At 44.9% G+C, this 72,089-nt stretch overlaps 1 protein-coding gene across 3 annotated transcripts; it reads right to left on the bottom strand.

The window, feature by feature from the left end:
* Positions 1-11,838: 11,838 nt before the first annotated feature.
* KCNJ15 (potassium inwardly rectifying channel subfamily J member 15) lies at positions 11,839-64,396 on the bottom strand. 3 transcript variants are annotated; one of them, XM_045284414.1, is made up of 5 exons: positions 64,360-64,396; positions 63,942-64,137; positions 36,377-36,526; positions 19,676-19,776; positions 11,839-15,767 (listed from the first exon to the last, which is right to left on the bottom strand). In XM_045284414.1, the coding sequence occupies exons 4-5, from the start codon at positions 19,758-19,760 to the stop codon at positions 14,623-14,625; spliced, it is 1,230 nt and encodes a 409-aa protein (XP_045140349.1). In that variant the 5' UTR covers positions 19,761-19,776; positions 36,377-36,526; positions 63,942-64,137; positions 64,360-64,396; the 3' UTR covers positions 11,839-14,622. The 3 variants fall into 3 exon arrangements, with proteins under 3 accessions (XP_045140349.1, XP_045140348.1, XP_045140350.1); XM_045284413.1 differs by lacking the exon at positions 36,377-36,526; XM_045284415.1 differs by lacking the exons at positions 36,377-36,526; positions 63,942-64,137; positions 64,360-64,396 and adding an exon at positions 63,860-63,919.
* Positions 64,397-72,089: the final 7,693 nt, after the last annotated feature.

Raw genomic sequence — 72,089 nt, 5'->3', positions numbered from 1 at the left:
AGCAGCCCACATGGGACCACCCCTGGAGCAGAGACAGAGTCCCAGTGAGGACGAAGGGACAGGGGCATTTCCAGTGTGCCTCACACTGCCAAGGAGGCATCATCAGGTTTCAACCTGATGGATAGGTTGGACTCCACCCCTGCACTTTGATACAGGTGCCAGTTGTTAGAAAATTGAATTGCCACACTTCTCTTCCTTTTCATCTCATGTAAGGTAAAAGATGTGGGCCACACTGCAGGGATATTCCCCTCACATCGGAGAAGGACTGTGGCTGGATGTTATTTCCACCCTAGTCCTCTTACAACTGATTGGTTGTGATCACATCATAGAGGATTATTACATCACTACTTAGGTGCCATATTGGATCATTGGTGCCATTGTTTGTTGTCAGGTGCTGTGGTGTCGAGCATGACTCACAGCAATGCTCTGCACAACAAAAGGAAATGCTTCCCAATCCACGTGTATTATTGTAAAAAAGGTCTTGTTTCAACGAACAAATCATTGGTCTTTCAAAATGCTATAGTGCAATCTCCAGCTTCCATTTTTTTATCGCTAAGACCACATTTTAAAATTACTCTTCCTTCCTCTTTTTCCAAGTCTTGCATCCAAATTGTCAATAATTATCAATGTGTTGTGATTACAAGTTTGATCAATTTCAGACTGAAGATGTTGGTAAAATTCTTCAATTTCTGCATCATTATCTTTCATATTGGTGTTTTGATTTGAATCATAGTTTTCTTGACTGGATTTCCTTTTATGTGGCTAGATATTATCCTCTCACAGACAGCATTGCACTTCAAGAAAGATCCTGACATGTCCCTTTTGAAGATGGGTGCAACACCATTTCTACTGTGTTTATAGTTCCCACCATCGTAAACCATATGACTCTGATTCAAAAACCATAGCAAACCAATACAAGTCCATTTTAGCTCAAAAATGCTTATGATATCAATCTTTATGCATTCCATTTCATTTTTCATGACTTCCAATTTTCTTAGATTCATGCTAAGTACTTCTGATTACCAGTGGAAATTTACAGCTTTTTCTTCTTGTTTTGAGTGGTGCCCCACCTGAAAGCTTTACTCCTTCCATGCCACTTTGGTCGCCTCTACTTTGATGAGGCGGCTCTTGCTCAGTCATACATTGAGTGCCTTCCTCTCCTGGCACTGTCTCTAATAGTGATCCTTTGCTATCCATGAGGTTTTCAGTAACTGATAATGTTCAGCTGCTAAACTGCTAAATTGTATCATGACATACTCTCAAACCACTGAGAGTCATAGGTCAGCTATGTTAATATTCATTCTTGGAAGACACCATTTAATCCATGAGGACCTCCCTCCTGTTTGCCTCTTCTGTTATTTAAGTGACACAGAAATAAGGATATTTGCAGACCAGTCATCGGTAGGGTCAGTTCCACCTGCCAGAGCCTTTCACCCTAGCGGACCACTAGGGATTCACTTGTTTTCTTCACCAGGTTTTGGTGGCCCAGTCATGGTTGTTTCTGCTCTAACTCTCTCTGGTCATTTTCAGAACAATGACTATTTACATTAGAATCACTCACCTGCTTCCAAACAAAAAAACCAAAATAATTACCACCCAGTAGATACTGACTCATGTGTCTTAGAACTATGCTCCATCAAGTTCTCAATTGTTAATATAGTTTTAGAAAGTCTTGCTTTTGTAGTACCTCTGGGTAGAGTAGAACCTCCCACCCTCGGGCTTGTAGTCGGTCAGTTAACCATTTGTACCATCTAGGGACTCCTCACTCATCCCTAGAAGAAACCATAGCCAACAGTATTAGAATCCAGCTTGCACCCCTCATTTTGATTAGTGTTTGCTTATCTCTGCAGTTACTTTACCTCTCAACTCAATTAGCCAAGATGTTAAAAACAATTCCCCATTATATGCATAGAGTTTCTTTGAATCAACCAGTAGACACTCAAAATCAACTTGTTGGAGCTCAACCACACAGTCAGTTGTTAGCATCCTGGCCCCATGCATAGCCAGAATCGCCGTAGCAACATCCCTTGGTATTTGTATTCTTGGTCTTTACTATTAATTCAATACCCACAGGCCAGGTTGTGGCCACATAGCAACCCAATCATGGTTTTGATTTTGCTAAATAAAAAGTCAATTGTCAAGTCATTGCTGATTTGTTCCAAGAATCTCAATCACCAAACCCACTTGGGCTTATATGGGTGCATCTTGTTGGCTCATCGGGGAGGCATGAGTGAGCCCTGGGAGGAAATAACTTCCCCTAGGCAAGACCTACGTGTTATGTGTATTCCTGGCTCTGTGGCTAGGCTGGAAGATTTAGCTAGGTTGTTCAGCTCTGATGATATTCTGATAGCATTTTGGCCCTAATTTTGATTCTTCTCCCTCAGAAATGTGTTCACTAGGTGGTTGTTGTTAGATGCCATCGAGTTGATTCTGACCCACAGAGACCCTACACACAACAGAACGAAACACTGCCCCATCTTGCCCATCCTCACTGTGGTTCCTCTGCGGGAGCCCATAGTTGCAGCCCCAGTGCCAACCCATCTTGTGGAGGGCTTTCCTCTCTTTCCCTGCCCCTCTCCTTTATCAACCATGATGTCCTTCTCCAGGGACTGGCCTCTCTTGATTATATGTCTGAAAGTCTCACCATCTTTGTCGTGAATGAGCACTCTGTGCATACTTATTCTAAGATCAGTTTGTCCTTTCAACAGTCCATGGTATTTTCACGATTGGCTGCTATCTTTTTTTTTTAATCATTTTATTAGGGGCTCTTATAACATTCCATACATTGATTGTATCAAGCTATTTGTACATATGCTGCCATCATCATTTCCAAAACATATCTTGGCTGCTCTCTTGACAGAAGCAGATCTTTCTCCCGTAGAGCCACTGGTGGGTCTAACCTGCTAGTGTTTGGGTTAGCAGCCATCCGCGCTTCTGAGGATGGCAGTTGAAAGCTGAGATATAAGCACTTGGAGTTACTTGGGAAAAGGGAACTTGAGTAAAACAAGAACTTCTGGAAGGAAGATGGGCTTTTACATACATTTGTTTGTCTGGTGTTTCTGAAGGTGAACAAAATGGGACTTTTGAGAAGAGAAGTTACAACGACTGGTAGCCTGTGTTTCCAATGCAAAACAAAGCTTCGGCGGCGAATGTGGCAAATTCCCTTATTTGCCACCAAAATATATGGTGCCATATTCTGTTTCAACAGGATTAGCACTGTCCCTGGCTGAAGTCACTCACCAAAGGGAAGCAGGTGCTTGAGATAATGGGGTAGAAAATAATATGTGTCCAAGACTTGCTCTGCGGGTTAAAATGGATACAACGCATCTCAGGCCTGAAATCGCTCCCATGTCCAAACGCCTGTCCTGTTTCTGGAAAACATTTTGTCTTATGCTCAAACACAAGTTCTCATGTTTGATCATGCTTTTTAAATTTGATTTTGTGTTATTTGGGCCATTTTTCATTTTTTTTTGAATAGCCACATTCCAAGAGTCCAAAGCAGGTTCCAAAAGAGACATTTGTAGCGTGTTTGGAGCAGTGGCAGCCACTTTGGTATATGAGTACGTGGTTTCCCCAGAAAGCTGCTTGGAAGACCTCAACTCACTTCTGGATGCAGCCAGTATGCTGCTTGATGGCCACACCCTTAGGTATGTCATTAAAACTAACACATGCAATAAAGTGTTTTCTGCTACTCATCCCTGTCATAAAAGAGCAAGGGAATGTAAGAGGTGGTTCATTAGTGACAGGGTGCTGAAAAGCTGTTATTGAACAGTTACTTGCCCTTTAACCATGGACTAAAATGAAATGGGAGATTGGAAACAGCAGAGTCAAGGAAGGGAATTATTCACTGACTAGAAAGGAAGCTTTGCCTCCAGGCACTGATAGAAAGTAGTGCCCCATACCCTTTCAGGCCTTTCAAGTTGCCTTCCAATTGTCTCTGCCTTGTGGCCATTCTGTGTAGCAGAGTACAACTGTGCTCCAAAGGGATTTTGTTCTCTTCTTTTAAATTTTTTATTATTAATTACTTTTATTGGGGGTTCTCACATATCTTATCACAATCTATCCATGCATCCAGTGTGTCTGGCACATGTGCACATATGCTGCCATCATCACTTTCAAAGCATTCTCTTAGCACTTGAGCCCCTGATATCAGCTCCCCATTTCTTCCCCCTCCCTCCCCTGCCTACCCTCACTCACAAACCCTTGATAAGTTATAGATTATTATTTTCATATCTTACATCATCCACTGTCACCCCTCACTCACTTTTTCATTGTTCGTCCCCCTGATAGAGGGTTATAGGTTGATCCTTGTGATGGAATCCCCTCCCCTCCTCCTCTAATCCTCCTGGTATCTCTACTCTAACCAAGGCATATGACTGCCTGCTGGAGGGGCATGCCAGGCTTGCTGGTGGTGGTTGATGGGCCCAGTAACAAGCGGGAGGAGTGAGGACAGGCGCTCCTCAGTCCCCAGCCTGCATGCATGCACGCTGTAACTCAGCTCACCTTGTCCCATCACCTGTCTCCCCTGGCCTCTGCCCCGCCAGCACCGGACAGGGGCCTGCTTTCCACCCAGGTTCTGGTGGTTTGGGCAGGGACTTCTTTCTAGCTGTTGAGTCCCCTCCGGTGCGCTCTGTGGGTAGGGCAATAAAGGTTGCTGTATAACTGATAAAAAAAAAAAAAAAGCTCTCCTTGTTTTTTAAAGTACACACAACACAACAAACACTTACTCAACACTTTTCACATGGACCCTTTGTTAGCAGAGGCTACATCACCATAGCACGGCCTCTGCCCCTACTGTTCCACCACCGATTAACGTATCATAGTGTCTGTTCCTTCAAATTCACACCTGTGCCTTAGAACGTTTGTCATTGCAATCCAGAGGGCCCAATGCTCAAGACACATGCCCCTGGCCATCTAGTTGATGCAACTCATAAGGACCCTGGAGGACCAGGTGGAACCATCCCACTGGGTTTCAACGTCTGTAGGCCTCATCTTGCTACTGCAGAGAGGCCAATGATTTCTAACTGCAGTTAGCACCCCGACAGATAACCCTCACAGCCACCAGGCTTATCTGTGTTCAAGATAGCTATTCTTTATTTAGTGAGCTAAAGTATGTGTTAGTTTAAAGATGACTTCCCAGGATCGTTTTGGTTGAAGGTGCAAGGGTTGTTTCAGGTCCTCAACAGGGGTCCATGGGATTGCCAGCGAATGATTGGCAGGAGTCCATCACCTGGCGGGTTTGAGACTTCCACGAGGACAGCCTTTCTGTAAGCAGTGGGCCCCCAGCAGTGCACCACCCTGCTTCCATTATTTGGGTGACCATACTAGAAAAGATCACTTAAAGTGAGTTTGTGCCTGAGCGTTTGAAGGCAATATCAGACTAACGCTGGAACACCATTGCCATTCCAAGGAGATACAAAGAAACCCCAAAGTTTGAAATTAGCTTAATAGTGCTGCTTACCATTCACATGGTGGGCAGTTCGAAACCGCCAGCAGCTCCCAGGGACAAAGACTGGGCTTTCTAACCCGGCCAACAGTTACAGTCTCAGAAACCCACAGGGGCTCACTGTGAGTCAGCATTGAGTGGATGGCAGCGAATCAGCTTTGGTTTGGGATTTGCAATTTCGCCGGTTATCGTGATTACACACGTGTGGGTGTGGTCATGGAGATTCACCTGAAAATACGAAATAGTGTGGAAACTCAACAAACAAACAAAAATATCCCAACACAAACGAACAAACCCCCTGCTCTCGGGGACGATGCAGAAGCACAGCCACCCTACAGGGCAGGAGAAAACGACGCCTGCGAGTGTCCGAAACTGGGACTCTTTGTGGGAGTAGAACGTTCCACCTTCCTCCCGAGATGGACACAAAGGTATGGATTCCGACAGCGTGGAACGAAATGGTCAAAGCTGCCTGTGTCCAGCCGGATCGCTCTCAGTGGCGGCTGGACAAACCTTTCTGGGAGTGTGAGATTTCTAACGAGAACCCCGTGGCAACTCAGAATTGGGGAACACGAGCCAGGGGCGAGTTTAAAAGCCACCAGGAAGCCAGGCCACGCGGCCGCAGCCGGGACAGAGAAGCCGCGCTATTTATAGTAGGAGGCGGCGACAGCTTGTGCAAGATTTCGGTAAGTGCCCGCTGCCAGCACGGCCCACCCGTGGACCGGCTTGCTTATAAACCCTGCCCGTCGTTTGGGATTTCCATCCCCATAGCAGTCCTGTGAATGTCATTAAGTGGTATTGTGGAGTGGGCCCTCTTGGAATGGAAAAGTCTGTTTACCAAAGTCTTTTTTGGTCACTTACAATTCCATGACACCCACAGGAATCATTCCTGAGCGACCGATCCAAGTTGGTGGCGATCCGGCCTTTCGCCCCTGACCGCTGTTTGCTGCTGCGTGTCAGCGCTCAGACGCGGCTTCCTCCAGAGACCTGCGCTTTGTTTGTGCAACGAGTTCCCCGTTCAGTCATACTTCCTGCCGTGGTCTGATTTAACACAACATCCGTACGCCACGGCTGGGGGCAGATGAAAGAATTCAGCTAAACTACGGTGAATGAAAACGGCAAGGGCCAAATCTTCCTTCTGCGTTCGCCTCCTGTCACCCTCTTGGAAGTGTTTGACTTTTTCCACAATATTAAGCACATTTGTAAGAATAATAACAATACCGTACCAAGAGGTCACACACATTTCTGAGCGCAGAGCCAACAGCGTCAGATGGTGTCTGCTGTAGGGAGTAGGTCCTTGGCAATCTGTTGCAGTAGCTCCCTGGAGTGGGCTCAGACTTTTTTTTTTTGAACTTGAGTATGTTTTGAAGGGTTAAATTCATTATCTTCGGTGGGTGGGTACCAGAGACAATTTGGCCTTAAATAAAGGTAAAGCATGGGACCAGTAATCAAGAAACCTAACGATGTATTTCTTACATTGGGTGTTTGAAGTCTGACCAAGCAAAGCTGTCCCTTTGAAGACTAAAGGGCACCAGACCCAAGACACGATCTTTTCAATCTCTTCTTAAACACAGAAAAGCTAGATAATATAAAACAGAGATAGAAGAACTGAGCTAGCTGAGTGGGGGTGTAAACAATAGTGGGTGTGTGGATTGAGCTGCAGATTGCCAAAGAACAAACAGATCGGCTTAAGAAGAACCAGAGAATTTTCTAGAAATGAGAATGGTGGGAATTTGACTTGCCTCTTTTGGGCATGTCATCAGAAAAGACTAGTTTCTAACAGAAAACATGGGGGAAGGGAGACAGCGGTCGGTGTGAGAGATGAAAATAATAACAATGTACAATCTATCAGGGGCTTGCGAGGTGGGGGTGGGGGTGGGGGGAAGAAGAGCTCATACCAAGGGCTCAATAGAAAGTGAATGTCTAGAAAAGAATGAGGGCAACATATGTACAAACATGCCTGATTCAATTGATGTATGGATTGTGATAAGAGTTGTACGAGCCCCCAATAAAATGATTTTTTTAAAAAAAGACTAGTTTCTAGAAAAGGCTCAGGTTTCATGAAGTAGAGGGATCTCAAAAGCGAGGGAAACCCATGCAGCAATGGACACACGCATTCTGATGAGCAGTGGGTTACGGAGAGTCAGAGCTTGACTCTGGGGAAATGAACAATAGCAACAACTAAAGGAGGTGGCCCTTGATAAACAAAGAACATTTTGTCATGGACTTTTAATGACCTTTTCATTGTGAAGGCGTTCTGTTGGGCTGCTAACCTCAAGATTGGTGGTTCAAACCCATAAGCTGTTCCTCCAGAGAAAGATTAAGCTACCTGCTCCTATAAAGATTTATAGTCACAGAAAATATAAAGGTCAACTCTGAGTCAGAATACCAGGGCCCCTGGAGGCAGGGTGGCCTGCAGACATAGCCACAAGTTCAGCAGCTGGAACCCCTCAGCGGGCTTCATGGGAGAAAGATGAGGCAGCCTACTCCTGGATAGTCAGTCTTGGAAACCCACAGAATTGACTCTGTGGCAGTGAGTTTGAGTTTTTGAGTTCTGATAGGATGTGCTTGGCCACCCAAATTTCTTGGGTCTGGTATATGAGTATTCTGTCATTACAGAGATGATATCTTTGACTTTTATTCGCATGTATTAATGTTGTTCTTTGATTTCCACAATCAATTCTCAGAATTTCATTAGGTATTTTCAGCTCCAGTCTACACATTTTCTGGCTCTTCTTTGACTGTTTTACATGCTACCAAATATACCAATTGAAGAGTAGAATTTTCTGTTACCGAATGTAGGGAATCTAGAACTTCATGAATTAATCATTTGAACTGACTCAGGATACTCAGGTGTTGCAAATGATGAAAGTGCTTGTCTATTAATCCAAAAGTTGGAAGTCAGAGTGTACCCAGAAGTGCCTCAGAAGAAAGACCTGGAGATTTGCATCCAACAAACCAGCCATTCAAAACCCAACGGAGCACAAAGCTTTGCTGACACACTGCAAGTTGGAGTCACCTTGACAACAGTGGATAATCTTTTAATCCACCAAAACGTTGGCTTTCCTAGAATTGTTTCACGGTGGTTAAGCACTTGGTTGCTCACTGGTTTTAGCAGTTCAAACCCACCAGCAGCTCCATAGGAGAAAAGTATGGCAGTCTATTTCTGTGAAAATCACAACCTCGGGAAGCCCATGGGGCAGTTGTACTCTGCCTACTGGGTTTCTATGAGATGGAGAGACTCAAAAGTGGGAGAATGGTTAGCAAATAAGAAGAAACAGCTAACCAAGCGTGTACCAAGTTGAAAGGAAATCCAAGAAAGTGAACAGGTGACAGAGGTTGGACAGAAGGACAATGGCTGAAGACTTACTGCTGTCTTATATTCACTCTGATTAAGTATTTAGTGGAAAAGGTGTGCTTGAAATGCTGGCATGTGTCAGTCTTTCTTACAAGGGTAAGGAAATTGCTTCTCCGGGGAATCCTGGACTATATAATGCCACCCTCTGCTGTGATGTAAGACTCAGTAACCAACTTTTACCCTTCAAAATTCTCTCCACTGGTAGAAATTTCATTCTAGGAGAATCTAGTTAATTAACTATGAGGTTGTATGTGTGTGTGTGTGTATATATATATTATATATATACATACATACATATATATAATACATGTAAATATATTATATATATACACAATGTAAATGTTTTATATATATAGTATATCTACAGTGGAAGACAAAGACTTTGTCTCAGATTCCATTCTAAACAAAGCACAAAGAAAAACAACCACCACCAACATTTACGGACAAATACCAATGTCTAAAGAAATAACCTATTTTTCAAAACACAAATTCAGTTCTAACTGAACCATCCCATTTCATTACAAATTCCAACCCTGGAAACTCCAAAGCTTCTCAGAAGGCACTCTCCTTTCTGCTGAGAAATCTCTAGGTGAGCTCAAACTTCCAACCTTTTGGTTAAGACTCTTGCTTTCCATGTGGGAGTCCCAGGTTCAGTCCCTGGCCAGTGTACGTCACACAGTCATCCCCAGTCTGTCAGCGGAGGCATGTGTGTTGCTGTGATGCCAAGCAACTTTTGGTAAAGCTTCCAGACTAGCACCGACTGGGAAGGAAAAACTGATGCCCTAGTTCTGAAACTCAGTCAGGAAAACTCAATGGATCACAGCAGTCTATTCTGAGCGGCATTTTCTTCCATGATCAGAGGATACAAGAGGAAAGCACAGCAACAATCAAGCATAACAAGATGGAAGCTAATCAATCACTTAGAAAGTGAAATACCAACTTTCCCACCTTCGCGTGTCAACCTTCCCTTCCCTTAGAAAATGAAGGGCACCTTGGACTCATCTAGAATTAAATAATCAACTGCTGGATTTTGACTACACCCAGAATTTGGAAATCAAGACTTGAAAGGCAAACAACCTTTCATAAAAAAATGAGATTAAAACCCCGTCACAGAAAATAATGGTAAAAAAACCTCCATTCAAATGAATTATTTCAATGCTTAACAAGCTTGTGTGAGAATAAAAGCCAAGGTTGAGACACTATGAGTCTTCCTCAGAGCACAAGCTCAAACGTCTGATCCTTTGGCTGTGTGACAAAACATGGAACCAAGCCCTAAGGTGACCCATTACTGAACTCCCAATGCAAAGACCCAATGTTTGTTGCTTTTGCTTTTCTCCTCCCTCCAGATAAGACATGCATACTTTAGAGCCAACCAAACAACAGACAATGAGTCATACAGGAGTCTAAGTGCCGGTTTTGGAAATATTTCTTAGTTTATGTTTCCTTGATTATCAAAATCCCATTCAATGAAAGTTAATTGAAGGAATAAGGAATGAAGAGTTAATTCAAGAAATAAGCAAACAGAAGAGTTGTCTAAATTCATCCAAATAGCTGATCTGCTGCTTATGCAGGGCATTTTTCACTTTTAAGAAATCCTACTAGAACTCGAGAGATGTTCCTCTTTACTGTGACTGTCCCACAAGTACCTCCCACCTCATCCCAAAGGTGGATCACTATGAAGGTCAAGGAGTGAATCTCTGCAATGCTGTCTGGAGGCCCTTGGCTACAAAGCACCATGTGAGGACAGTATATTTTATTCCTGAAATAAGACACGGCTTGCAGATTACGCTGATTTGCTGCTATTTGCTTTGTGGTTTCCCAAGTGGAACACAACATTTTTGCATGGTCTCACTGCGAAGGCCTTTTCAGGTCAAAACACTCCAATCACTTGACTCCTCCTCCTTCATAGGGTGTTGAGTGTGACTCTATTTCAATCAGAAGAAATCTCCAGAAAGAATAAAATACGTTTGCTATCAGAACTTTCTGTTAATCATAATGGTATTTGGCACAAGGAGAAGCCCTAGTGGTGCAGTTGCGTAAGCACCAGACTGCTAACAACATGGTCAGTGGTTTGAACCCATCAGCTGCTCAGAGGGAGATGTGGTAGTTACATAATCTGGTGTCAATTTGGGACTTGAGAGGATTAAGAGTGAAGGGGTGGAGTCTAGTCTGCCAATCGAGTCATAGCCAATGAGGCCTCTGTGTGGGCATGGCTTTCTCCAGAGGATTCTGGGAACTCCGGTATTTCCTCTTTGGAGGCACAAGACTCTCTCTCTTGGCTCTCAGTCCCTGTGAGACATTTCTGAGAAGAAGCCACATGACGCTACCCTGAGGTAGTAGAGTTTTGGAACTGAAGGAACCACGTGGCGACCCCTGCCAGCACTGAGATGCTTACAATGCCACTGGATCCACAAGACCACCCACCCACTGGCCTGTGATCTTCCTGCACTTGACATCATTGCATGTGTTTCATAAGTCTGAAGAGGACTTTATAGATTGATATCGGACATATGGGCTAATATTGGACTTATGGACTTGATCTGGACTGGGCTGGGGTGCTTTCTCAATATCCAATTGCTCTTGTATATAAACCTCTTTCTTATACACATATGAGAATCTCTATAGATTTGTTTCTCTAGCCTACCCAGACTAACACAGGAGAAAGGTGGGGGCAGTCTTCTGCTGTAAAGATGTACCCTCTTCTGTTCTACTCTGCCCTACAGGGTCCGTAGGGGTCAGAATCCTTGCCACTGATTTGTTTGGTAGAGGAACTCTTGTGGCACAATTGCTAAGTACTGGAGATGCTAACCAAAAGGTTGGTCTTTCAAACGTACCGAGGGGCTGTCTGAGAGGAAGCCCTGGCCATTTGCTTCTGCAGAGATACAGCAAGAAAAAAACCTGTGGGGCACTTCTGCTCTTGTCACCTCGAGTCCCTGTGCATTGGAATGGACTCAGTGGCCCCAATAACCATGAGAGCATTTGGCTCAAAGTAATAACAAGTAAGCACTAGGAGAAGTGATCAAATTCAAACCAAATGCACATTTATAGTTATTTATTGGTTATTATGCTATAATATGGTGTATTGCCTTGAACATGTATTGATTTTTTTTTAACTAGCCCTGCATATTTGGTTCATGTGTAGTGCCAGAAAGTCTTCTGAATTTTGCTGGCACTGGAATGTGCTAGATGACCATACAAAAAGATTTCTGAATCTTAGGCAACATAATTATACCACATACAATACAAGTAAGCAATAGTTCTCATCTTGCTTCCATTCAAATGCGCATCCATGTAAATACTGTGAAAAGAATTTAATAGTGCAGCGGAAAAGCTGCAAACACACCGGGGCAGTATTTTCCTGCTGATTACACCACAATATACAGTAACAAACAATAGGAGGACAAAAAAAGGCTAAGAGCTAACTACAATAACATTGAATTATTTTTGTTTTGTTTTAAGAACAAGGATCTAAAGTAAAATCTGTCATTAGGTGATCAACAGAAGAAGAAGAAAATTCCCCTGAATAGCTAAAGACAATATTGTCCCTTGCATGCACGGAGAGTGGTGAGTAAACCTTCACCACCTTCATCGACAGAGATTCTCCTTGCATTTTATGTGCACTGAGGTGAGATTTGGAAGTATGCCCGCATCAAGACATTACCAGGTGAACTGCACTCCAGTTTGGTTTCCCCCATTTTTATCCCCTTAGTCCTGATGTTCATATTTTTGCTCCATAAGCATTTCTTTTTCAAAGACTTGCTCTCCTAACTGCCAAGAACCTTCATTATTAACTCTCATGCTCATGATTGACCAGCCAGAATATTTGCTTATGCAAGTGATACATATTTGTGTGACTGTGACCTTATACTTGTGTTTGTGTATGTATGCCCCACATGCACACTCACAGACACAATTTCTTCAAGTGACTATGCAAATCTGTTTCCTTTTGAATTAAATGGCAGCTCACCTTTGGCACATTTAGCCAGTTCCAGTCCCCTTACCCTCTGCACCACGACATGCGGAGCACCAGCTCCCACAGGCATTTAGAGGCAACATGTGGCCTCTGTGATACAGCTGGCTAGGTGGTGTTTATTTACATACTGAGCATATTCTTTGCATCTTATCAGATTATCACATTTTTTCATGCTTTGAGGTGTCATCTTGTTTATGAATTTCTTTACCCCCAGCTCTGCCTCTGCTTCACTGCCCGGCCCTAGCCTTATAAGCTGCACCATCTGAGTGACTTTCTGTTGAGGTTACATACCTTCATTTTTTTCCTTTGTACTGAATGTAAGCAATCAACCATGCCTGTAGCCTGATGAAAACAATTATTGCTCTCAAGAGTTATGGTTTGCCTTTGGAATGTCGGTGAATAATTCTACACAGTTCCTCGGTAGACATGGTATTTCCATAGACCAAACCCAAGGAAAACCACTGCCATGAAGTTGGTTCTGACTCAGAGTGGCCCCACACAGGGAGTCCAAGGCTGTGTAAATCTCTCCAGGTGATGACAGCCTCAATGTCCTCCTGAGAAGGAACTGGTGAGTTTGAACCACCAAACTGGGCATTAGTAGTCCACTGCTTTCTCAGCAGCATCACCAGTTTTGATACATAGGGAATGACAAACAGCAACTATTGGTTCATAATAATGAACTAAAGAGAGAAGGACAGCTCTAGAGACATCACAGAACCCGTAGAGCCAGGCTTCCCCATGACTTCCGAAAGTGGCATACAAAATATTGCCCAGAGAGGAACTTCTCACACCTGAATATGCACATAAATCAATGTGCATGAATCACATGGGGGATCTTGTAGAGATACAGACAGAATCAGTAGGCCTGAGTGGGGTTGGACATTCTGTATTTCTAATAAGTTCCCTGATGACGCTGATGTTGATCATCTATGAATAGAAAGGAGCTAGTACATTTCCATTACTCCCTAGTGGTGTAAATGGTTAATGTCCTCCAATGCTAACCAAAAGGTTGATGGTTTGAGTCCACTCAGAAGAAGAAAGATCTGTCAATCTTACTTCCCCCCAAAATTGGCCTTTGAAAATGCTATTCTGACCCACTGGGGGTCACCCTGCTATTCTGACCCACTGGGGGTCACCCTGCGTCAGAGTCCAGTTGGTTTAGCTAGTGCAGGCCAATCGTCATGAAAACGATTCAGGGTGAACAGAAGCACACCTCTCTATATGTATAGGTTTCCACAGTTATGAATTCCTGATGAAATACATTTTACTCTGCACAATTCAGCTTGCTGAAGAAGAGGTGACAACGGAATTATTCTCTTCTTGGGAGGATGAATTTCCTTGCGGCCCTTCTCTGGTATTATCGCTCGGCCATCGGTATGCATAACATTTTCTCTACTTGAAAATAAAGTTAAAAGGTATGTTGTAAAGCAACAATATAAGTGAATACTGAACCAAATTTCAAACCTTGGTTAGGAGGTCTCTGACTATTGGATTAAATAAATAACTTATATTATAGTTGCTATTTTTGGCTAGAAATGCATTTCCACCCACGCCCCCACCCTCCCTAATCTCAGCTTGTCTAAAAACGGTCTGTCCATCCAGAAAGGCATTATGTAAATTGCTCAACATCAAGTCTTCTAGATGTAGCCCCATGTCCAATATTCTGCGGACATCCCCAGCCTCCCCCATCGAATGTGGCAATGCTTGTTAGGCACCAGATCCAAGGAAAAGAGTGGCTTCGTACATCTGGGCAATGTTTTTGGAGCGTGTTCACACATTCTCATGTTCCCTGGGAGCCTGGACGGAGTGCTGCTGGGAGCCGGCCGACAGGGGCACTCCGACAGGAGGTCAGACATTGCTCTGCTGTAGTAGAAGGGACCTCAGCTCTCGCTCTCTCTGATCCTCCTGCCTGTACTTCTCCTCCAGCTTCTGTTTCTCTGAATCCGCACAGTAGAAGGTGCAGTCTGGGCTCTTCCGGATCTGTTCGAACTGACTGAAATCAGCCACGTACTTGCCGTTTTTGGAGAGCGACACCACGGGCACAAACTCAAACCCCCAGTAGATCTCCTCGGGGACGTACGATGTCCGGCTCTGGCAGACCGCGCTGGTGGATTCGACTGTGGCGTTAAGGAGAACCACCAGTTCAAACTCTTTGTCTTTGAGGTTTTGGGGCGTGAGGTCTCTCAAGGGGCTCGTCTCATCCAGCACATGGTAGAAGGTCATGGGCAGAATGAGGAAGGGGCTCTCGGAAGAGGAATCCACGTGGAACTTGACGGTAGCCTGGTTGAGGAGAATCCGCTCGCCCTCCTTGGTGATGTGCGTCTGCAGGAGCTTGCCCGACAGCTGGCACTGGATCAGGAGGCTCTTCCTCATGTTGGCCACCTGGATCACCAAGCACAGCTTCCCGTTCTGCTTGGTGATGACGGCGCAGTGGCTGAACTTGATGGTTTCAGCTCGCTTTTTGGGTCTTGCGATTTTGGCCAGAAAGGTGCCCGTGATGAAGATCTCAATCAAGGTTGTGATGACTAGCTGAGCCACCAGCAGGAAAATGGCATGTGGGCATTCCTCAGTGATGGATCGGACTCCGTAGCCAATGGTGGTCTGGGACTCCAGCGAAAAGAGGAACGCCCCCGTTAAAGAGTCCACTTTCAAGATGCAGGGCGTGTGATTGGACGCTTGCAGCCTGGGCTCCAGGTCCCCATGAATGAACGCGATGCCGTAGTAGATCACTCCGAAAAGGAACCAAGTCATTACAAAAGTGGCAGCGAACAGAGTGAGCTTGTATCGCCATTTCATGTCAATAACAGTTGTCCACAAGTCCTGCAGATAGAGGAGGTATATGCCATCCACTTTGTCAAGTCTCACGTTGCTGTGGCCACTTTTGGACATGACTCGGGGTCTGCTGGTCTTGAGTTCAGCTCCGGCAGTGTGTTTCACCAGAGGAGCACTGGACATAATGTTGATGGGGTCCATGGCCAGGTTCTTGGGACCACCTAAGGAAAGGACACAGAAAGGCATTTCATTACCATCCAATGTTGGTGAGTGTCTAGAAAATAGCAATAGAATAACTGATGGGACATAAATGTCAATAGATGGATAGGCCCACTTTTAAGAGAAAAAAAGAGACAGACCTCCCAGAATGCTGAAAGTAATTGATTTGTGCTCCAGGTTGGCAGTAGGGTACAATAATGTCAGAATCACTAAAAAAACACAAACCCACAGTCATCCCATTGATCCTGACTCATGGCCGACCTATAAAGCAGCATAGAGCTGTTCCTTTGGGTTTCTGAGACAGTAATTTTTTTTCTTTTTAAAATCATTTTATTGGGGACTCATACAATCCATCCGTCCGTCCATCTATCCATCCATCCATCCATTGTGTCAAGCACATTTGTACTATCATCATTCTCAAAACATTTTCTTTCTACTTGTTGCCATCATCATTCTCAAAACATTTTCTTTCTACTTGAGCCCTTGGTATCAGCTCCTCATTTTCCCCCTCCCACCCTGCCCCCACACTCACAAACCCTTGATAATTTACAAATTATTATTATATGTCATGTCTTACACTGCCCGATGTCTCCCTTCACCTACTTTTCTGTTGTCCATCCCCCAGGAAGGAACTTATGTGTAGATATTTGTAATCAGTTCCCCCTTTCCAACCGACCTTCCCCTTCCCCTCCTGCTATCCTACTCTCATTATTGGTCTTGAGGGGTTTATCTGTCCTGGATTCCCTGTGTTTCCAGTTCTTGTCTGTACCAGTGTACATCCTCTGGTATAGCTGGATTTGTAAGGTAGAATTGGGATCATGATAGTGGTGGGGGAGGAAGAAATAAAGAACCAGAGGAAAGTTGTATGTTTCACTGCACATCTCCGCCCCACAATCCTTCTATAAGGGGATATCCAGTTGCCTATAGATGGGCTTTGGGTCTCCACTCTGCATTACCCCTCATTCACAATGATATGATTTTTGTACTTTGATGGTTAATACCTGATCCCACCAACACTTCGTTATCACACCGGCTGGTGTGCTTCTTCCATGTGGGCTTTGTTGCTTCTGAGCTAGATGGCCGCTTGTTTACCTTCAAACCTTTAAGACCCAAGATGCTATATCTTTTGATAGCTGGGCACCATCAGCATTCTTCACCACTGTTGCTTTGAGACAGTACATTTTTGTGGGAGGGGATAGTCTCATTTTTCTCTTGAGGAGAATCTGATGGGTCTGAACTCCTGATCTTTCCATTAGCAGCCTACTTAACTCACTGTAATATCAGAGTTTCTTAGGAGGCACACATGGTTAACATAACATACTTGGCTGCTAACTGAACGATTGAGTCTACCTAGAGGCACTTCAGAAGAAAGACCTGGTGATGTTGTTTGATAAACATCCACCCTTAAAAATCCTGTGGAACACACTTCTACTCTGACACACGTGGAGTTGCCACATGTTGATTCTGACACGGCAGTGACTGGTGGATGTTGGAGGATAGCAGACCCAGGTTTGAATGCTGACTCTGGAGTTTGTTAGCTGTGACCCCTGGGAGAGCTAGTTAACCACCCTGGGCCTTGCCTCCCTAATCTGTAAAACAGGAAGAGAAAGTACTTCTCAGGATAGTGGTTCCCCGTTGGGCTGCGAACCACAAGGTCAGCAGTTGAAACCACCAGCCACTCTGGGACAAGACCAGGCTTTCTCCTCCTGTCAAGAGGGACAGTCTCAGAAACCCACAGGGGCAGTTCCACCCTGTCCTCTTGGGTCATTATGAGTTAGCATCGACTCCGTGGTTTCTGTTTACTAAATTACATTGTGAATATGAAGTGTCAATAGCATGCCTCATAACCAAAATGACATGATAAACAACATGTACTTGTATTCATGAATCTCCCATGGACTACTTATTACAGAGAGTTAGAAATAAGCACCTATACAAAGCACTTGTGTTGAGAGTGCCACAATCTATCACCCAGAAGAAAATCATTGATAGAGCACTCTTAATACCATCTAAAAAGAAACAACTTCCAGTAATTTAATAAAACAAATTTGCCCATTCACATGACATGCTCTGTAATAGCAATTCACCTGGCCCCTAATCCGACCCACAATCTAGACCCCATGGCCTCGCTTTTGCAGAGGGGGAAACAGACCCAGACACATCGATCAAACAAACAACAACATTCTTAGAGGGAATCACTAAGCTTTATGAAAGATCCTAAAGCTTTTGATCCACACGCTAGTCATTCTTAGAAAAGTACTACCGTGATACCAGAGATATTTAGGTATGACAATATCCATGCACAGGCATTCTGCCTTGCTTCTTTAGAACTAAGTAGAGCCAGCATGAGGAATCTGTCTTAAAGAACAAGCGCAAAAGTAGAAGGAGACATCTACCACCATTGCAGAAAAGACATACCCAGAGAGGCTCAGAGTCCCACGTTCAGGCCCAGGGAACGCTCTGTTTGTTCTATCAGACAGGAACAACCTGGCTGTGGGTGACAAGACATCCTATAGGGCTTGCCTGATAACGATTAATCGCCCCTACGTTCCTTGAACATAGATCATTTGAGTAGATTAAGGGGTAACTCTACCTGGCTGGCATTTTTTCCTCACCTCTTTGACATTTTATGGATGAAAGAAATTCCCCTCCCACCCTCTAGCTGTGGACAGAAACTGGCACCAGAGGCCTGTGATTCATGTAAGAGAGCTGCATTGTCCCAGCCAAAGTTTTGAAAGCGATTCCCTGGGTCATCCTGCTCAAAGTGGGGAGGAAGCCGAAAGGGTTCCCGTGGGGGACAGACACCCTTCTAGGATGCGGCAGATCTGTTGGGAATGTTCATTTTCCTGTTATATTATTAGAAGTGTGTTGCTTAACAAATGCCCCTCCTCCCGTGACATGTTTTTTTATTCCCCCCCTCCTTCAAAAGGAAAGTAATTTTTTCATGTGTATCACAAACGGGGCCTTACACTCTTCAATAATTCTTTGATTTGGAGAGGTCCAGACCACTGAAGGAAACTGCAGGATAAAGCTGATGAACCCCCTTGAGCCTTTTCCTCCCCACCTTCAGGAACCCTGCTCAGTAGCTACCCAGAAAGGGACAGCAGTGGAAAGGTGGAAACAAACACTCTCCTGGAGAATGCACAGCCATGCTGGGAACCCCAGCCCTGCCCGAGACAGATGCAGCTTAGGTACAAGTAACTGCACGCCACTGCTTTTTGTTTGGTTTAAGGAAGCTTCTAGGGGAAAGTGCATGCCATTCAATCCACTGAAATAAAAACAAAAGCTTAAGTTGTTGAGTCTGATACCCAAGTACCCTGTGGGCACAAGCAAAAATCCAAGCTCAGCCTTCTGCCAGGTTCTGGAAAACGTGGCCCTGTTTACATAAAGGCTGTGGCATGGAGCTTCTGTTTGAATCCCCTTTTCCAAGGGGCAGTGGGCCAGACTTGGGATAGGGCTTGGGATTTTTGTCTCGGCCAAAATATCCTTTGCAGGACGCCCTCCCTGGGTGTGCAAATGGTTAACACTCTTGCCCACTAACCGAACCATTGTAGATTTGAGTGTATCCAGAGGTGCCTTTGGGAAAAACAAGCTCAGTGATCAACTTTTGAGAAACGCCAGCTACAGGCCACGCTGACACACAGGGGGTTGCCAAGAGTCAGCATGGGCTGGATGGCATCTGGCTTTACCTGGTTAGCATTTGCAGCTGATGTCACCCGTCGCACCTCCTTTCAAGGCTTGGTGGTTTTACACACATCGGGGGACAAACCTGAGGGTTCCCTGATCCTTGGGTTTCAATATCTCTCTCTGGAAAGCAGGACAACCGGTGGGCAGTCCTCATGCGTGCTCTTGGCCTGCCCTGTCCTTCTCCCACCCACTCACTGCCCTGCGCCCTCGGGGTTTGTACTACCTGGTCTGTCACTCAGCAGGTCAGCAGGTGTCTTCCTTAAGGCAGGTGGAATGTCCTCGGTCCCCGTCACCCACCTGGCTACCATGGGCTTCCGCTACTGCCTGAAAGAAAGAGGGACATGCGTGTCCATAAGTGTTTAGTGAGCGCATCTCTAGGAAACTAGCCGGTAGCTATCCGTCTGACGGCAGCACTGACCTTCCACCCCCCACCCCCGGCCTTCAAGTGGTTTCTGACTCATAGCGACCCTGTCCCTCTCCCTGACAATCTGGCGCGGTGAACAGAACAAAGGCTCCATGAAGGTTTTAAGAATTAAACGGAGCCCCCCCACCCCCACCCCAGCTCTCACTCTAGATTTCCAAGGGAGCGCAATCGTAAGGGCCGCTGGAAAGAGTGGGATCCCCCACCCCCATTGAGACCAGCCCTCGGGGAGGCAGGAAGGGGAAGCGCAGAGGAAGTCAACAGTGGCAACTGGAGGGGAAGAGTTTGGAATATTTTTACCGCCTGTGGAAATGCGTTGTTAAGGTTGCTTCTCAGAGGGCTCGAGTTGAAAGGACTGTCAGAACCATCTGCACGGACACCCGTTTTACAGAAGCGGGGGCTGAGTTGGGAGTGCCGGTATCACAGAGCACAAAGAAAGACGAAGGGTCTGAAAGCTAGGGTCCTTGACAGGGTGCCACAAGGTCCCCCCTCAAGCCTCCAAGGGGTGATGCAAGGTCTTTGGCATCCTATTTTTCTGAAACACTTCTCCTTTAAGTAAGAAACATTTATATTTATAGAATGTATATGCTGATGTATACACACTCATGTGTATATATGTTTTATGTATGCATACACACCGTCATTGTTGCTAAAGCACACAACATGTTCTGTGAAATAGGACGTGTGTGATTTGGACATTGGGTAAGCTCCCTATTAAAACCTTTGAGGAACCTGCTGCTGCTGGAGCCGCTGCTGGCGAACCCTAGAGGAACCAGGGGCGGCAGCTTGAAGGTGGCTGGGGGCAGGGAGGAGGAAACACCGAGCCGCACACCCAAAGCCATGCCTCTGCCTTAACCTCCCTGTACCCCATCCCCGGTCTACTGCTGAAAGGGTCTGGGTTTGGGGTCTAAACAATCATGAGGGAAGAATAATAAAAGATCTACTTCCGCAAAAAAACAAAAACAAAACGTTGATGGGACTGGATGTGTATGTGGCCAGCTATTGCCTGAATGGGATGTTAAGAGACATGTGCTTTGTAAACGCACGTGCACACACACAACCACACACACAATATCTCTCTCTCTCTCTCACACACACACACACACACATGCACACACACAAATCACACACACACAATCTCTCTCTCTCTCTCTCTCTCTCTCACACACACACACACACACATGCACACACACAAATCACACACACACAATCTCTCTCTCTCTCTCTCTCTCTCTCTCTCTCTCTCGCGCGCGCGCGCACACACACACACACACACACACAGTTTTCCTCGGACTACACTAATTACCACACACACACACAATCACACGCACACAATCACACTCACAATCACACACATGATCACACTCACACTCACACACAAAATCACACACACAATCACACACAACCACATACGCACACACACAAATACACACGCACACGTTTCCTCGGTCCACGTTAACTAGCCCCCCACCCCACCCCCACACACACCGGGCAGCCTGAAATCATAGACATGCGTTCTCTCACAGTTCTGGAGGCTAGGGGTCCGAATGCGGGCTGTCCACAGGGCCATGGGAAGAAACCTCTTTTGCTGCTCTTGGCTTCTGGCTGCCCCAGGCGTGTGCTCCTCAGCATCTAGCTCATCTGGCTGTCTTCTCCCTGCCGCTGTCTGTTTGTTCTCCTGTTTTACGGGGCAGCACTAAAATGGGAGTAGGACCCACCCTCGTCTGGTATGACTTCTCGTTAACTGATAACCTCTTCAAAGACCCTGTTTCTAAACATGCTCGGGCTGTCAGGTCCCAGGCTTAGAACTTCGACATCTTCTGGGAGGACACAATTCAATAACCACACTCTTCCTACCCGTGTTTCTGACCCACCGTCACCTGCAGAATTGGCTCTTTTATAGCCAAAGTGAAAACCGTTTAAGCGGTGCTGAAGATGACCCGGTACGGCACGCATCCTCACGGTGCCCTCCCCCTGGCTGGTCAGACCCAGCACCTCCTTCCAGTCTTCCGGGGATGTTATTATCGATGCTGCACTCCAGGGGATTAGTTCGTAATAGTTCATTCATCAGAAGGCTTCTATTGTGAAATTTACTCTTGGCGGACACACAAATATGTCATATCATTTTATATAGACTGCCTTAATTTTATTTCTTTTTTCCTCCTTAGTGATCCTGCAACCCACCTGGATGGATTTCTAAAATGGTAAGAGACAATAACATCAAAAGATAATGATGTAAAACTATAGTAAAGAGCAGTCAATCCACAGAGAAGACCACATGGCTGGCCCCACTATGAGACATGACATCCCTCACTGACCCACAGCCTAGAGGGGACAGCACTGGAGACACAGTGTGGGAATTCCACCTGATCTGATCCCACCACACCGAGGCAAAACACTAAGGGTGTGGAACAGAATAGCAAGGGGAGCAGAGCAACGAAGTCCCCAGGGAATACCAAAAATAGACTTTGGGACCAGGGCTTGGTGCCCCAATAGACTTGACCAGAAAATATGCCTAAATGCCAACAAACAGTCCTTGAACTAACTACAAGCTTTTCTTTCTTGTTGTTGGGTTTTGTTTTGTTTGTTTTTTGTCATTGGCTTATTGGTATTGTTGTTTTGTTTTATTTTGTTGCTTGGTTTTGCTCTGTCTTGTTTTTGTGCATGTTATTATCTCCACAGGTCTGTCTAAATAAGATAGGCTGGATAAACAATCTAGAGGAGAAAACAGTGGGACCGACAGTTCCGGGGGCACAAGGGACAGGGGGAAGTGGGGGGGAAAGGTAGTGGTATTAACAAACCCATGGACAAGGTAACAACAAGTGATCCAAATCAGGGGTAAGGAGGGTATAGGAGGCTTGGTAGGGCCTGACCAAGGATAATGTAACTGAGAGGAATTACTGAAACCCTAATGAAGGCTGAACATGATAGTGGGACAAGAAGAAAGTCAAAGGAAATAGAGGAAAGAGCTAGGAGGTAAAGGGCAGTTATAAAGGTCTAAATAAAGGCATGTACATATGTAAATATATTTATATATGAGGATGTGGAAATAGATCTATGGGCATATATGTATAGATTTAGTATTAAGGTAGCAGACGGGCCTCCACTCAAGTACTCCCTCAATGCAAGAATACCTTGTTCTATAAACTGGCATTCCATGATGATCCTGACACAATCACTAAAGACAAAGCAGGTGCATAAGCAAATGTGGCAAAGAAAGCTGATGGTGCCCGGCTATCAAAAGATATAGCTTCTGGGGTCTTAAAGGCTTGAAGGTAAACAAGTGGCCATCTAGCTCAGAAGCATCAAAGCCCACATGGAAGAAGCACACCGGCCTGTGCGATCATGAGGTGTCGAAGGGATCAGGTATCAGGCATCAAAGACCCAGAACAAAAAATCATATCATAGTGAATGAGGAGGAGTGTGGAGTGGAGGCCCAAAGTCCATCTGTAGGCAATTGGAAATCCCTTTCTTAAAGGGTTGGTGGGAGGAGACGAGCCAGTCAGGGTGCAGTGTAGCAACGATGAAACATACAATTCTCCTCTAGTTCCTAAATGCTTCCTCCCCACCCATTATGATGATCCCAATTCTACATTACAAATCTGGCTAGACTAGAGGATGTACACTGGTACAGAGAGAAACTAGAAACACAGGGAATCCAAGGCAGATGATCCCTTCAGGACCAATGGTGAGAGTGGCGATACTGGGAGGGCGGAGGGAGGGTGGGGTAGAAATGGTGGGGAACCGATTACAGGGATCTACATATAACCTCCTCCCTGGGGGATGGAAAACAGAAAAATGTGTGAGGGGAAAGATCAGACAGTGCAAGATATGACAAAATAATAATTTATAAATTATCAAGGGTTCATGAGGGAGGTGGGGACGGGGAGGGAGAGGAAAAATGAGGAGCTGATGCCAGGGGCTTAAGTGGAGAGCACATGTTTTGAGAATGATCAGGGCAATGAATGTACAAATGTGCTTCACACAATTGATGTCTGTATGGATTGTCATAAGAGTTGTATGAGCCCCTAATAAAATGATTAAAACAAACTATAGCGAACTAGCATTATTTTCTAACTATGCTGTCCCAGTGCTATAGGTACAAGGAGGCCTAGAGGCACAATGATTAAGCACCAAGCTGCCCGAAAGGTCGGCATTTTGAACCCAGTAGAAGAGATGTAGTGCGTGGTGCCCGGGAAGTTCACGGCCTAGGGGACCCTCTGCGGCAGTTCTTCACTGGACCTAGTGGCACACAACCACCACACCCGTTTGTAGAAGCCGTCCAGGGATAGGATGCTTTTTCATCTTTTGCAGTAGGGTCTCAACCTGTTGGCGGGTTTGTGTACTCCTGAGAATGGCTCAATCTCCACTGAGGAGCTGTTTCTGGCCATCATGAAAGGGAGCAGGCCACTTTCACCTCCTTCTTTGAGCCACTCACAATTTATGCTACGTGGCCTTTGTTTTCTGGACAGAACGGAGAGAAAATAAACCCATTTTTAAAACATAACTGAGCAGAGGGCGCACTTAAGAAAGTGCTCAGTTAGTTGGACGACACCTCCGGTGTCAGGAACACAATGAGAATGGGAAAGCTGGGAAGGAGTTTCCCACCATCATCCTCAGGGATTCTGTCAAAGTAAGAGACTCTTGCAAGGGAGGGTGATCACAGAAGCCAACCGCCGGGAGCTGGAATCAAGTGTTCTGTTAGAAAGACTTCTACTAATAAACAGCCAGAAGCCAGTGAGAAGGCATCTATGCAAATCTTAAGGCAGAATAGGGCCAGAAGGAGTTCAACGTAGGACTAGTACTTGCAAATAGCAACAATAATGACTGAGATAAATGATAACAATGATGATGATGATGATGATGAGAACTAGACAATGGTACCAGGCACTGCTCGAAGAACTTTCCATAGGTGAATTCAATTAACCCATACACCAACCCTTTGAATTAAATGCAATCATTATGGTTGGGCTCTATGATGTGGAGACTGAGGCAGAGAGAGATTACATGACTCTCCCAAGCTTCCATCAGCTGGTAAGGGGGGAGTGCCCCTCCTCAGGGACCCATGCTCTTAGCTACGATGGTTCAAATCAAACTCACTGCAGTGGAGGTGGTTCTGATTCAAATTGGTCCTGTAGGACAGACTAGAATTTCCCCATAGGGTTTCAGAGGTTGTAAATCTTTGTGGAAGCAGACTCTCTCATCTGTCTCCTGCAGAGTGGCTGGTGGTTCAAACTGCTGCCCTTTGGGTTAGCAGCCAAATGCTTAACCGCTGCATCACCAGGGCTTCTGCTGGCAGAGGTGCTTAAACTGGGTCTGCATCAAAATCTCCTGGACGGTGCAGTTTCTGAGTTAGGAGGCCTCGGGTGAAGATCAGGAGCCCTGGTGGTGTAGAGCAAAAAGCCAGCAGTTTGAACCTCCCTCCGTCCACAAGAGAAGGATGTGGCAGCCTGCTTTTATCAAGATTGGCAGCCTCGATGATGCTGTGGAGTAGTTCCATTCTGCCCTATAGGACACCAAGCATCAGAATGAGGATGAGGATGAGGAGTGGTGAAGAGGAAAGAAGGGGGGAAGGCCAGGAGTTTTTCTGACTAACAGGTTCCCAGGACTTAGAATCCTGCTGGTCTAGGAACACAAGGGGAGGCCCACTGTACCCTGGTACACAGATCCAACGGGATCACCAGCTTTGCCCCAGTGATAAGGATCCGGATCCTCTCCCTCTGTCTTCGCACTCTGAGCTAAAGCTCCTGCACACGCAGGCATTGAGAATGCCTGTTCCTGAATTTGCAGGAATGCTGAACTTCCTTCATCCTTGCAAATGAATGCCAGCTACCAAGGTTAAGTCAATGTTTGATAATAAACAATCTAATAAACAATAACTCTAGTAAAAAAGAAATAATACCCACAATTAAGTATAGGAAAATTTTAAATTATTGACACTCTCACCATTTTTGCTAACTAACCTGTGTACATGATACTTTTTTGTTTCTAAGGCTCCACATAGGTACCTCTGTCTGTCTAGGGAATTCTTTCTTAAGGGGAAAAAGACCAGTCTAAGGATGATTTCCCTCCCCCCCTTTTATATCACCCTCAAAACAAACTCATTGCATCAAAAATGATTATGACTCATAGGGACCATAGAAGAAAGGGTAGAACTGTCCCTGGAGGTTTCCCAGACTGTAAATCTTTACTGGAGTAGAAAGCTCCATCTTTCCCCCACAGAGCAGCTGTGGTTTCGACCTGCTGACCTTGAAGTTAGCAGCCCAACATGTAATTTCTACACCACCAGGTCTCCTCTTTTCTTCTTACAATTTAGAACACGATTGAATTAAACTTTGAATGTTTTCAAGTTGTCCATTCTGGGAAAAGTCTTCAGTTTTCATATGGTGATAGGCAAAGTAGATCCACGTGCCAAAAAATGGTTTGGGTAGCAGCCTCCCCAAACCTGAAGTGACCTATTCCACATGGCTCCCAAAGAGGTGTTAAGGCGTGAAAGCACAAAATCCAAATCAAAGCATAACCTTGGGTTTTCAGGCTAAAATTAGAATTTGGGGGATCTGACTTAAGCTTGGTAAGACATAGCTTCCTATTTATAAGAGAGAGTTGTTTTAAAAAAGATTTCTTGGTATCAAATATTTCTAATGGAATGATTTGTTTTTTAAAGCTCTCTTTTTATGCACCAGATAGACCTGGGTTAAATTTCACTTCAAGTGAGCACAGGTTTAAATATTAAATCAGAGAAAACACTTGACAAAAAAATGTACACGGGGTTCACTGAACTCTAAAGGTTTAAAAAATAATTGAAAATAAAACCACTCAGGCTTAGCTATTCTTTCTTTGGGTCCTGTAACTGTGGCTTTGGCTTGGTGCCAGGCCCCTCCTCCTCTTCCAGGCAGCCTGGGACTGGCCGCCGCGGCTGCTCTGAGTGTCTGAACCCCTTTCCTCTGCAGTGCCAGCTGAGGACCCAGATGCCTTGGCCCAGGTGGCCTCTGGAGTGTACCTGCTCATTTCCAAAGGACAAGGTGGCCAGCGTTGACACTCAGCTGAGTCCTAGACCATCTGGATTTTGTTGGCTTGGGGAAATGATTCTTTCCTTCTGCCAATCCATTCTTGACCCCCTCGGGCCATTACGGACCAGGAGTGACTGGGAGGACTGGCAGCCTCGTGGAGGTTGCACAGTTGGTCATCTTCCTCCAGAAGCATCATCAGGATCTCAGGAGACTGCGAGTTGAGATTATGGTTGACTGGGTGGTTCTCTCTCTCTCTCTCTCTCTCTCTCTCCTTCATATAGGTAAGGTGTTTGCCTGTTCACTGAAACCTTAGAGGTTCAAGTCTATCCAAAGGTGGCAGTGCGCCCAAGGAAAGGCCTGACGTTTTGCTTCTGAACAGTCATGGAAAACCCTATGGGGTGGAAGCCACAGGCTTCCCTGGAGGGTAAACAGGTGCTAACTGGAGTGAAGGGGAAGATAGTCTTACACAAGAGGGAGAAGAGACAATAAAGGTGGGGGTGGGGCAGGGCAAGCTCTTGGGAGATTGGATACGCAGGTTAAGTTGCTGAACACAAAACTGAAGCAAGCCCTGAAATGTCATTCCCCCACCTAATCTATAATACAAAGTTAGAAGGAAAACAACAGACCATGGGGTATGACGGCTCTACTCTGACACACCAGTCGGAACGGACTCTCTGGCCACAGATAACTAGCTTCTCCTCTAAGTGGAGGAGATCCGTTCACCTTAAATCTCTTTCTGTTGGGTGTTGACCGCCCAGCAGTAATACTAACAGCGACTTTCAGCTAGATGGGAGCTTATTAGAAATGCATAGCCTCTGGTTGCACCGCTGGGCTCTGAAATCCGATCCTTGGAGGGTGCTGTCCCCAAAGTCAGTGGTGTAAGAAGGCTTCCAGGTGATTCACCAAAATTAGAGGGTGAATTGGGACCCCAATTTTCCAAAGGATCATGCCGCTCGAGTCTGTCAGCGATAGGCTGGAAAGGGTTTCTGCTGGCTCTATTCTATAGTGCCAAAGCTGCATGGGCTCCGGGGATGACGAAGCTCACATTCCGCATCGCATGTGAGTGCCCAAGGAGCCAATTTGCCTCCACGGTCAAATATGTAGCCTTTTCCATGTTTCCGTTCCATTATTATTGTTTCAAATTCCCTAAGTACTAAAAAAGAAATTATTTTCCATCTCTAAATGTGGTTTGCATAGTTATACCCATCACTCCTCAGTTCAAAGTATCTCTTTCTCTCTCTCTATATATATACATATATATATATATATACATATATATTTAATCTCATCGAGCATCCACCTTTCTTGAATGCAAGGGCAAGTTTAAACAGACACTGGATTCAACACAATACGCATTTTCCATGGCAAAGAATCTGAGGCCTGGAATTGTCAGAGATATCATTTGCCGGATATTTTTGCAAGACAGTTTCATTTCAGGCCCTTTATTTGCGAGAAGGCTGGCTAACCCAAATAAACATCATACATCTGTCTGTTGTTATGAGAGATCAACTTCAGCTGGACGTTATTACTTAATAACAGCTAACTTTCCTATAGAGTAAGAATGGGCAGAGCTGAGAGCAGACGGAAATTTCCTTTGGTTAACCACCCGGATCTCTCGCTGCCCCGACATGTGGCCAAACCAGCCCATTGATTCCAACTTGTAGCACCCACTAGGACTGCTCTGCAGACCTGCCAAGGCTGTCATCTTTATGCGGCCTCGTCTTTCTCCTGAGGAGCTGCTGGAGGGTTTGAACCACCAACTTTTTGCTTAGCAACTACGTACCCAACCACTGTGCTGCCAGGGACCCTTCCCGCATGTGGAGACCTTGGGCAGTCAGCATTCTCTTCTCTCTAGTAACCCCATGGCTTGGACATGCCTTCTTGTGGAATGACAGGTAAAACAGGAAGGTCTATCTCTGAGAGTGGGGGTGGGGAAGGTTGCAAGATACCCTGTTTCCCCGAAAGTAAGACATCCCCAGAAAATAAGACCTACTTACAGTTTTGCCTCTCGCTGAAATATAAGGCATCCCCCCGAAAATAAGACCTCCCCGAAAATAAGCCCCCCCAAAGCTACTGTAACTCTGGAGTCTGGACCTAAGCGGCGCCACCATGCAGCTCACTGTTGGCCGCAGCGCAGCCGGAGCAGACAGCAAGTGCGAGGTCTCTTTTAATAAAACAATAAACAATAAGTGTGTACCGAATTCTTCTTCATGGAAAAATAAGACATCCCCTGAAAATAAGACCTAGCGCATCTTTGGGAGCAAAAATTAATGTAAGACCCTGTCTTATTTTCGGGGAAACAGGGCAGGTTATCCTCTCTCATGCACTGCCCACACTTTCAGGGAAGAGATTTCTTCAATTAGCCCACGGCACTTCACCTATTATTCCTACCTGGGTTGTATCTGATGTAAGGCCCAGGAGACGATGGCGCATTTAGTTAAGCAGGAGATAAATCAGGACGTGTGGCTTTCTCCAACTGCACTCTGAAATCAAGTTTTCTCCTCCCCTCCAAAAGTACCACCGAACTCGTTGCCATTGAGTCAATGCCAAATCACAGGGACCCCTCAGGCAGAGGTTCTGAGACTGTGCAGAGTAGAAAGGCCCGTCTTTCTCCCTCAGCGCAACTGGCAGTTTCCAACTACTGGCCTTGCAGTTCACAGCCCAGCAAACAATCACTATGGACCGGGATGCCCCCAAGGGTCTAGTTCACAAGGAGCCCTGGCGACATAGTGGTTAAGTGTTGGCTGGCAGAAAGTTTGCCACTTCGAGTCCACCACTCTGTAAGCTGGAGAAAGACGGGGCAGGTGGAAACCTGACGGACAGTTCTACTCTCTCCTACCGGGTCCTGTGGATCAGAATCAGCTGGAAAGCAGCATTCTTTGCTGTTTTGTTTTCAGAGGCTCAGACACTTTGTATCTGAGTGCCTTGGTGGCTCAAGCACTTAAGCATTCAACTACTGGCCCAAAGGTTGGTGGTTTAAACTACCACGGAGCGGCAACTTGGAGGACAGGCCTCATCTGACTTCCAAAGATTACACAGCCTCGAAACCCCAGTGAAGCAGTTTCGCCGTGCACACACGTGATCACCACACATTGGAATCGACTCTGTGGCAACTCACAGTAAAAATGAGCTTAAAGGTTAGTGGTTTAAACCCACCCAGTGGTGCCACGGAAGAAAGGCCTGACAATTTGTTCCCCTGAAAAGTACAGTCAAGCCAACCTTGTTACTCTGCAGCCCACAGAGCACCCGTGAGTCAGATTCCACTACGACAACAGTTTGGGTTTTTGTCTCCTTGTGTTGCTGCTTTGTGATTTTAACCTGAAATCCATCAGAAGGGCAGGCATGCCTCTACGCAGATCGCACTTAGTTCTCTTGTATTTGGCGGAATGAAACTTCTAACTGCCCACCATCGGGGCATTTCACACAGTGCAAGAGAACGAACGTGGAGAGCAAGCAAGACGTTTATCTCCTCCGACCTCTATCACTCGATGACGAGTAAAGTCGGTCGAGACTGGACTGTTGCATTTCCCAATGCATCGGAATACACTCTGATTAGATTCCAAGCTGATTTTCCCCTAGACAATTCTCTCACCATTTTCAGCCGTTCATATCTCCTTCATTGCCATATATATATATGTAATGGTTAAGGCATTTGACTATAGATTGTATGTTATATCTGTGTATTTGAGAGGGTTTCAAAAAGCTTGTGGAAAAACCAAATGCAAAGATACTGGCATTTTTCTACAAACCTTTTGACCCCCCACCTTTTGTACATCACTTTGAGGCGGGCTTCTTTTCCTGGATTTATGCAGACACGCCTTCTCTTGTTTGAACACATTTGAAACTGTCTGACTAGTTTCACGGAGGGCTATTGGCCTTGGATGCTATTCAATTGGATAAGAATCGAAACCAAACCTGTTGCCCTCAAGTCAGTTCTGACCCCCGGTGACCCAGTGTGTCACAGAAGAGGCTGTGCTCCATCGGCTTCTCTTGGCTGTGATTCTTACAGAAGCAGGTGATCAGGTGTTGCATTTACGATGCCACTGGCTGGGTGCAAATTGCCGACGTAGGTTAGTGGCTGAGTGAAGCCTGCTGGCCCATTGAGACCTTCACCTAGAGCAGTGGTTCTCAACCTGGGGGGCGCGACCCCTTTGGGGGTCGAATGACCCTTTCATATGTGTCGCCTGATTCATAACAGTAGCAAAATTAGTTATGAAGTAACAACAAAAATAATTTTGTGGTTGGGGGGGTCACCACCACATGAGGAACTGTATTAAAGGGTTGCGGCATGAGGAAGGTTGAGACCCACTGACCTAGATAATTCCTTTATTGTAGATTAAATTCAGACTCATAGCAACACTGCAGAAAAGAGTGGAACTATGTTATAGGGTCTTCCAGGTGATACATCTTTATGGATTGCAGCCTTCAGTATAGATTACAGTACAATGTCAAGAAAACCACAATTGTCACCATTGGACCACTAGGTAGCATGAGGATGAATGGAGACAAGGTTGAAGTTGTCATGGAGTTCATCTTGCTTGGATCTACAATCAGTGCTCCTGGAAGCAGCCAAGACAGAACAGGACACAGTGCCTGGGGCAAAGTTGCTACCGAAGACCTCTTTCAAGTATTGAAGAGGAAGGGTCACTTTGAGGACTAAGGTACTTCTGACCCACAATGGGGTATTTTCAGTTGCCTCATATGCACTTTAAAGTTGGACATTACATAACGAAGACAAAGCAGCCTCACACATTGCATTTCTCAGAATTAGGGCGGCTGGAATCTTCCCGTTAATACACTACCCACATGAGCTTTAGATTACCATGGTTTCCTCATAACTCTTCAAGGAGAAAAAAACACTTACTCATCCGCAGCGTGCTAACGCAGACAACACCCCCTTTCACAATCCTCCAGCAGCTCTCACTGTTGACAAGGTAAATCCCAGACACCTTTTACACGGCAAAAGGAGACTCTTGTGAGAACTGGCTGCTGCGCCTCTGCCCTAACCGCCTCTGAAGCTTTGCTCTCCTCAGTCTATAGGCTAGGTCTGTGCTTGCCTTTTCCTGTGCAGCCCGACACACTTACAGCGTCCCACCTGTGGCTGCGCTTTCTTCCTGAAGGGTCTCCATTCTCCTTGCTTCTTGGTGGCCTCCACCTGGCCCTGAGGAGCTAGGTTGAACATTACCTCCTTTATACTTTAAAAAACAAAACAGACACACACACAAACAAAACTCCCAAACTCTGTTTTTCAGAGGCAGCACAGTGTAAAAGTCCAGAGTCTGGGACCCTTGCTTCCGGTAAGCAAGTGTTGCCACCCCTCTGGTGGTCCCTTGGCTCACCCCCTAGAACTGCAGGTTTGCTCTACATCTTGCTCCCATTCTATCCAGCCCCATCTCTTGTGGCCTGGATGGAAATGGTTGTGGGTGGTAGCCCCATCCTAACTCATTTTGGCTGCGGCAAGATGAGACCATGTTGTGTGTGAGTTATTTGTCTCTGAGAACAGCTTCCTTTGGGGGCCTGTAGTTTCCTTTTTCCTCCTTTGCTCCAGAAGAGTAACAGACTGAAGGTTGTATCTTTGAAGGTCACTTGAAAACGTTTAAGATCTCAAAGCCTACTCTAAGATGTAGGGTCGACTAATAAATATCCCTATGATATGATGTTGTATATAGCGTCAGGAGCAACACAACAGTACGTAACAGCAGCAGCACAGATACACCTCCGTGTGTACACCCAGATACTCACATGTGCCTTCCTATACACATATCTATTTGTTCATGTAACCCCACCCATATTTTTGTTTGTTGTTACAATTGGAAAACTGAATAGGTTATAGCATTCACCAGAACAGTCCCCTATTCTTGTGTACTGATTACTGTCAAGTTTGTCCAGTTGCGCAGGCTGCACCCATACTGGATATAGCCTTTCCTATCACTAGAAATAAGCAATGTCTACAATCTAGAAAGTGTATCCCCCCTCCTTTCTTTCCATCTATGGTAGACATCCAAAATGTTGATTTCTGGGTGTATCCCTCCTTTAGCCTTGCTATAAAAGTGAGACCATGAAATATTTATCACTTCGTGATTGATTTGTGCCACTCAGCACCAGATTGATTGATGCTATAGCTGCAATGATCTTTTCTATAGCCTCATATGGAAGCAAACGCTGGACAATGAACATGGTAGACTAAAGGAGAATAGAGATATTCAAATTGTGATACTGGTAAACAACATTGAATATGCCAGGGATTAACAGAAGAATGAATAAATAAAATGTACCATAAGTACAAGAATACTCTTTGGAAGAGAGGATGGTGAGACTCTGACTCACTTACTTTAGACATGTCATTGGTAAAGACCAAGCAATCTCTAGAACAAAAAGACAGGTTGCTTGATAAAGCAGAACTTTTGCAAATGAGGAAAATTCTTAATGAGATGGATTGGCACAATAGTCCAACCATTGGCTCAAAGACATGAACAACCCTGAAGACAGTGCAAGCCTGGGCATTATTTTGTTCTGTTATACACAAAGTTGAAACATATAGCTCTAACAATTAGTGCATTTTCAATGATCCCACTAAAGCTATCTGACTCAATGGCTCTCATCGCCTACAAACCAAAACCATGGCTGTTAATGGCCAGGAAGACCTTTCAGGACCACACCAGCCTGATATCCAGCTTCCACACCCCACTCCACAGCTTGCTGCCTTCTAAAGCCATGCTGAATGACTTCCAATTGCCCAAATGTGGTGGTCCTTCATTGGTTGATCTGATGCCTTTAAGACACAGCATGCATCAATTGTATCAAGCATATGTTGTACATATGTTACCATTGTCATTTCCAAAATGTAATATTATAAGAGCTGTAAGAACCCCCAATAAAATAATTTAAAAGCAACAACAAAATAAAACACACCGTGTCATCTCTTGGATAGCTTTGGCCCTTCTTCATTCGCTTTCTTGATATTTTGATTCATGACCCATTATAGGGGAGGCAGGTGCTTTCCCTACCTGCTCCCACAGGCTCAGGGCTTTCCCTGTACACTCCCCTGTGCCTCTGTGTCCTAGAAAACACCTGTCAGTATAGTGGTGCTGTCTGCTTACTTGTGTATATACAACCATATGCACAATTAATTATCAAATGACTCCTTGCCATTAATTGATCTTATATAATGTGATCAGCGCTGTTGACAGTTTATATACTTTTACTCAAAATTGCATAGTAACTCTGGTAAATTTTAGGTACACACAATAAAGCAGAGCCTCAGAAAGGTTAAAAGGGTTGCCAATGATCACACCACTAGTAAAATCCAGCTCTCTATCCACCTTATTCACTGCCTCTTAGTGGAACATAGGCTGCCCACCATATCTTATCTTGAATGTACCCATGCGTAGGTTCTAACGAGGCACTGCCATTGAGTCACTTCTGACCCAAGTGACCCTATAGAACAGGGAGAACTAGCCACGTGAGTTTCTGAGACTGTAACTATTTTTGGACATCAAAAGCCTCATCTTTATCCTGGGGAGTGGCTGGTGATTTCAAACTGCTGCCCTTGTCAACAGCAGCCACCAGGACTCATTAGTCCCAGCAGGATCTTAATATTTGTTGACCGAATGAAAGGAAGAAAGATAATTTTGAATCTCCCAGTTCTGAGAAAGCAGCCCTGGGGTCTTAACAAGGATGTCCTTACATAATGGTTGTATTAATGAGCTTCGGGCATTGTAGCTCAGGCTTCAGCCCAGACAGACCAGTTTCCATGGAGTTGGCTTCAACTCATGGTTACCCCAGGTGTGTCAGAGTTGAACTGAGGTCCATAGGGGTTTCAGTGGTGGCTTTGCACATGGATATAGATCACTCGGCCTTTCTTCTGAGGTTTTCTGGGTAGACATAAACTTCTATCCTTTTGATTAGCAGATAAGCACATTAACTGTTTCCATTTCCCAGGGACTTGTACCCAAACACACACATCTATTTACCAGTAGAAGGTACAGACACTGTGCGACCTGGTGCCTATAATCAGTACCATCTGGCAGAGCATTGATCTGAGTCATGGCAAAAGTTATGCCCCCAACTCGTTCTCAAAACCAATTCCTGTCCTCTATTATTTATTTCTAGGAGTGGCCCCCACCCCCCGGAACACAAGCCTCATACTGAGGATCTGCCTTCACCACTCCCCCGCCCCCACCTTATGACCTCTAGTCATATTATCTCCATCTTTGCATCCTGAATAATTCTGGCTTCTGTTTCCTGTTCATTGTTTCTTTTATGGCCAACCGAGTGTAGATCTGCATTGTCTCTCTTCCAGACTGTTATAGCACCTGGACGCTGGCCTTCCCCTAACCCCTAGTCTGTCTTCACAAATCCTCTCTAATCCATTTCCATTTTGAGGTCATCTCTCCAAAATTCAAAATGTTGCTGTTGTTAGTTCCCATAGACTCAACAATAACTCATTCGACTTTATGTTTAACAGAAACATATGGTCCTAGATCTTCTTCACAGGCTCTAGTGTGTTTGTGTCTTGGTGGCAACCACCAAGTCGGTCCATCTTAGGGGGGGTTTCCCTCATATTCTTGGGCCCTCCACTTTACCAACGGTGATGTCTTTTTCTAGGGAGTGATTTAAAATGCAAATATGACCTTTTAAAATTGAGAATGTATCCCTAACATTCTCTTGCATCAAGCATAAACTAATTCCTCATCTCTTAGAGGAGGGCATCCAAATTGCCTACTTGATGTTCAAGATCTCCCCAAGGCTTTGCCCATCGCTAGCATTTTGGCCCTATCTCTGACTATTCCCTCTCTACTGCTGAAAAATCAACAAGGATGGGCGCGGTCACGTTCCCACCACCTCATGTCTTTCCCCTTGCCTCTGCGCCCACTGTTCCACCCACCTGGAAAGCACCTCCTAGTGCTGATCCTTCCAATGATCGCTGCGGTCTTTCACCTGCCTTGCGTCTCTCCACTGCAAGTTCACTTAAGTAAACATCCGCTTTCTTTGTTATTGTTGTTAACTGTCCTTAAATCAGCCCCAAAGATCAGTTATGGATTGGGCCGTTGTGACCCATAGGTTGTGATTGGCTGATGATAAGTCCATTTTATGTGGTCTGTCTCAGTCTGGACGCTCCAGGGAAACCTACCCAGTCACAGTAGCACCCAAGCTTCCATGGACAGCTGGCCAAGAGGTGTATTAGCCAGGAATGGAACCCAGTCCTCCTGCACAGAAGGCAAGAATTCTATCACTGAGCCCCCTGCTCTCAGCCCCACATCATAGTTGGCACCTCCTGCTATGTACAAGCAAACCAACTGACTGCCATCGAGTCGGTGCCAGCTCCTAGCGATGCCCCTGTGGGTTTCTGAGACTGTTACCGTTTACATGAGTAGAAAGCCCGGATTCTCTCCCTCAGGGCCACTGGTGGTTTAAAACTGCGGACTGTGTGGATTACAGCCCAGCCTGTAGCATCTACACTGCCACAGCTTCTGCCTATTGCTCTACTTACCATAAAGTGTCATGATTTGCTCTTTATGAATCTGTCTCCACATGGCGATGATGAGGTTTTTGAGGGCAGAGGGGAGCATGTTTATCTTTGTGGCCACAGTAGTGCAGTCCTTGTCATGGAGTTGGTGCTCAAAATCCTGTTTGAATGCCTCTGGACATACGCCAATGAAGGAGAAGTAGATGAATTAATAATCCGACTATAAATTAAAGAACTAATGAATGACAAGGATATGACCCCAGACAGGTGAGTGGCTGAAAAACATTTATCATGGCATGGGCAGTTTTCCAAATTGCTTCTTTGAAGTGATTTACATTTACAAATTGTTCTACTGCTGTGGGAAATGCGTTTCCATTATGCTGAAATCCCTTGGGATGAGAAGCATTTCCTTGTATCTGTTCTGAGTCAGACACTCTTGGAAGGTAGACTAACCCTTTCAACGCACTCCGGCGATGTTTCTCAGGCTCTGAGTCACTGGCTTCCGGGAAGAGTGCATGGCTGCTCAGTCGGCTTCCTTTCTGAGTCTGATTTCCTTCTTAGAATTTCATTAATCATACCTCTAACTACACGATGAGCCTTGGTGGTACATTTGTTAAGTATATGGCTGATCACAGAAAGAACATCAGTTCAAACCCACCAGCTGCTCCATGGTAGAAAGAAGAGGCAGTCTGCTACCCAGATTTACAGCTTTGGAAACCCTAGGGGGCAGTTCTACTCTGTCCTGTAGGGTCACCGTGACAGAGAATCAACTCAAGAGCAACTGGTTGTGGTTTGGGTAGCTACTAAGAATAGTGAAAAATATTTTTTCATCATTATAAAATATAGAGAGTACATTTCCCAATGCATCATTTTCACATGTACAAATCAGTGACACCAAATACATCAATCATCGTGTGCAACCAACATCAATTATCTGCTGCCAAGTTTCCCATCACCATAAACTTCAATGCTCCCACACCTTCAAAACCTCACTATTCCTTTAATCCCCATCCCGCCACACAAGCATAGACACCAAGTTGGCATGGGGATTATTGCACAATCTCATCTGCCTACACTAATATGATGGCCATTATAGCAAATGGGCTCTTCAAGAAGTCCACCGGTTTTATTGGAGTCATGGAGGAGACAGGAGAAAAGTCTCATGGATCTTTGAGTGGACAGGGGCTTACCCTACACTCCCTTCCTCCCTCCCTCCCATTTCCATCGGGCCTCATTAGCTAACAAGAAGAGCATCACGTTTGATTTCTAGAATTTGCTTATGATAATCTAAATGCACCTGCTTTCTAGTTGCTACCCCTATTTCTATTGTGGAATCCCTGGGTGGTGTAAGAAGCCCTGGTGGCTTAGTGGTTATGTGTGGAACTACTAACTACAAGCTAGTTTGAACTAACTAGAGGTTTGCACCCATCCGTTTCTCCCCGGGAGAGGGACGAGGCCCTCTGCTCCCCTAAACATTTACACTCTTGGAAACTCTAGGGGGCAGCTGAGCAGCCCTCGGCTGCTTTGAGTGGGAATCAGCTCAATGGCAGTAGGTTTGGTGATTGTGTGGAGCAAATGATCAGTGTGCTTGTTTCTAACTGAAAGGTTTGAGGCTTAGATTCACCTAGAGGCACTTTAGAAGAAAAATTTGGTGAGCTGCTTGAGGAAACAAAAAACAAAAACATCTATTGAAAAATTGAAAATCTCATTGTGCACAGATCTACTGAAACAGAGCCAACTCGATGGCAACTGGTTTGGTTTGATTTCTTACCATTTAAAACCAACTATAGAATGGTGATTGAGGGACATTGATATTACTTAGGACTGAAAAGCATGGATCTTGAAAGTCCAGTGGGATATTATCCTAAGTATTGAACTATGAAAATGAAACTATTTCCTCGGGTTTGCTGTTACTTCCCCATCACATCATTCATTCACTCACATCATTCATTCACTCACTCCTTCACGCATGTGCTATTGAGACACTTAGCACTACCATAAGCACGATGTGGTGTTAAAATACACAGCAGCACAGGCTCCTTTATGGAGGATGTGACATAGGCATAGGTAGCTGTTATACCAAGCAGGATAGAATCCTTTATACCCAAACAGTGTTCCATGGGTATGTCTCTCATAAAGTGATAACAATGATTTTCATGTGTTTCGTTCACTTTACAAGACAGTAGGACAAAGATAGTCCTCTCTCCCTGTTGTCCAGCTCACAGAAAAGAGGGTGATGCATCAAATTGTGCAATGAAGATCCTACAGAGGGACCGATTCCAAATGGAAGACTTCTAGAAGTCTTCATTCAGTTTCTGTAGGAAGAGGAAACTGGGGAAAGGATTGCTGATAAAGAGAATTGCCCAGACAAAAGCGTTGGTGGCAAAGTGTGCTTTCTGAATATTCTCATTTCAGTGTCTCCCAGGGCACACCAGTGATTCACAACGCTGGCTGCACACTGGAATCATTGGGGATCTTTCAAACTGCACTAAGGCCTTGGTCTCATCCCAAGGCAATTAAATCTGAAACCCTTACGAGAGGGACTAAGGGAAAGAGGAGTCTGACCCTTGGCAAGTTTTACAAAGCGTATTTACTTCCAATGGATGCCTAAAGAAACTTAGTATGAATCCAGATTGGGAATAAGTTTTAAAAGACCTTGGGAATCAAACTTAAAAGGATGATCTTCTTTCAAGAGGCAAAAAACAAAAAAAAAACAAATAAGACCCTGAGATCATCTAGCAAAGTAGAGAGAAATGGGCTCAGCAGCTACAAAGAGAGGCTTTAAAGGGCCATTGAGTTTGCCTGAGAAACATGCAGAGTTGCTGGCAGAGGAGGATCACCAAAGTGGCGGGTCGGGTAAGGTGCACACACCTCTGAGCTGTCCGGTGGTGATGGGAAAACGGTGGCGAGGAGGACTCTGAGGCTTGGTGTCTAGATAAAGAGGAAGTTTTACCCGAGAAGCACAGAGTGTTGACACCAAAAGGATGAGGTCTGCTTGGAACATGTTTGGTTTGGGATGTTCTTCTCTATGAAGTAAATCTGAGTCTGAGGATGAAGATGTAGGGCTTGCTGCTAAGAGAAGTGAAGGTTGGTTGTATGTGAGTCAATGACATTTGTAAGTAAGATAAAATACCAAGAGAAGGCAATTGAGGCCACAATCTTGGAGACGACTTGTATTAGAGAGTTCAAACCGAACTCACTGCTACCAAGTCAATGTCAGCTCGCAGCGACTCTCACGGACAACACAGAACTGCCCCTGTGGTTTCCCAAGGCTGTCAGTCTTTTTGGGAATAGAAAATCTCATCTGTTTCCTATGGAGCAACTGGTGGCTTTGAACTGTTGACCTTTTGCTTAGTATTCCGCTTCATAAGCCTCTATGCCACTAGGGGCTCTGAAAAGGGTAGATAGGATTTTCCAGCACAGGAGTTTGAGAAATAGAAGCTGGATGGTGGGACAATGATGCAAATTCACCAGTAAGAGCAACGAGAGAGGTGATATTTCAAGAAAGGGAACTGGAGGTCAGTTGTGTGAGGTTGGACAAGGAAGCTCTCATGCTTCCAGGAGGGTGAGCCTTAGAAAGGAGGAGGACAGCTTCTTCATGAAGATGGGGTGGGGGTGGGGGAAGAAGGCAGGGTCTGCTCATTTGGCATGAGTTTATTGAGCAACTACTACTGTCCAGGCTGTTCTGGTGCTGCAGACACAACAGTGCAGGCAAGGCCCTTGGTGTCATGAAGTATACATGTTCCAGTTGTGGGGAAGGGGAAGAAAGATGGGAATGCTAGTAAAACAAATCGAGGAGTAGAACATTAAAAAAAAATTAGACAAAAAAAAAAATTAGACATGTGTGATCTTAGTAAAGGGAGTGAAGATAGGATTTCCCACCCTTCCGTCCTTGGTGTAAGAATCACAGGTTGAAGGATATAGAACAGACTTGGGTTAGCCCCAAAGTAGCACATCGGAGCCGTATCAAGAGATGAAGACAGGATTTCAACCAATCGTGGGGACCCTAGGAGGTTCGCAAGAATGAACTAGTGTCCCTGGTTACATCTATCATGACTCCACCAATGCTGAGGATCCTGGGAACCCTGGCTGAGTATGGGAGAAGTACACTGGCCAGAGTTGGAGGTAAACTGGCAAAGAGTCTGCTGGTATAAGGGTAGCAGGGCTCTGGATTACAGATACCACATTAAAAAATAAACATTTGAAAACCTCAGAATGTAAATGCTCAAGGTCACAGCACACACATCAGCTCATGGAATCTATACAGTAATTGAGCACATTAAGAAGCCTACTAACTCTGCTATCTAGTTTTTGAAGAGCTATAATTTTGCATCGCTAGCTATCAATTAGCCTGGTTTTCCTCATCTGTAAAATGAGAAGGCTAGACTAAGTGATTTCAACGTCCTCTCCCAGCATGGCCAGTGGTGAATGTGAGGGTGCATATGAAATTCTCAGCGTCTCTTTACTGCTTTCACATTCACATGACATGTTTAACTCTTGATGTCCAACATCCTAGACTGGGAGATGGTGCAACTGTGTTAAGTCTGTGCACATAAAGTCCTTAGTTTTCTGGACCATCCTGGTTTTTAAATAAACTGTACCTTGGAAGTATAATCTTACCCCGTTGTGGGAAAACTCTAAAGAGTCACCGGAAAGGCCAAATGATTGGACACTGATATGACATTGAAGTAGATCTCCTAGGCAACTATGAGAGATAAATCACAGGAAATCCAACCTGCTCCCACAGAGCAGGTTCTCACACGGAGTGACCCTGTAAGACAAAGTAGAACTGTCCCATAAGGTTTCTAAAGCTGTACTTCTTTCTGTAAGCAGACTGCCACCTCTCTCTTCCTCAATGTGGCCGTGGTATTTGAATGACTGCATTTTGGGTTAGCATTAGCCTTTGAATCCTTTAACCCCTGTGTTACCAGGGCTCTTTCAGAGATGAGTGGTTTCTTAAATGTATAAATTTGGAAAATTGCTTTAAGACATAGAGAAAAACTTTTCAAATATTAGGGTGATCGTAGATGGGAGTACTAAATAAAGTTGTACAAATACACCAATCAGAACTCTAGTCCCTGGAGAAGGACATCAGGCTTGGTAAAGCAGAGGGGTGCCCAAAGAGAGGAAGGCCGGACAAGCTAGATTGACACAGTGGCTGCAAAAGCGGACTCAACCAGACCAGTAATGGTGAGGATGGTGCAGGAGCAGGCAGTTCTTCGTTCTGCTGCACATAGGGCTGCTATGTGTTGGAACCGACCGGACGGTACCCAACAACAACAACAACCAGAACGAAGACAAATCCAGGCCAGTCAAAATAGAGCCTCTAGATGCAGCTCATAAATGGTGACTAAGAGTTAACTAGATCTTGCTTAGACATCGAAATCCTCAGGTAACATACTATCAACTGGACACTTAATTAGGGTACTAGACAGCCAGGTTTTAAAAAATATTTCTAAAATCTTGCCAATGTTGTCTTCTTGCAATAGGACTTCTGAACACTACTGTACATAATCTTGAAAGAAATAAAACTATGTGTGCTTTTTCAGATGGCTACATTTGTTGTACATCTTATAATTGAAATTAAGTTCTTTAAGGCTCAGGGAAAATCAGTATTCATCTGTAGGGGATTTATTTGAAAATTTGATCCATACTAATAGCTAATAGTTCTTTTTAAAAGCATGCTTAGTGCCTTATTATTGAAAGGAATCTTTCATATCATTAATTGCATTTTAGTATCATGCCCAAAGCCATTGTTCATGTGGATAAATTAAGACTCAATCTTTACTGTATAGGAAAAGAGTGTTAATGAGTTGTTTGCCTGAAAAAGTCAATATTTGTTTTTTATTTGTGGCCTCACCATGTGCTGACATTTTTAAGTACTGGGAGGTTCAAAAGAGGGATTTTTGTTTTTGTTTTCCACCCACACGATAGACAGTAGTTGAAATGAAGAAGAAAGAATGGACAATCAGGGGTGGGGAAATCATGCCTGAGGTCCAGATGAATCACTTGGTTGCAACGCCAAGAAATCCTGTGGCCCTCAGAGGTTGGGTGTTTTTCCCTTTTCATCTGCATCACCTGGGTTGACTGGCTGGAAGCACCTGAGATCCTGGAGGCCCCATGTAGAGGATGTGCTCAGCTGCTGAGCCCAGGTATCCAGTGACACAATAAAGCTCGGTAAGGAGGGGCACTGGGCTACTGGGAGAGCTTGGGTGCAGCCCACACTTGCAGGCTATGGGCTCATGTGACGTCTGAGCTAGTGGGAGGGAACATGCCATTAACCCACAGGAGGTAGACTCTGAGCACTGAAGCAGGGCCTCTAGTCCCTAACACTCTCTTCCAGCAAACAGCACTCCCCAGACTTCCAGCACTGCACTTCAATGATCTGATAATAGCTCTAGATCACCACCACCCCTCCGTGAAGGTTTCTGACAACATTGCCCAGCATAACTACCAGGGGCCTGAATGCTAGCACAAGCACTTTTGTAAGCTTTCAATGGAGTTAGAGATCCATGAGTGTTGCAAACAATTAATGTGACTGCTGATTGAAAGATCAGAGGTTTGATTCTACCCAGAGGTGCCTTGGAAGAAAGACCTGGCAATCTACTTCTGAAAAAGCAGCCACTGAAGACCCTATGGAGCGCAGTTCTAGTCTGACACTTACGGGGTCACCATGAGTTGGAGTTGACTTGACACCAGGGATTTTCTCTCTCTCTTGAGTTCTCTCCAAAGTGCTCTGCACCTTCAAAACAGTCTCTCGTTAAGCCTCACATTGTAAGTAGTTCTCAGAACTGTCATGTGCCTCACATTTTCTGTCCTGGGCCTGATTGTGGTGGCAGGTCACAGGTTGTGCAGTTTGGTTGTAGAATGTTAAGCCCATGAGCAGCCACTTGCTGAGAACAATTATTTTAGACAAATGGGAACCTCCTAGCAACTTTTTGCACCATTGGAGCTATCTCAAGTGCTTTCAATTTTAAGAACACTGTAGACATGCCTGCAGATGGTTTCTTTGGTGTTTCCATGATGAGTGACCTTCTGAATAAGATGTAGGGTAGCTTCATGGATGAATAACTGTGACTGGGCCCAGCCAGCCAGCTCTTGAATGATGGTGAGCCACAAAATATCAACACACAGGCTCACAGCGTTCTAACTAGGGACTGCAAGGCCGCTCAAGCCTTTCAATGAACACCTTTCAACGGGTTAAGAAAAGTAAGAATTATGCAGCGTTTGGAGGCCCTGGGTGGTCCAAATTCGCTCCAGTAGGAGACTTCAGTCGGCCCAGAAGCACTTTGAAAGAAAGGCCTGCTGATCTACTTCCAAGAAAACAGCCACTGTAAGCCCTGTGGGCATGATTCTCCTCTGGCAAATACGAACTCAATACGAGTCAGAATAAATTTGACCCCAACGGGTGGTAATATACTTTTCTACAATTTGAAATGCTTAACCAATGTTCGATTTCTTTCCACTCTCTCCCCTCATCGCCCACAACCAGCCTCCATTCACACATTCCAGGTGGCAATGGCGTCAAGAGCATCGTCTCGGGCCGAGACGGCAATGAAACTCAAAGATGTGATAGGTGGTGTCTTCCAGTGGTTAACGTCTGGGTTTCACGTGTCTGGTGGCATGGCTACATAATTTGTGCCATAAAAAATTGCAGGAGTTCAAGGTTACAAAACAGGGTTGACTTTATAAGACAATTCTTAAACAGATATGCAGATGGTAGACATCTGACTGTGATGGAGATGGAAGAAGAGTTCAGGGTGGGCAGGAGCACCTTCCAGAACCACCGTCCTGGGATACAGCGCAGTGGGGCTCCTGCCCTGTGGGCCCTGCTTCCCACCACCGTACCTATGAGGTGCAGTGCATGTCTCCACATCTCCTATCAACTGCAGCATACACGTGGAGCCTGCACATGAGAGAGGCTCACATCAAAGATGTGAACATCAAAGACACAAAGCCACCAGTGCCTCCCTGAATCCCTAAGTGCTTGACGACCAGCTGAAAGGTTGGTAGATCAAACCCACCCTGAGGCTCTGTGGGAAGAGGCCTGCCAGGGGAAAGCCTCGTGGGCAGTTTTACTCTGTCCTGTGGGGGCGCCAAGCTGGAACAGACTAGATGGCCCTCAAGGGAGGGTCAGACAAAGGCAGCCGCTGGGGGCGACCTGGCTGGGCTCGGGGAAAGACAAGGCAGCGACTGGCCATCACTCACACCTCATACACTCTGACATGTTCACTGGAAAAGCCTTCAGCTACAAGGAGGCTGGTGGGAAAATCCCATTGTCCTTCATTCCACTGTGTATGTGTTGTGAGTTGACCTTGAGTCAGCAGAATGACATTTTACCTGGTCCTGCACCTTCTGCGTGATCATTGCTATGCCTGAGTCCATCTGTGTGGACATGTGTGGATCCATCTCACTGAGAGGGTCTTGATTTTTCGTTGACCCTCGACTAGGAAACACGATGTCCTTTTGGAGCTAGCACTTGGTGGTGATGTGCTCCACAGAAGGGAGTCAACTTCATGCTATCCTTCTTTCCAAGGAGCATTCTAATTGCATTTCTTCTAAGATGGGTGTGTTTATTCATCGAGGAGTGCATTGTTTATTCAATAGTCTTTGCCACCAGTTTGAATGCTCTAAACCAATACATAGTTTAATTATTTCAATTCTCCTTGAACACGGGGACATTCCCCACCCCCCATCTTTAGGTTCCACTTAAGGATCGAGTGAGGAATCAAAAGCACTGTCAGAGGAACTAGGTTTGATGTCAGTTATTCCATGGGCTGCCAAGCTTTGGGAAGACCACTGTCCCCTCTGGGCCTCAGTATTGAGTATGGGAGAAGGATGAGTTGGTAAGTTAGGCAAGTTCATTTTAAGCTTTGCCTTCCTTTGACGTGAAATGCAAAGACAACGTAGACCCCAAATTTAAGCTTAGTGAAGCAATAGGGGAATTTATATACACATCTGTCTTAGAATATGCTTGACCCACTTTTGCTATGGAGACAGATTGGAAAGGTGAAGTTCATTCAACTTAAGACCCCCTCCTGCTTTGGGTGCCTACCCAGGCTCACTTGGCATCAGAAGATTCTGAGCATTGCTGCCAGTTAGGAATGTTTTGGGCTGGGTGACTTGGAGAAATAGGTCTATGAACATGCTCGCATATTTCAACTTGATTGGTGATGGGTATTGTTGTTGTTAGGCGCTGTAGAGTTGACTCTGACCCACAGTGACCCGCTGTACAACAGAAGGGAACCCTGTCTGGTTCGGCACCACCCTGGCAGTGGTCATGTCTGGGTCCATTGTTGAGCCATGTGTTGACCCATCTCCTGAAGGATCTTCCCATTTCCCCCTGACACTCAACTTTTCTAAGCATGAGGTCCTTTTCCAGGGCCTGGTCTCTCTTGATAACATGTTCAAAGTAGGGGCAAGGAAGTCTTGTTATCCTAAGGCGTATTCCAGCCATACTTCTTCCAAGCCACTTTTGTTTATTCTTCTGAAGATCCACGGCACTTTCAATGATTTGCCAACACCAGAACACAAATGTATCAGTTCTTCTTCTACAGTCTTCCTTATTCATGGTCTAGCCTTCACATTACTTGTTGAAGTACTTTGTAGCAGATTTATCCAGTGCAATACGTCATTTGATTTCTTGACTGGTGCTTCTGTGGGCATTGATTGTGGCCCCAAGTAATGGATATTAACTATACCACAGTTTTTGACCCAGGAGATAAAATAGTGGCACACTCCATGAAATATTAACATGATCACAAATCTTTCTTGGGGGTGTTTTTATAAATCAAAGAATAAGGAGTAGTTTTACCTTGGTCTGACATAAATATATATGGAGGATAATATTCTGGGAAAACATGTAGATTTTTATATCTTCCTTTTATTTTGACAAAACAAGATAAACCTCATATATTCTTTTAGTATTATTAATTCCATGCTCAAATTAATGTTGGAGATTTTGGTGACAGGCCAATAGTGTGATATATTAGAACATGTACAGAGTTGTAGTTACAGACCAACTTGGGTTCAATCCAGGTCTCCTAATCTTGATCTGGGGTCAAACTACTTGACGTCTGGAAGCTGGAGTCAGCATCTTATAAAATGTAAATAATAAATTTGAACTCTTGGGATCATTCTGATAATAATGTCAACTGACTTGTGGAAGGTGTTTGCATGGTAAGATGACTTTATCTCCTGATTTTCGAGCCTGGGTGGTGTAGTGGACTATGAGTTGGGCTGTTAATCACAAGGTCAGTGATTCAAAACCACCAGCCACTCCATGGGAGGAAGATGGGGCTTTATATTCCCATCAAAAGTAATAGTTTGGGAAACCCACAGGGCAGTTCTACTTGGTCCTGGAGACTCCCTGTGAGCCAGGATAGACTTGATGATCTTTTTGAGTTTGAGAGCTTTTGAACCCACTACCCATTCTGTCAGTTTGTTGTACTGCGATGACTTGTCTGTGGCTAGAATGCTGCACGATGGCCCTGGGCACCCATGGAGAATGCATTTTAATAGAGCTTCCACACTAAAAGAGTCTTAGAAGAGAGGCCTATTGATCTACTCCTGCAAATTTAACTATGCAAACCTTATGGATCCTAACAGAATATCATCTAATTTCCTATGGGCCTGTCATGGATCACTGTATCGGTCACAACAGCATAGATCGCTGTAAGGCTACATCAGGAAGCAGAGGAACAGCAAGTGTGTGGGAGCCCCTCAGTGAGAAGGACTGGCACAGTAGACTCAAGGGCAGATGGGAACATGACCCTGAGGATGACGCAAGGCCAAGCAGCACTTGTCCTGTTGCACGTAGCATTGCCAGGAGGTGGAGTCCACTCCATGGCAGTTATTGTTGTCATCCGAGGTTGAAAAGGAGAGAATGTTAGAGCCCGCCTTGCATTAAATTCCAATTACCGACAGGGAACAGGGGGCATCAAGACTCAGTAAAGGGTGGCTGACCCCAGATCTAGCACAATGCTCCCTTAGCCTTCTCGGGACTCCTACGCTCATTCAGGAAATAGGTGGCACCCACACCAACCAGGGGCTGGAATCAGAACACAGGAAAGGATTAGGGTCCCAGGGCTTTGCTCAGCTTAGACAAAAGGAAAAGCAGAAGTAGGAAAATAGTCAGGCTCCATGGGGGCAGGGAAGGCTGAGCTCCTACTGACCTTGATGGGCCTTCAAGTATGAATAATGAGATTTTGATAGGAAAAGGGAAAAGAAGTACAGCTTTCTAGGAAAATGGGAAAACACGGACAAAGGCAATGAGGCAAGGATAAACTGAGTGGCTTAATTGAACTGAGAGATTGGTAGGAGGAGATGGGGCAAGGAGTTCGGGTAAATTGGACCTTAATGAGAACCTTGATGATAAGCTGGGCACCCACAGATAGCTCAAATGTAAATGCTTTAGAATGATCAGGCTAAACAGACTGAACTTAAGCTGTGTAATAATTATAAGCACATAACTATCTCCCAGTGATAGCTGGGTGAACTCTTAGTGCAAAAGTTTTCCTCTGTCCTGTCTCACCTGATTTCAGAGAGCACTGTGGTTTCTCTCCATGCCAGCTTTGTGCTGTGTGGACTTATGTTATAGTTTACAGGGATTTCTCACACACCCAGGCATGCTTTCCACTGAGGTCTGTACTTTTTCCTAGACCCACCCGAATTCCTGAGCAGGGCTCACTTGTGTGCCAAGTTCATATGCTTTCTCTGCTTTGTTGCTCTCTTCTCTTTAGAAGACTCTGGAGAAAGTAACTTTTTGATGGTTTAACATCTTTTTAACAGAAAAGAAAGCACCCCATGAAAGATAGATAATTGCAATAGTAATTTCTGCTTTTTTTAAAACTTGAGCAATAGCTGTTTCCCGAGCAAATCCAGTACACAGTTCATTCAATACACACACACAAATAGCTTTTGTTAATCAAATTTTGAGTGGAGATAGTTTCCCTTTACAAAGCTTAAAAGAAAGGAAGGACGAGAAAGAAAGAAAAAAAAACTACCCGAGGATTGTGCCTAAAGGTGGTGACCTAGGCTCTAGCGCTCAAGGTTTCTAAGGAGACCTAAGTAACCTAGTTGGTTTTGAGCTGGGCTGCACATTGCAAAGTTAGAAACTCAAAGCCATAGCTGCTCTATAGGAGAAAGACGGGGCTTTCTATGCCTGTGAAAGTGACAGGCTTGGAACCCCACGGGCAGGTCTACGCTGCCCTGTAGGGCTGCTATGAGTCAAACCAATTGGAAGGCTGTGAGTTTGAGTTTGGTTCTACAAATGAGTTTTTGAAAGCATGCTTAGAGAGGACAATAGAAAATACTTTTGATCATGTTGAGAATGCTTATTCTATACTGACTCACAAAATAGAGCACACAAGTGGTTTACCGAACACTTTTACAAAATCATCTTATTTAATACTTCTATCATCCCTTAAGAAGCCATGGTGACATAATGGGTTGTGTGTTAGGATGGTAACCCACAAAACTAGCAGCAGTGTAAGCCCCCATTGCTCTGTGGGAGAAAGATGAGGCTGTCTTTTTCCATTCTGAGATCTCCAACCTCAGAAAGTCTAGGGAGTAGTTCTACTGTGACCCATAGAGTCACCATCCATCAGATACGACTTGAGGCATTGAGTTTCTAATCCCTGGGCTACGTACACAGGTGGTCCCTTTGTTGCATTGTGGTAGCTATGGTATATGGCTGTGGTGCTAGAAATAATGCCACTGGTATTGCAAACACCAGCAGGGTCACCCCTGCTGGAAAGCTTCCAGACTAAGCCAGACTAGGAAGAGAAGTATGGCCACCCCCTTCAGAAAGCTAGTCAGTGAAATAGATCGTGATAGAACATGCCGGTGCCGGCAGATGTCGGTTGGAAGGTACTGCACAGTAGTTCTAACAGTGAACTCCAGCATGCCAGTGATCTTGAAGATGGTACAGAATTGGGCAACATGCTGTTCTGTTTTATATGGGGCCGCCGTGAGTTGCATCAGAGTGACAGCAACTAACAAGAACCACAACCAGAACCACAACATTATCCCTGTGAGTAGGCGTTTCCTCCAGTTTTACATATGAGCAAAGAAGTTAGAGGTTGGTAGAGACCAGCAACCTGCTGCCCACCCTTTCCTTTCAGTGGGAACTCCACCCTAGGACTTCCACCTCCAAGTCGAACCTTTTCACCAGCTGCCTTAAGCAAAAGCCTGTGTTCAGCCTTGGGGTGGGGTAGGGGAATGGAGAGAAGTCATTGGGAAGGGCTGATTCCTGAAGTGGACAATGAAGGGGCCGCCATCTCTCATTGCTTCCTCCTGCACTGTGTTAAGTAAGCGATTGTAACTTACCAGCGTTTTGTGGCTATGGGATGGTTGTTGTTCATTGTCATCAAGCCAGCCTGGCATTTGGTGACCACCTCACGCACAATGAGTTGAAACGCCTCCTGGATCCAACTGTTGTGATCACCGTGTTTCCTTGGCTGATTTCTCAGATGCAGATTACAAGGCTTTCTTTCCAGCCTGTCTTAGTCTGGAAGCTCTGTTGAAACCTGTTAGCAGCCTGGCAACAGACAGCCGCCAGCGACAGACGGACGGTGGCTGTATATGAGGTGTGCTGACTGGAAATTGGACCCAAGTCTCCCACATGTAGAGTTGGGTAGCAGATTGCACACCTGGAGTTTGCATTCAAGCATCTGGGATTCCAAATTCCACCCTCCTTTCATTTGATAGGGCTGCCTCACTTATCAGAACAGCCTTCAGTCTGGCAGGCTTGAAGATGATCTGTGTAGGATGCTTTAGCACTCCCTTCTCTTCTTGTCTGTATAGGTCCAAGTACTATCACAAGATGTTTGTATCCTCCTACCCAGAAGTTCTTAAAACGCTTGCTAAGAAAATTCAGGGTTTTTAAAAAAAAAATTCACTTACATACTTTCCCTAAGCTACCATCACACGGAATTTTACATTTTGCTGGTCACAGGACAGCTCTGCGAAATGAGAACATAGCCCAGCAAAAGCCAAAACAAAACCCCTTTAACTGCATAGATTCCCGTCCATCAACTAAGCGTTCCTAAGGGAATTAGCATGGCTTGTGCCTTCTCTCTCCATCATTATTGCTATCTTTGCTGGATCCTGTTGATGTTCAGAAGGTCACCAAGCTTATGAAAGAATAAAATTAAAAAATCTTGCTTTAATCATTGAAGTAATTAGCAAATTTGGACCCTGCATTATCGTCTCAGTTTTTATTGAAAACACATTCAAGTTCAAGCTTGCAGCTTATTCAGACTTTGTCAGAAAACTGAAGCAGGGAACTTGCCAAGCCCAGATGCTCCCCACGTGTCTGGACTTCTCCTGTTTTCAGTCATTTTCAGGTAGTTCATCATACTATAGGTCCACCCTCCCTCCCACCGAGGCACAGATTTTAACAGTCAGGATGCTGTTAATTTATTGAACAACTTGATTGAGTTGAAGGATGACAAGGAATGGATGGATGAAATGAAGAATAAACGGAGGACAGGAAACTGTCACCATCAACAGGCTTAGACACGGCTGGTCTCCAGCTTCTGAGGACGCTGATTTGCCAGATACACAATTTCACGATCACGCCATCATTTTTCTGCCATAGGTGTTAGGAGTCTAGCCACCAATCTTCCCACCGCCATCTTTTCTTTTTGTGCTCCAATGCTCTTTTTCTTTGACTATCAAGCATTCTCAGGCCTTCCTCCCCCCTTCTCTGTTACCTGAGCCAACAACGGCATATTCACTATGTCTTCTTCAGAAAAGCCCTGCTGTTATTTGCTCCTGGGCCAGAGATTCTTTGCCCGTTGTATAGCTTCTCTGAAAACTCACTCTCTTTCTGCTTTATGGACTGCTCTTCTTATCCAGCCCCTAATTATATCTCCCAAAGTCTTGTGTTCATCCTCTTTTATTTTCTCTTTGAACGGCCAGCCAGGAGAAGGCAAGAGGGTCTCTATCGTTAAGCATGCCTTACCCTCTTGACCATTCTTTATCTAATGACGTCAACAGCAAGAGCACAGTGGGAGTTCCAAGGTAGAATTCCCGCCCTCCATGCTGGAGATCTGGATTCAATTTTTGGGCACTTCCAGAGCCTTGCTTCTTATGCACAGCCACCACTCATCTGTGAGTGGGAGCATATGTGCTGCTGTGACGAACAGGTTTCAGTAGAGCTTCCAGACTAAGACAGACTAGAAAGAAAGACGGGATGATCTGCTTCCCCAAATCACCCAATGAGTACCCAATGGATGACAACAGTCAAGGAAGCGTGTGGATGATGAGAACAAGGCAGCATTTTATTCTATTGTGCAGTGTTACCACGAGCCAAGGGTTGATCTGAAGACTGCTAACAACAATAATACCAATGGCGTCTTCTCTGAGATCCAACCAGTATTTACAACATCCCTTGAAAAACATCTCTTATCTCAGGTCTCAGTAATGACCTATTAAAAATTCAACTCCTATTGTTCTTCCTAAATACAGTTACTTCTCCTGACTATTGGTCTCCCACCAGAGCATCCTCATTCTCACGCCCCCTTCGCCCTTTATATCTTCTAACTCTTTCACTTCTGTGTCCAAACTTGTGTAAGCCCAGACAGCCTGTCTACCTTCTTAAAGCATCTGGCACATGGGTCTCTCCTTCAGGATTCTGCAGCCAGGGACCCAGGTCTGCTTTCATCACAAACCAACCTTTCAAAACACCATCGGAACCAGTCACTTGGCTGCAAAGTCTTTCCACACCTGTCAGACTAATATTTCTCAAGTTCATCTAATAACAACAAAAGCTGAGCTTGCTGGTTGAAAGCTGAATCAAAGCCTTCAGTGACTCCTTATTGGCTTTCCAACTGTCTCAACCAGTTCATTCTAGCCAGCCTACCTGTGAGTCTAATCTCCCAGACTGAAGAGCTAAGGATATTGCCTCCAGAGATGGATGAGCTTGCTTCAAAACTCATTTTCACTGTCCTGAAGCTGGTGACAGCAAGCAGGTTACTGACCTCTGCACCCTCATTTCTAAAAGGAGGCTAGTTAAAAAGCCTACTGTATAGGCAGTTGTGAGGAAAAAGACATACCTTAGTATTGTGTCAGATCCTTAGGGAGCCCTTAGTACTTTCCATTATAATTTTTGTCTTAGATTTTGTCACCAGGGTCCTACTCCTTCCCTCTGGTCACCTCAACGCCTGGCCACAAATGGTCCTTCTAGTGATATTTTTACTTATGCCATTCTCTGATGGTCGCTTTCTCCTCGTCATCCTGACTTTTTAAATCTATTATCCTTCGAGGCTCATCACCCCAAAGCCTTGCCCAACCATCCCAGAGGATGTACGCTTTCCTTTTTGACTTTACACAGCCCTTTACAGAGCCCCTCATAGGATTATGACACTCCAATTTTCACCGCAGCCATTCTCGAGCTTTATATATTGTGTCTATTTGTCTACCTCCATTCCCATCCAAGCCTCCTCCCCATAGCCGATGGAAGGTTCCTTTAGATCAAGGACACGTTCTTTTCCGTCTGTATCTTCTAAAGTACCATCACCAGACTCCTGCCAAACAAGTGGCTTGCATGCCTGTGCTGAGCGGAGCTCCCTGGGGCTTAGCATCTAACCGTCCAAAGCAAAACAAAAACCAAACTAAAACAGCCCCAAGTTCAACTCACAGTGAACTCAAGTGTATCAGAGCAGTGCTGTGCTTTAGAGGGTTTTATGGTGAATTGCTGGAAGTGGCTCATCAAGTTTTTCTTCTGTGGTGCCTCTGAGTAGACGACGCAAGCCCCCGACATATTGGCCAGCAGCTGAACCGTCATTTGTGCCACCCAGGGGCTCCCAACTACCTAAACTCTGCATCCATTATCCATTTTTACCAACTACAGGGCACATAATTCACACATGAGTCCTTCCTTAGACACAGCATAGTTTCAGCAACCTTTCCAGGATACTGGGCTAGACAAGTTAATATCCATCATAACAAAGCCCATGCTTAAAAATACAGACTCTCATGCAGTCCTACACTGGGAAAAACCCTCTACCACCATAGACTACTCTGTGTCAGAAAGAAACACGCTTGATTGTAATCCCAGAAAAGTGGGTGTTACGGGTTTTCTCCCTATACTATTTCATCTCGAAAATGGGAAAATCTTAGAAAATTCTATTCAACCTAAAATTTAAAACACATTGAGAGCCAAATACCTTTATTGCCACAGGTATGCTAACACAGGCCATATCTAAATATAGCATTTGAGAGAAATGAAAATGATGTTAATTATGTTGTCTCCCGGATGGGCTGCACCATGGATCCAATCACCCCTTCTGACCCCAGGATTGCTGTCAATTTTCCCTTTTATTCATTTCCCTGCTTATCTTCTTCAGCCCACACTCCTACACGGAATCCTGCTGGCTCTTTGTTGCTTTATTTCAATTTTCTTCTTCTTTCTAAAGTATACTGCAAGTCTTCTATTTTCGCCCTGTTAGGCTGAAATAATTACTATACTGCAGGCAGATGGTACTTTGTGTCTTCACACTCATAAAAGCTGTCTCCCTTGTAAATAATCCCACTTGATAATTCCATAAACCTTTGCAGTATCCACCAAGAAACAACTCCATGTCACACACACACACACACACACACACACACACACACATTGTGATTATGACCTCCCCCTCCCATGCATCAGAGTAAACTGTATTCCATATGATTTCCACTGGTCGGGTTTTAGAAGGACATCAGAAGGTCTTTCTTCTGAGGTCTCTCTGGGTGAATCTGAACCCCAGTCCTTTTGGTTAGCAGCCAAGTGCTTTACGAGCACTTACCCAGAGACTCTGAGAGAGAAACCCCACGCCAGACCAAACCACTTGCCTTAAAGTCAATTCTGACTAATGGTGATCCCATGTATTTCCAAGTAGGCCTCCTTGCCCTAGGGTGTTCAATGGTAGTGATCTTTCAAAGTTAGATGGTTAGTCCCTTGCTCTGAGGACTTGGGCTTCAATCCCTAACCTTTCCGTGAGTAGCTAAGCGTTCAACTGCTTGTGCCTGTCATGGTACTTCCTAGGGCCCAACGGCACTAGCAAAGAGTTTCCAGGTACATGTTCCTCCCAAACACTGCAGATGAACGCTGCTGTGTTACATGTTTGCGAGCAGGAATGGGTGTGAGTTCGCGGTGCAACAGAAGATGTAATTATGGCAAAAACGGTACCTTCATGCCAAGGCATGTCGATTCAACAAATGCTGCCTGAGGAATTACATATGCCCAGCGCTGAGAGCACAAAGAGAGTCAGATAAAATCTCCCTTGTCTAGGTCAGTGTGGGAGTTAGGCAGGTAACCAGATCCGGGTGCTTAGGACCCATCAAGATGAGCCCTATCTTAGTGGACCAGAGATGGCTTCCGGGTGCTGTGTGTGGACCTGAGCCTGAGCCAATGCAGAAAGTTGATCACTTCAGTAATAAACTAAATGATAGGCATTGTGATGATGTGAAAAACAACAAAATATCCCAAGACACACTGTGTTCAAAGAATATTGTGCATGCAAAATCAGATTCAAAAGCTGCATAAGTAATTCTCAGGTTCAGATAGGAAATGAAATCTACCAAAAAGATTCCATGACTGTGTATCTGTATACTGTCATGTTTTTTTAAACATGATTTAAAAACTCTTTATGCAAATTATTTAATCAAATTACTTTTTGAGGCTTACCCTTATTTTGTTTCTTATCTTGTTTCAATCTACCTTACATTTGTCTATCTCCACCTGTCTTACAAGCAGAGTCGATCCATGGAGAGCTTCCAGACTCAGATAGACTAGGGAGAAGAGCATGATGAGGTAGTTCCAAAAACCAACTAACGAAAATCTTGTGGAACACAACAGAACATGGTCTGATGCCTTTTCTTCGGGCATGACATTAGGAGGAGTCAATCATTGGGAAGGAAGTCCTGCTTGGTGAGTCGAGGGCTAGTGGGGGCTAAGGAGTCCCCTGGTGCAATGGATTAGCCACAATGATGGACTCAAGTATGCCGATGTACTTAAGATTGGCATGTATTGGAGTTAACTCAATGACCAATGATGTATTCATGTGCGGGTGTGAAGGTGTGTCTTTATAAATTAACATATCTCTTTTGGGGAATAGAACGGACGTAGGGAAATGCGTGGAGGTGGGAGGAAATAAATTATTTGTGGGTGCCTGTAAGCTGTTGCTTTGCAATCTCAAGGCCTGGCCAATTGCCTGTTGAGGTAGTGCAGTTCTCAAAAATGCAACTGACCAACGAGTGGCAGCAGGAACATCACGATGTGCTCTCTTGAAGCACAGGACACCTTGCTTCCCATACCAAGCACCACCTGTAGTAAGTAACCTCTGGGAGGTTACAGAAATAACATTTGTGAGGCTGTGCGAGGCAGAGGTTGTATAACTAGGGCTTCAAAGTTAAAGGATCTCTTTGCTACAGGGTTTCTTGGCGTTTGTAATAAGTCCTTGATCACTGTGACATATGAAAGAAAGATTTTACAAAGCTATGTGGTCCAGACCTTTCTATTTCTGGAATTACACAGAATCCTCCTCAGGAAATGCTGATCACCAGCAGAATAACCCAGAACAGAAGCTTCACGCCTGTCAAGCTTGATTATGTCTCAGGACCTTCTTTCTTGTCTCTTGTCCATAGACAGAATGCATGATGCATATGGTTGGCACTTAATGGACTCATGCCATATAGATCCCTTCCTCATGGCCACCTATACAGTAAGAATCTGCATGAATTCAATATCCAAAGTGTGGAGATTGAGCCAGGCTTCACATTTTAGCCTCTTTATTCTTATCGCCCACTGCCCTGCAGCATTCTGTCTCTATGGCACTAGCCACCTGTTGGAGCTAGATCAGAGCTCACAGGCTGATCTGCCATCAAAGAGGCAGATGCCATCCACAAGTTTGGAGAATCCACACAACACCCCGGTATTCTGACTACAAATTCAGGGCTGTTTCCCACTTGTCTTTCAGGGTGTCATTGCAAGCTCAAGAGTCCACCTAACACCTTTGTTTTCTGAGCTGCTCAGAGCGTAAACTCACTGCCATCGAGTTGATTCCAACTCATAGTGACTCTATAGGACAAGGTAGAACTGCCCCTGTAAGTTTCCAAGACTATAACGGTTGACAGGAGTAGAAAGTCCATCTTTCTCCAAGTGGTTCCAAACAACTGACCTTGTGGATCACAGCCCAACTGTTAACCACTACCCCACCAGGACGCCTCTTGGTTCAATAAGACTCTGGAATAACTGAGAATTCTTGGAGAATATACCACACGGTGACTCCCGTTTTTCTGCTGTCAAAAAAGATCCACATGAACTAACATGTAGGGCAAAGTTGGGGAAGATTCACTGTACAAAGCTTCCATGCCTCAAGGAACAGGCCTCCCTCCCACGGGCAAATATTCTCCCCACCCAGGTAGTTCTCTGAGTCATTGCTTTTAAATTATGCCTCTTGAGGCTAGTTGAGTGAGTCTTTTCTGGCCAGCTCTTACTGTCCACTATAGATGCTCAGATGTAGCCTGAAAGCCCCAAACCAAGGGACTCCAATTATTCCAATGGCTATTACACGGAAGACAAGGACAAAGGCTTTCTTGGTTAAGGTAAAACTAGGTCATTTACTCTGCATGGTTTCTGTCTCAATTCCTAGAAGACTGAATCATAAAGCACTGCAGTAAAAGCTCTTCTCACCTCATCCCCACAGGGCAGCCTTGCCCACTGGGAGGAGCCAGCTCCTCTTCTGTCCTACCACACTTTCCCCTGGTTTAATTCCTTCAAGTTCCCGGTGGCCAGGCTCACTGGGGTGATTGACAGGCGTTGGAGCCCTGAGTGTCTCTGGTTCAGATGATCACAGTGTCTGTGTTAACAAGAAAGGAATCACTCACATAAAACCCAGTCCTTCCAGGGTCATCAACACTGTCTGACATTTGTGCCCTCTTTAAAAGGAAATATTATCTTTGGCAACTTGTTCTTGAATTTCTACCATAAGGCTCAATTATGGATTTGACATTCGTTGAACAATATCTTTAAAATAAAGCACTATTCTGCTATGACACTGTTGACATTGAAATAGTTTCTTTCTACACCTGTACTAGAAGAGCAGTGGTAGTGTAGGGGTGACGCTTTGGACGGCTAACCTCAAGGTCAGTGCTTGGAAACCACCAGCTGCTCCTTCAAAGGGGGAACCAATTACAAGGATCTGCATATAGCCCCTCCCTGGGGACGGACAACAGAAAAGTGGGTGAAGGTAGATGCTGGACAGTGTAAGACACGACAAAATAATAATAATTTATAAATTATCAAGGGTTCATGGGGGGCGGGGAGGGAGGGGAAAATGAGGAGCTGACACCAAGGACACAAGTAGAAAGCAAATGTTTTGAGAATGATGAGGGCAACAAATGTACAAATGTGCTTGACACAATGGATGTAAGTATGGATTGTGATAAGCATTGTACAAGCCCCCAATAAGATGATTTAAAAAAGAGAGAGAGAGCAGGATTTTTACTCCTGTAAAGAGTTAGTCTCAGAAGTTCACAGGGGCAGTTCTATTGAATGCTATAGGGTTGCTATGAGTCAGAATAGAGTAGAGAACAGTGTTGTTTATTCCTATACAAAGGAACCCAAGTGGCACAATGGTTAAAGCAGTTGGCTGCGAACCAAAAGATAGGGAGTTCAAACCCACTAGCTACTCTTCATGAGAAAAATGTGGGAGTCTGCTTCTGTAAAGATTAACAGCTTTGAAAACCCTATGGGGCAATTCTACCTGGGGCTTTCAGGCCTCTGAGTTAGAATCAACTTAACTGTAATGGGTTTGGTAAGGTTCTGGGGGGCAAAAAACAGTTTATACATGTTAAGGTTGACAGTTTTGAAACCCACCCAGTATAGCTGCAGAAGAAAAGACCCGGTGATCTGCTTCTATAAACATTACAGCCAATACAGCCCGATCCAACAGTTCTACTCTGGTAACACATGGGCCATCATAAGTTGGGGGCTGACTCAAAGGCCTATGCCACAGAAAATACATGTCTACAGTCAGTTAATTATCAATGTCTCTGTCTCTTTCCCATGATATAATGTAGCTTGCTGTCTGTAATGTGGAACCTGTAGTTTGTTATCTCTGTGTAAATCCTTTCCATAGGCTACTGACTATAAAGAAGACAGGGTAGGGCTCTCATTTTTCTGCATTTAGAGAAAGCAATCAGGCACTCTCTGGCTCATGTATGTTCTTTAACTTTTAGTGGGTAGTTGGGGATTGGGTTCCGAAGGAGAGTATGAGTGGTATCAAATGCCCAAACCTTTTGAAGCAAAGGATAACTTTTTCCAACCCCTTCCTGCAAAGGTGGGGATAGACACGAAGGATATCTTAGGAAGTAGGAAAGCAAGATTCAGGGAGCCAGCCATGTGTTCTTTGGCAAAAGGGACTAAGATGGAGCAAGATATCAGTCTGCAAATATTTGAAAATGTAAACATCATGGAGAGAGAGAGCATATTTGGCCCGATAGGAACAGGCTTAGCCACATCTCGAGACCCAGAAATGACACTGCAAATTGCTATCGGGTACTGGGGACAGCACTAATGGAAAGGAGGGTGGAGGCAGCTTAGACCAGACACATGGATACTGCATAGGACCAGACCCTCAAGTTCCTTTATGGAAAAGCTCATTCTTCGTGCATTCAATATTACTCTAGGTTCTAGCTTCATGAATGACCTGGTGTGCCTAAGGATTCCTTTCAAATTGGGAGCTTTACAAGGGGAAAAAGTACACCATTCATTTGATCATAGGCAGTACCAGCCTACTCTGACCGCAGGAAAAACAGCTTTGATAGAATCTTACCCTTGACCTAAAAGCCAAGCCACAGAGTCTGAGTCTACATTTCATTGCAACATGCTGGTGAAACTACCACCATCGTAGATACCCTGAAGATGATTTTCCCCGCCTCACTGATCATTAGAGATCAGCATGCTCATTTGGTACACTTGCTTATCATTTCTCTGATTTACTTAGAGGGACGCCAGCAATGGGAATTTGCATACATTAATTCAACTATTCATTCAAAAAATGAGTCTTGGGCTTTTATTGCCATGACACAGAGTGCGTTTACAGAGAAGTTAATGAACTCAAGCCTCCAGGCTCCTCGCTTGCGTCAGCCCTTTTTGAAGCTTGCTACCTAATTTGATGGTCAGAATGTTGCATTCTTTTCCTTTAAAGAAGGCCCCCCAAACAGTTCATTTTGCAAAACAAATGCATTAAAAACTCAAACCAGTTGCCATTGACCCTGACTCCTGGCACCGCCTTGGGTGTCAGGAGTAGAACTGGGCTCCAGAGCGCTCTGACTTCTCAGAAACAGATTATCAGGCCTTTCTATCTTCTAAGGTGCCCTTGGGTGGGTTGAACTGCTGTTTGGTTAGTAGTCAAGTCCTTAACTGTTTGCACCACCCAGGGACTGCTGCATAATCTTCAGGCTCCATAAAACCCTGATCTGCCTCTGATTGCCAGCGCTGGAGAAAACAGGCAAAAGTTTCATGGCCATGAATCTGATACTAGGTGATGCCAACCAACTAAGGCCGGCTGTGAATTGAAACCTACAGCCAGGCCACATGACTCCAGAAGGCTGTATCCCTCCTAGTTGTTGCCTGCTTTCTATGCTGTGCTTCTGAGGATTAAGGAGCCCTGTACCCCACACCTGGTTAGGCTCAGGATCCCATTGACTTTGAGCCCATTCAATGCATCCACGATGACTTGTGATCATCTACAATGGAAGCTGTGCCTAACTTTGTTTTAAGGTGTATCCTTACACATACACACACACAGCCACTTCACTCTAAACTTGAGCTCTAGGGTCATGGGAGGGCAGGGGAAAGGATACACAAAACTGTGATCATTCATTTCTCTTTTCCCCAAATATTTCTTCTTTGTATTTTCAGACCCGAGGTAGCACGAACAGCCTGCCATTGAATTGCTTCTAAAGGAATGCAAATTGAATTGTTGGCACAATGTGTTTCCATGTCCCCATCCAGAACTGTCTCCTTCCTCTCGTGTGTATTTTTACATTGGGAGTATCAGCATACAGCCCAATCCATGCTTCTTTAGTGGTGAGAATATCTGGCTGTGCTGCTGTAGAATGTTAGGCCTAGAAGAACCAAGGATATTTTAGGAATTAGGGCACTTGGGCACTTCTGGTTGACCCATGCACCAATAAAGGCACAGTGCCTATTTAAGAGAATGGGGCTTCCAAATCCCATGGAACTCCAAACAGATCTCAAGAGGTTTGGGCCTCTTCACTATGCGATGAGACAAATGTTGCTGGCTAAACAGCCCTGGCAGTGCAGTAAAAGGAATTCCTGGATAGTGCCGATGGGTAATGTGCTAATCAAAAGGTTAAAGATCTGAGCCTATCCAGGCGTGCCTCCAAAAACAAAGGCCAGGTAGTCTACTCCTGAAAAGGCTGCCATGGAAAATCCTGCTGAGCACAATTCTGCTCGGATGCACTGGGTGTTGATGGCAGGGCAACTGTTTTTCATTTGTCCTGTGGTGGGATGGACGTGTTCTGTGGATTCCATCTGCATTTCATCCCCCCACCATGGTCTTAGTTGATACAGAGAGCAATAGAGTTAGCAATTGTTGTCAGAGTCCATGTTCTCCCCTCACCTCCCTTTTTTCAGGAATATCTTTGAAAAAAATATTTCATCACAATGAAGTCAAACTTAGCAAACAAAATGTGCTACCCAGAAGCACTTAAATGTCCTGTATCTCCAGGCATGTCAGTGGAACCCTGGTGGCCCTGTTGGGTAAATGTTGCACTGCTAACCACTGGGTTGGCAGTTCAAACCCACCAGCCGCTTACTAAGAGAAAGATGAGTCTGTCTGTTCTCATCAAGACTTATGGACCCTCTATAGGGTTGCCCTGAGTCATAATCAGCACTTGCTCCGGTTTGTCCTCTTGTACCCACACGTGAATAATCAACAGACTCTTCTTTGTCAATATCAAAGTCAACATGAATTCTGGCAAAGGTTGCTTCCCTACTACTACTGCTACTTAAGTTTGCCTTTTCGAATAGAGTCATTGTGACTGGAGAGAATAAACACACCCATTTGGAGACCCCCAGATGACGTGGAAGATTTGGACTGTTTTAGTGGAAAAGACCATAGTTCCATTACCCTTAAAAGAGAAGTTTTCTAGTGCTTATATGCTATAAATCAATGTTCCCATCTCCAGTTTTACCTGCTTACAGCTCATCTTCTTGCCCGAGAGCTCATCTATACTGATGCATACAGCATGTAAACACACTCTCCACACAGCCCCGAATTCCCCAATAATCAGGGCAAAGAAGGAAGTGACCTCCTCCGTATCTAACAGAGCCTGGTGACACATCGTGTTTAGATCCACAGGATCAGCAACTCCAAGCCACCAGCTGCTCCACCAGAGAGATGAGACTTTCTACTCCTTTAAGATACAGTCTCGGAAACCCACAGGGTGCATATGAGATGGGAGCAGAAGATGGGGTCGTGATAATGAATACTTGACATTTCCTGAATAAGTCAGTAAAAATCTATTGGATGCCTAAAGCCCCATAAAGGTACTCTCCCTTATTCTATATATTTTAAAAGTAGCACACACACACACACACACACACAGAGAGAGAGAGAGAGAGAGAGAGAGAGAGAGAGAGAGAGAGAGAACAAGAAAGCACAGCTATTTCAAGACTTCTGCTCTACCAAAGCAGAAAGAGGGTGTGCACAGCCATGTGCAAAGGGGCCAAAAGACCTGCTTTTCTTGGCTTTTCAGTACTGCTGGCATGCAGAGCATGGGGTCTCTCCCTCGCTCTCTTTCCCCCAACATACGAGCTGTCTGCATCAGTTATAGCACTGGGAGGGGAAGCGGGAAACATCCCTTTCCGTAAAACCACCGCAACTGTTGGTGGGAAGAAGGAGTGGTAAGAGAAAGGGAGGTCTCTTTCAAAATGTGTTTTCCTTAAGTCACCAGAATCACAAAATCCAACTGAATCTCTTTCTAGAACGACCCCACCCCCCAATAGTTATGTGCTTATTTAGCTCTGTGCAGAAACATCAGCGCAGTGATTTGATTAGCATTTCTAGGAAACGACTACTGGCGATTTGGTTACACACATGTACTTAACAATCTGCTCGAGGGCACTGGAGAGCCTTGGCATCTGGCTTCTGGGCCCCTCTCGGGATGGTCATCTTTTGGGTTTACAGCTCAGAAAGAAAGAAACTGCTGGGGAAAAAAAGAAGAAGAAAGAACGAAAGAAAAGAAAGAAACTCCACGAAGGTATGGAAGGAGTGGTCCTGATAGAGCCTCCTTTTAGGTAAGTGCCTGGCTGTTTATGTGGAAGTCCTCCTGAAACTTCGTTCGCACAAAAGGATGGCATCTAACAATGCAGTGGTATAGTTTGTTCTACTCCTGGCTTTTGATTCTTGGGGCAATTTTAGATGCGAGAGAAAGTCTCGCCTGGGGCTATTACTGATTGCTACACATTTCTTGCCTCACTAAGAGAGAATAGACCAGGCGTAGAGACTGAGGTCGGAGTTAATTGAGTGCACGTATGCATTTTGAGGTTGAGAGAGAGAGAGAGAGGTGTAAGAATCACACTAATTTCAAAATCCTTGCTATCGGTCCAGAAAAAGATGAAAACAAACTCAAGAGAAAGAGAAATCCAGCCACAGGTTGAGTAGTGGGAAAAATCTGGATCCTCAATCTTGTAAGTGAGGATCCTCACTCTTGGATCCTCACTCACCCCTGCTTGTGCGGGAACCTGCTTCCTGTGAGCAGCAACGTAAAGATATTCTGAGGTCAGTGCACAGCTGTTGCACAAAAAGGTTTTATTTCCTTCAGGCCACTAGACGCGGAAGTCAGAGAGGAGATAAAGGGAGACCTCGCAGGAGAAACGTGGACACCTCACCCAGGGCGGCACTTACTTGCCGAGTGTAGTCTAAAGCCCCTTCAAATGATACACAAATTCTTTTTTACAAAAGCATCATCTACGGGTCATCAACTAAATCCATAATGTTTCCAAAGTCTGAATTGTTTACATTCCTTATACCTACCACAGAAAACTTACATAACTTCCCACCCGCCTCCTTCTCATAAGAATAGGTAACAGATTTTAAAATATTCCACTGAAGTTGCCCCTTTTGGCAACCCAAACGGATTTCTCCACCGACAAGGGAAAAACCTGACAGAAAAACACCCTGAGAACTCGATCATCGCCGAAAATCAGTAACAAACGGACTTTGACAGAACTTAAGGGAGCAAGCCCCTTGAAAACGGAGTGGGAGAAATTCTTCTCTCCGACCTAGATCACTTCCCCGACAGCAAGCAGGACGACATCTGGAGATAGTTTCTCAGGACAGAAGAAAGTCTTTGTTTTTTATTCCCATCATTAAGTACAAACCCGTTTCCCATATGCAAACAGCTCTTGTAAATTCCCCCAGATAAGCATAGAGCCCTGAATGATTTGAGCCTGTTTGAAAGCAATCCCCACCTTCTCCTTACCTTGGGAAGTAAGGTCCAGAGAGGTCCTCTAGCTGGTCACCGTGTGTGTGTGTCAGCGTGGAAGGAAGGGCGCACGCCTTACCTGCCATGCCTTCCCACTCCTGGCTGCATGTGGAGTTGCGACAAGGCGGGACGCACAGAGGGAAGGAGAAAACAAAATCAGCCGAGGCAGGTTGCCCCAGCAAAGATAGGTGCTTAGGTTTACTCCATAGGAAGAAAACGCCTCGCTGCTCACTGTCAGTCAAAAGCAAGTTGGTACAAGTTTGAGTAGGAATTACCTGGAGGAATTGAAAAGGAAAGAAAGAGATTGTAAGAGATTGGGCGGAGGGAGGGAGGAAAGGGAAAGAGGGAGGGGGAGGGAGGAAAGTTAGGGGAGAGAGAGAGAGAGAGAGAGAGAATCTGAAAAGGGAGTCTATGATGTCAGTCGGACTAAGGTTTAAGGAAATCTACAGACCAACACAGGATTCTAATGGGCACGCAGCCGCAGTCTCGGCACACACCTGTATTAAAGACACTGATGTCCTTCTACAATGCCAGTTAGTCTTGGAAGAAACTTAAGACACTCTTATCAAAGGCTTTTAAAGGCCCCTCGGTTGAAGTAAAGTATAAATAAATAACCAGATTATCATTTCTAACAAGCTCTCCTTTGCCCCAATGTTCTCCCCTCCTCTTCCCTCGCCCTTTCCAACTGAATATTAACAAAACCCCCTGCTTCCTTGGGAACTCAGGGCAAACTGAAACAGACTATACAGATAGCAAATATGTATGCTCACAAGCAGGAGGACTTAAAAAATATATACTACAAACTGAGGGAAACGTGTTTTTAGCTCAATCCCCTTCTGGCCCTGTTGAATTTTCCTATGTTGATTTCTCGGATCCCAAAATGTAAAGACTGACGTTGGAGAGCCATGGGCCCCGTTGACTTCGTCAGGATCTGGGGAATCAAGGCTGATTTGGTGTTCAACATGCTTGAAAGGCCATAGCTCCTTTATGAGCAATGGACAGAATTCCAGCCTCGAGGCAGAAACCTAAGGGGAGATTGTTTTGGTCTCTGGAATGGGAAGCCGTAACTTACCTCAGGAGTCAATCTTGTATCCCTGGAGGCTAGTCCTGGGCTCACCTGGCTGACTGCCCTTGTGCCCAGCCCCTGTTGTCTCCCTGATGGTGCCATAGCCAAGGAAGCGAAGTGCTGCCTGCTGCTGCACCATCCCCATGCTTGGTTGTCCGTCTGACCATTGTGAGCCTCGGGGTTTTCATTGGCTGGATTTTGGAACTAGACCCCCAGGTCTTTCTTTCTAATCTTAGTCTCGAAGTGCAGGTAAAACCTGTTCATCAGCCTAGTCGTCCACAATCCTCGGCTGACAGACGGGTGGTGGCTGTGAGTGCAGTGCATCCTACAAGATAGGTCGACAAGATAGAAGGCTCAATAAAATTCTACCTATGAACCCTCTTAAGTCCCAGGACAGGATGCACCTCCCATAGGTGTCTCTGCTGATGAGGTGCCCACACAGCACGGAGGCAAGGAAAGCGCAGGGTCTCCTGATTACGGACACGATGCCATTGGCACAGGTCCTTGGAACAGACACCTTGCTGGGGCCAGCATGGTGCATCTGGTTTAACTGGGTGGGCACAAGGAGAGGAGGGACGTATATTTATTGGAAACAAGGGGTTCTTGCTCTGCCCTGGGTTCACGTGGGTCCCTCCACTTCACGCGAGTGCAGCTACTGCTGTCCTGAGGATGGGAGCTGGCCCATCTTCCATTTTGCCCTCTCTCTGACTCAAAGCCCAGTACACGTCATGGCGTTGCCATGCTCCACCAGTGGGAACGGTGCCCATGGCTCTCCTTCCCTTTTGTCTTTGAAGCCAGGGGTTCCTCTTCCATCTGGTCATGCAGGGGATGTCCTTTGATAGAGAGCTCTGGGCTGCCCAGGGATTGGGGCGTGGGAGAATGATGAACTCGTAGAGCACCTGGACTTAGAGCTAGTGAGTTTTGCTTCAACACTGGGATCCGATAGGCCTCTCATCGGGGGTGCTGTCAAAGTCCAGTGACACAGTGGGCAAACACCAAGGGGAGGAAAGACCAGGAAGGGGAAACCTCGTGCACAGGCTTCTTCCTTTGTCTGCTCCTTGGGAGGCACAAGGTAAACATCGTGGGCTGCTAGGCAAAAAGGCGGGTCATTCAAGTCCACCAGCGGTACCTGGCTGGGAGGCAAGTCTTGGCAGCCTGCTTCTGAATAATCAGCCCTGGGAAACTCTGTGGAGCACAGTCCTTCTGTGACGCACATGGGGGTCCCGATGCAGAATCATCTCTACAACGCTTGTTTATGTGGTCTCCCTGCCTGCAGTTCACCGTCGGATCTTCATCTGCCTGTGGACTCATTATTATCACTCTTCAGATCTGAGCCCAAATGGTAGCTTTTCGCAGAAAGGTCTTTATTTTTTTTAACCTCTTCATTGAATATGGCCATATTCCAGCTCCATATTTCCCCATAGATAGTCCCCAGATTGCCAGTGACAACCATTCCTGACCATGTCTTTAATTCAGATTTGTAAGTACGTGGGAATACGCCATAGGATTCTTATTTAGCCTTATAATTTTAGTTTAAAAGATTTCTTTTGACTTTTAATTTTGATTTAGGTCAGTGGTTCTCAACCTTCCTAATGCCACGACCCTTTAATACAGTTCCTCATGTTGTGATGACCCCCAACCATAAAATTATTTTTGTTGCTACTTCACAACTGTTATTTTGCTACTTTTATGAATTGTCATATAAATATCTGATGTGCAGGATGTATTTTCATTGTTACAAACTGAACATCATTAAAGCATAGTGATTCATCACAAAAACAATATATAATTATATATTGGGAAATATTTATTTCTAATTAGAATTAAATTAAATTTAGTCTTGAAGCATGGTGTAGCATGGGTAAGTCTTCATGCTGGGTACTTGTATGTGGGCGTATCTGCATGTGGGCAGCCCCACCTGGAGACAGAGAGAGAGGAGCGGTGTCTCTGTTCCTAAGACCATGAGAAATATATGTTTTCCGATGGTCTTAGGCGAGCCCTGTGAAAGGGTCATTCTTCCCCCAAATGGGGTTTTGACACACAGGTTGAGAACTGCTGATTTAGGCGAAGGTTTTCAGAGCAGATCATCACTTTCATATTTAGCCATTTAAACCGATTGTTTTAACTCATCTCTGTCATCCCTTCAATGTACGTATCTCCCCAATCCCAGTGTCTCCTGTTTCCATTCCTCCTTCTTCCCTAACTCTCGCCTCGCTCCTTGGGGAAATGCTGCCATTTGAGTCTTTTTAAAAAAATCATTTTTTTTTGCGGGCCCATACAGCTCTTATCACAATCCATCCACCCACCCATGTGTCAAGAACATTTGTACATTTGTTGCCATCATCATTTTCAAAACATTTGATTTCTACTTGAGTCCTTGTATCAACCCCTCCTTTCTCCCCCTCCCTCACAAACCCTTGATAATTTATAAATTATTATTATTTTCCATGTATTACACTGTCCGATGTCTCCCTTCACCCATTTTTCAGTTGTCCGCGCCCCTACCCCAGGGACCCTTCTGGTCTTAAATGGTCGGTTATTCTCACAGAGGGACGAATTCACTTCCAGACCTTGGTGATCCCACCATCTCTAACTGAGCAGTGAACTGTGTCTGTTTTATAATTTTGAGTTCTGTCCCACATTTTATCCCCACTCTGTGCAGGAGTTTCTAGTGAGGTTATTTTCAGAGCAGTTATTGTAGCGGTGGGGTACCACTTAGTTTTTCTGGTCTCAAGGTTGTAGACACAGATGTTTGTGTGGTTTATTGGTCCATTGGAAGAATTGTTCCCACTTGTCATCCATTCTGCACCTTCGATGGGTGTCCATGACCTTTTAAGACCGCAGTTACTATACACTCAAGCAGAGAGTAGAACATTGTCTTTGTGAACTAAGTTATGCCCATTAACCTTGGGTGATCCTCCAGGCGATGGGCCAAGGCCCCAGGGCCAGAGGCACATTCCCTCAAGGTGTCTGGTTACGCCTCTGAACTTTTCATAACTTTGCCCACTGGATGGGCCCCACATTCATGGATGGTGCAGGAAAGACTCAACGCCTTTTCAACGATTCCAAAGCTGCATGAGCAGCGAGTGAAGATGACTGTGATGAAGAACTTCTAAGGAATAGTCATTGGTTCAACTGGTTCAATGTGAAGGCATACGTTCATCGCATCAACCAGCAAGTAAGAATTGTCTAGAAGTTGAACTGAGGTCAGGGATGACTTTTATGGTAAGTGTATCGTCTATGAGATTGACCACATTTTTTCAACAGTCCTGTCTACTGTTTGCTGTCCGTACTTCATTTTATAGCTTGATCACGTCAGTCTTCTTTGAGAGGTAGCCTTCAAAGAATACTGGCTTATCTTTGTGGCTCAAAAAATATATGCCAACTGAACTACAAAACTATTCTCAGTGGAGGAATAAATTTCAATTCATATCTCAATCGTGAAATCCCCACTTACCTATCTTGTACTTTTTTTTCCCTGTAAAAATATGTGTATCATATAATTCCTCCCTGGGGGATGGGCAACAAAAAAGTGGGGGAAGGGAGATGGCGGATAGTGTAAGATATGACAAAACAATAATAATTTATAAATTATCAAGGTTCATGAGGGAGGGGGAGCAGAGAGGAAGGGGGGAAAATGAGGAGCTGAAACCAAGGGCTCAAGCAGAAAGCAAATGCTTTGAGAATGATGATGGCAACAGATGTACAAATGTGCTTGACACAATGGATGCATGTATGGATTGTGATAAGAGTTGTGCGAGCCCCCAATAAAATGATAAAAAATATATACATTTATCACAGCCCCTCGCTCACTGTCCATTCCAACGCAGAGCAGCCCTACAGGACAAAATAGAACTTCCCTCTGGGGTTTCTGAGACTTGAAGTCTTTACAGGAGCAGACCCACTCCTTCTCCTTCTGCAGAGAGGCTGGCTGTTCCAACCGATGACCGTGTGGTTAGGCGCTCAGTCTGTCCTAGCCCATTATGCCCACCGCCAGGGCTCCGTCACATCTAACACTAAAAAATCTCACGCAAACTCAGTGCCACCGAGTTACCCTGACTCATAGCAACTCTACAGGACAGAGTAGAACTGCTCTTTTGGCTTTCCAAGACTGTAAACCTCTATAGGAGTAGAAAGCTCTGTGGAGCTGCTGGTGGTTTTGAACTTCTAATCTTGCGGTTAGCAGCCCAATGCATAACCTGTTACATCACTAGAGTTCTTGGCAAGTCAACATTTCCTATCTGCATATCTTTAATGGATGTTTCTGGACTCGGCTTTAATGAATAAACTAACAGTTAAATTCTATTTCTTAATGCACGGAGCTCTTTCAGAAATGTTATTAATCTGGTGCTCAGAGCCAAATGTAGGCATGATTAGTTGCGTTTTATTCAACTAAACCAAGGCCTCTTGGGAATGGATATTATGTGATTTGCTTAGTTACAGAACTAGAAACTTGTGGATTGAGCCTCACATCAGCTCTTACTCCTCCCAGTCCATGCATTTTTCATTATGCTACATTTTTCTCAAATTAGTCTGTTGTGGACATACATATGTATGTGGAGATTCCTTTGAGTATCAAGGAATACACTCCATGAATTATAACCACACTTTAATAGTCTGGCAAGTTTTTGTTGTAAGATCATGCATGGTAGAGCTCACATTCATTCATAACACAGCCTTAAAAACAAGGAAAGAAGGAAGTTAGTCAAACAGTATGAATATATTATACGCTTACGTGTTAAGACCAGACTCTTTAACTTGGTGTTGTTTGCCTACTTTTGTCCTTTTTATTTGGTGTCTCAATGATTATGTCTCGTGATTGACAAAATTCAATAAAAAGATGAGGCATTATCAATGTGTGACTCAATGGTTTGAGATGTGCTTGGGAACAACCTGAAAATAAATGTCCATGAGACTTCTGTTTCAGAGGTCAGACTCTGTTTCACATGGTTTAGTAACTGAGTGATCTATTTAAGAATTTCTGGAAACTTCTGGAAAGGCCAAATGAGAGAAAGACAAAACTTTAAGCCAAAAATCACAGGACAAAGATTATGTTACGTCATCCAGCCTCCCTTGCATCAGGGAGTGAAATCTATTTCATAACCCATGCCTAAGAGACAGGGCCTGAGACCAATTGCATAAGAGTAGGTAACAATAACAGTTAAGCATGCTGTAACTGAAGCTGGTCAATGTCAGCGGTCGCTTCACCTAAAAAAAAGGATAAGTATTCAGTGACTCATGTTGTATTTTTTCCCTTTTTGTTTGATTGTCTTTAGCCCAGAAGCTAATTGAAAGCAAGACTCTCAAATATGTCAAATTTGCATAGACTACACACCAAAATTTGGCTTTTTATCCAAAGTTCTGAGAAGATGTCTGAAAAATTGAGCTAAGAACTTCATAACAACCAGCTTTTTCAAGAGAGTCATTCCTCACGAATAATTTCCAAAAAAGAATAAAAGAGCCTGTAGTGCTTCCAAGTCTCATTTTGGCTTGAATGAAGACACGAAAAAACCTTGAAGTGTGATGAGAGAGAAAAATGTATGTGTACCTTTGAATAGATTCTATTTAAGTTGTGTTAGATATGGAACTATTTATGAAAGGTTATGTCAGTGCTTAAGACTTCAATGGAGCTTCAGCCTGTTTAAAGTTGGTATGATTTGTCTGATTAATGGCCTGCAGTGGGGTTTCCACCTCAGCCATTTGAATGCCCCTTGACACATAGGAAAGCTATGGAGGATGGAGTCTGCCCTGTTCAACTCTTTCCAGGCTCTGTAGGTCAGACCAGGGACCCAGTTGACTTTGAGCTTGTTTGAGGAACCTTGAAAGTTGCAATCTTATCTTAGGGTGACTTCTTTAGAAGTGGGTATTATGACAAGGGTGTGTGGAATTTATTACAGAATTGCTCTGAGAGAAACCCATACAGGAAGAGGGGACACAGGAAACAGGGAGTGCGGAGAGAAAGGCAAGCAAAGATGTGATTTCTGGCCATGTCCCAGCTCCTACCTGATCCTGTGCAGAGTTCTTGAATCAAAATAACGTCTTAGGTAAAGGCGCTTGGCTTCACAGTCTGAGCCCAGTGAGTTGCTGGAGACCAGTAGAGGAAGATGGTGGGGTCCATGGTCATCCTCTAAGCACTCTTGTTCTGGCTCTCCTAGTCCAAGGGTAGTCTTCCGAAGGTGGTTTGAGGTGGTCAGACCATTAGGAGTAAAGCTCATAAAAGTTTGGAAGTGGGTGTTCAGACAGGGAATTTGATTCGAGGAGCTCTGAGTAGATGATTAAGAATGTTGGCGACAACAGAGAAGCCTGTGATTTTCTGGAATGGTTTCCCTTCCATAAGTATTATCCCTGTTCTCCCATCATGCCCTGCCCTCCTTCTCGCACCATGAGTATCTCCACAGTAATAAGATAAAATTAGGAATCCAAGCACCAAAATGTATAATTCCATTTAAGATGCATGTGGTCAGTTCCTCAGCGTCAGGAGGATGCCAACCAGGACTTCTATCTCCCACAGAGGCCTTTGTCATGGATACCGCGACAATTTCATTGGATTACTAACTAAAGTAGGTGACTTCTCTTTGTTGTGTTATTGTTAGGTGCCCTCGAGTTGGTTTTAATTCACAGTGCACAATAGAATGAACCACCGCCCCACCCTGCGGTATCCTCACAATGGTGGCTAGTCTTGAGCCCATTGTTGGAGCTGTGTCCTTCCGTATTACTGAAGGTCTGTCTCTTTTCACTGACCCCTGCTTTCTTTTTGCTGAGTTGTAAAGACCCTACTGGGTCTGCACTCCATCAATTGCAGTGTAGCAGAAAGAAGCACATATAGCTACACTTCCCACGGTGTGCCAAGTGCCATATAAACAACATGGACTCGAAGCGCACAGAAAGCACAATAACGCCGGCCAGGGAGTTAGCAGGTCGGTTTCCGAAGGACGCGACAAGCAAATTCGACCTTAGATTTTCATAGGTAGGGACAAAGATTTTCATAGGTAGGGACAAAGAAAGGTTACAGATATTCCAGGAAAAGACAACCGAATAAATAATAGTGGAGACTAAACAAATAAGAATAAAGGCCAAGTGCTTGACTTGGAGGGCTCCCAAAGAGGAGCTGTGACGTTCACCATCATGAGCTAACATGGCTCTGATTATTGAAGGGCCAAG

This window comes from Echinops telfairi, unplaced genomic scaffold, assembly GCF_000313985.2.
Source record: "Echinops telfairi isolate 266 unplaced genomic scaffold, ASM31398v2 ScPeMD7_7469;HRSCAF=8507_0, whole genome shotgun sequence".
Lineage (NCBI taxonomy): Eukaryota > Metazoa > Chordata > Mammalia > Afrosoricida > Tenrecidae > Echinops > Echinops telfairi.
This window is presented reverse-complemented; position numbering and strand designations above follow the sequence as displayed.

Coding starts and splice junctions, on each gene's coding strand:
- KCNJ15 (XM_045284414.1), bottom strand. CDS start 19,760: ATGGTAGCCAGGTGGGTGACGGGGACCGAGGACATTCCACCTGCCTTA. Junction 15,768..19,675: donor CCTGCTGAGTGACAGACCAG/GTAGTACAAACC, acceptor TCCTTTCCTTAG/GTGGTCCCAAGAACCTGGCC.